Source organism: Porites lutea, chromosome 7 (assembly GCF_958299795.1).
Source record: "Porites lutea chromosome 7, jaPorLute2.1, whole genome shotgun sequence".
Classification (NCBI taxonomy): Eukaryota; Metazoa; Cnidaria; class Anthozoa; order Scleractinia; family Poritidae; genus Porites; species Porites lutea.
The window spans coordinates 11155730-11227818 of record NC_133207.1 but is presented as its reverse complement, the minus strand read 5'-3'; the positions used below and the strand labels follow the sequence as shown (position 1 = coordinate 11227818).

Below are 72089 nucleotides of genomic sequence, written 5' to 3'. Positions count from 1 at the left end.
AAAAGTAAAATCTTGAAGTCAGCCAAACTCCGGATATTAGGAATTTGGAAAGGTAAAATCTTGAACTTAGGAAAAGTCTTTTATTAACGATTTTTGAAAGCTAAAGTTTTAACGTCAACCAAACTCGGGAATTCAGTATATTCGAAAGCTAAAATCTTCAAGTCAGCCAAAATCTTTAATTCAGGATTTTGGAAAGTTAAAACTTGAGCTCAAGCAAAATCTTGCAATCAGGATTTTGGAAAGCTAAAATGTACAAGTCAGCTAAAATCTGGAATTCAGTATTTCAAAAAAAGCTAAAATCCTGAGGTCAGCCAAAATCTTGAATACAGGATTTTGGAAGGCTAAAATCTTAAAGTCAGCCAAAATCTTGAATTCAGGGTTTTGGAAAGCTAAAATCTTACGGTCAGCGAAAATCTTGAATTCGGCATTTTAAAAAGCAAAAATCTTAAATTCAGGTGTTTGGGAAGTTAAAATCTTAAAGTCATCCAAAGTCTTGAATTCACTATTTTGAAAAAGGTAAAATCTTGGAGTCCGGATTTTGGGAATCTAAAATCTTGAAGTCAGCGAAAATCTTGTATTTAGGATTTCGCAAACTGGATCTCTTTAAGTCCGCCAAAATCTTGAAAAGAGGATTTTGGAAGGGTAAAATATTGAGGTCAGCCAAAATCTTGAATTGAGACTTTTGCAAAGCCAAAATATTGAAGTCAGCCACAATCTTGAATTCAGGTGTTTGGAAAACTAAAGCCTTGAACTCAGCCAAAATCTTAAATTCAGGTCTTTGGAAAGCTAAAATTTTAAGGTCCGCCAGAATCTTGAATCCACTATTTTGAAAAGGTAAATCTTGAAGTCAGGATTTTGGGAAGCTAAAAACCTGGAAGTCAGCCAACATCTTGTATTCAAGAATTTCGAAAGCTAAAGTCTTGAAGTCAACCAAAATCATGAAATCAGGATGTTGGAAAGTTAAAATCTTCAAGTCAGCCGAAATCTTGAATTTTAGGATTTTGGAGAGTTGAAATCTTGAAGTCAGCCAACTTCTTGAAATCAGGATTTTAGACGGGTAAAAGCTTGAAGTCAGCCAAAATATTGAATTCAGCATTTTGCAAAGTTGGAATCTTGAAGTCAGCCAAAATCTTGAATTTCAGGATTTTGGAGAGTTGAAATCTTGAAGTCAGCCAACATCTTGAAATCAGGATTTGGGAAGCTAGGGTCTTGAAGTCAACAAAAATCTTGAGTTTAGGCAGAAACTCATAAGGGGTTGAAACGTGTAACTCGCGTTCAATGCTCGTGAATATTCAATTTTACCATATTTGAAAACCTTAGTGACAGATATCCATTTTGAACAAATGGCTGCCGCTTGATCACCATGTAGATGTTTTAAGACAAGAGTTCTGCATTTCAAGTTTAAAAATGCACCGTTAACAGACAAAAAATGGAAAGAGAAAGTTCAAAAGAATGCTCAGCTTTCTTTTTGTGGAGGAAGGGAAGCTTTTCATCAAGAAATCGTCCTTCGAGGAATTCAACCTTGTTTTCTTCACGACGAAGCGCATGGTCTGTTTTGAAATGCAACCAAGGGAGTGAAGTTTTTGCTGAATTTTCTGGTACATTTTGCACTCTATGGCCAAGACAATTACGCTTTTGAAAGGGAATTTATTAATTTTTAAATGTTTCATAGACGTTTTATAAATTTTTCTCTTCGGCGCTAAAGAAAAATTACAAAATGTGCCCCAATTTGAGATGGATTTTGTATTGAATTTTGCCATGTGCTCAGTCGATTTCACTTGCGTTAACGGATCCACGATCCAGATAATGTTTCCCGAATTGCTTTAAAGGATTAACCTTTTGGGTTTTGAATAAAACTCTTCACGAAACGGCTTCCCTGTCTATTTGTTTTGACTTTGTTCATTCATAAAATTAGCTCAAAACACGATCGTGACCACATCCAAGCTGAATTTAAGCTTAAAGTGACAAGAATGAGTTAAATCCTTTTCACATTACTTACACGCATCACTTTTTGCAAAGATGTCAGGTTCAGGTTTTGGACACTTTTCGATACGCAGCTAATGAATTTTTTTTCAAAAATAGTTTTTACTGTTTATTCTAGACTAGTAATATAAGAATTGCAGTATAAGTTTACTGTGCAGAGGGTCAACGAGGCATCGTTTTTTGAAGTGACAACTTCAAGAAGTTGCGAAGACGTCAATGGGTTTCATAATGTTACGTTTGGCCCGGGTGGTAAGGCAATAATATCCTGCTCGGTAGTTCGGTAATATTCCTGGTTTCAACCTTTGAAAGCTTTCTCGGCTTTCAGGAGTTTTTCCCCCGTTTGTCGGCCATTTTTTTAAGCGGGCACCGGAACGTAAAGTAAGATTACGTCACGTTGTTTACAAAGTTTGATTGGTCAGTTATCTCTTCTTCTCGTTCCAAATATGGCACTTTTCAAAATGAATAATCACGAGCATCGGACAAAACAAACAAATGAGAGTTACACGTTTCAACACCCTATTGAGTTTCTGGTTTAGGACATTGGAAAGTTAAAATCTTGAACTCTGCCGAAATCTTGATTTCAGGATTTTGGAAAGTTAAAAACTTCAAGTCAGCCACAATCTTTAAATCAGGATTTTGGAAGGGTAAAAACTTGAAATCAGCCAAAATCTTGAATTCAGTATTTTGAAAAGCCAAAATCTTCAATTGAAGAGTTTGAAAAGCTAAAATTTTGGAGTCAGCCAAAATCTTGAATTCAGGATTTTAAAAAGCTAAAGTCTTGGAGTCAACGAAATTCTTAAATTCAGGATGTAAGAAAGTTAAAATCTTGAAGTCAGCCGAAATCTCGAATTCAGGATTGTGCAAAGTTAAAATCTTCAAGTCAGCCAAAGTCTTAAAATTAAGATTTTGGAAAGCTTAAATCTTCAAGTCAGCCAAAATCTTGAATTGAGGCTTTTCTAAAGCGAAATTTTGAAGGCAGCCACAATCTTGATTTCAGGTGTTTGGAAAGCTGAAAGCTCGAAGTCAGCCAAAATCTTGAATTTTGGATTTTGGAAAGCTCAGATCTTGAAGTCAGCCAAAATCTTGAATTCAGGATTTTCAAAAGCTAAAATGTTGAAGTCAGCCAAAATCTTGTTTTCAAGATGTTGGAAAGTTAAAATCTTGACGTCAGCCGAAATCTTGAATCCAGGAGTTTGGAAAGTTAAAAACTTCAAGTCAGCCAAAATCTTCAAATCAGGATTATAGAAGAGTAAAATCTTGAAGTCAGGCAATATCTTGAATTCAGTATTTTAAAAAGCGAAAATCTTTTTTTGGAAGCTAAAATCTTGAAGTCAGCCAAAAAATTGTGGTTCCACAAAATCTTAGATTTAGGGTTTTAAAAAGCGAAAGTCTTAAATTCAGGTCGTTAGAAATCTAAAATCTGGAATTCAGTATTTTGAGAAGCTAAAACCTTGAGGTCAGCCAAAATCTTTAATTCAATATTTTGAAAAGCTAAAATCTTAAAGTCAGCCAAAATCTTGAATTCAGGATTTTGAAAAACAAATATCTTGAGGTCAGCCAAAATGTTGAATTTCAGGATTTTGAAAAAGAAATATCTTGAGGTCAGCCAAAATGTTGAATTTAGGATTTTGGAAACCTAAAATTGTAAAGTCAGCCAAAATCTGGAATTAAGGATTTTGGAAAGATAAAATCTTGAAGTCAGCCAAAATCTTGAATTTCAGGATTTTGCAAAGTTCCAGTTTTGAAGTCAACAAAAATCTTGAAATCAAGACTTTGGAAGCGTAAACTTTTGAAGTCAGTCAAAATCTTCAATTCAGGATTTTTAAAAGCTAAAATCTTGAAGTCAGCCAAAATCTTGAATTTAGGATTTTGGAAAGCTAAAATCTTGAAGTCAGTAAAAAGGTTAAGGTCGGACAAAATCTTAGATTAAGGGTTTTCAAAAGCGATAATCTAAACTTTAGGTCGTTGGAAAGCTAAAATCTTGAAGTCAGCGAAAATCTTGAATTCAGTATTTTGAGAATCTAAAACCTTGAGGTCAGCCAAAATCTCAAATTCAGGAGTTACGAAAGCTAAAATCTTAGTCAGCCAAAATCTTGAATTCAGGATTTTGAAAAACAAATATCTTGAGGTCAGCCAAAATGTTGAATTTAGGATTTTGGAAAGCTAAAATTGTAAAGTCAGCCAAAATCTGGAATTAAGGATTTTGGAAAGTTAAAATCTTGAAGTCAGCCGAAATCTTGAATTTCAGAATTTTGAAAAACAAATATCTTGAGGTCAGCCAAAATGTTGAATTTAGGATTTTGGAAAGCTAAAATTGTAAAGTCAGCCAAAATCTGAAATTAAGGATTTTGGAAAGTTAAAATCTTGAAGTCAGCCGAAATCTTGAATTTCAGGATTTTGAAAAACAAATATCTTGAGGTCAGCCAAAATGTTGAATTTAGGATTTTGGAAAGCTAAAATTGTAAAGTCAGCCAAAATCTGAAATTAAGGATTTTGGAAAGTTAAAATCTTGAAGTCAGCCGAAATCTTGAATTTCAGGATTTTGCAAAGTTGTAATTTTGAAGTCAGCAAAAAACCCAAAATCAAGATTATGGAAGGGTAAAGTTTTGATGTCAGCCAAAATCTTGAATTTAGGAATTTGGAAAGCTAAAATCTTGAAGTCAGCCAAAAAGTTGAGGTCGGACAAAATCTTAGATTTAGGGTTTTAAAAAGTGAAAATCTTAAATGCAGGTCGCTGGAAAGCTAAAATCTTGAAGTCAGCCAAAATCTTGAATTCAGGATTTTGAAAAGCTAAAATCTTCAAGTCAGCTGAAATCTTAAATTCAGTATTTTGGAAAGCGAAAATCTTCAAGTCAGCTGAAATCTTGAAATTCAGGATTTTGGAAAGGTAAAATCATGAAGTCAGCCAAAATTTTGAAGTCAGTTTTTTGGAAAGCTAAAATATTAAAGGAAGCCAAAATCTTGAATTGGGGATTTTGGAAAGTTAAAATCTTGAAGGGAGCCAAAATTTTGAGTTCAGAATCTAGGAAACCAAAGATCTTAAGTAGAAAGCTGAAATCTTGAAGTCAGCCAAAATCTTGGATTCAGAGTTTTTGGAAAGCAAATATCTTGAGGTCAGCCAAAATCTTAAAATTCCGGATCTTCCGAATCTTCAAGTCAGCCAAAATCTTGTATTCAGAATTTTAGAAAGCTAAAATTTTCAAGTCAGCCAAAATCATGAATTTAGGATATTAAAAAGTTAAAATCCTGAAGTCAGGCAAAATCTTGAATTCAAAATTTTGGAAAGCTTAAATCTCGAAGTTAGCCAAAATCTTGAATTCAGAATTTTGGGAAGTTAAAATCTTCACGTCAGCCAAAATCTTGAATTTAGGATTTTGGAAAGCTAAAATTTTGAAGTCAGCCAAAATTTTGAATTCAGGATTTTGGAAAAATTAAATCTTGACGTCAGCCAAAATCTGGAATTGGGGATTTTGGAAAGTTAAAATCTTGAAGTCAGCGGAAATCTTGAATTCACTATTTTGCAAAGTTATAATCCTAAGGTCAGCGAAAATCTTGACCTCAGGATTTTTAAAAGCTGAAGTCTTAAAGCCAAAAAAAATTTTAAATTCAGGATGTTGGAAAGTTAAAATCTTGAAGTCAGCCGAAACCTTGAATTCAGGATGTTCGAAATTTAAAATCTTCAAGTCAGCCAAAGTCTTGAATTAAGGATTTTGGAAAGCTAAAATCTTGATTTCGGCCAAAATCCTTTTGTCAGCCATAACCTTGGAATCTGGATTTTGGAAAAGTAAAATCTTGAAGTCAGCCAAAATCTTGAATTCAGTATTTTAAAAAGCTAAAATGTTAATGTCATCCAAAATCTTGAATTCAGGATTTACAAAAGCTAAAATCTTAAAGTCAGCTAAAATCTTGAATCCAGGATTTTGGAAATGTAAAATCCTGAAGTCAGTAGTATAGTACATGGCGGTACCGGACCACTTTCCATATTTTGGATTTGAGCTTGGGATTTCTGCTGATGTCAGCATTTTGGTAACCGGTTTGGGGCGGCTTGGACTATTTTCGCTAATTAATTGGGCAAAATGATCTTGGCTTAAAGACAAAAGGATTAATTATAGTATATGAGTAAAGAGATTGTGATTGATACTGTTGTTTATAAAATTCATCCATATTATAATTTATATGCTGCTTCTGAAAATGGAACTGTTATACATATCATCAAACAGGAACCACTAGTTGGTCATAAATCACATACTGGTTACAGACAAGTTGTTGTGAGACGCTATAATGATCGCAAACAAAAGGGATATTTTATCCACCGATTCATCTGGGAATGTTACAATGGAATTATTACTAATGATAGAGTAATTGATCATTATAACGATATTAGGGATGATAATAGACTTTCTAATTTACAGCTGCTAATTACGCAACAAGAAAATTGTCTGAAGTCAGCCAAAAAACGAGATTATTCATTTGCTGTAAGAAATAACCAAAATCGGAAATTTGTGAAGGCTATTGATCTAGTGACAAATGAAATTGTATATTATAATAGTTTATACTCGGTCCAACAACACATAAATGTTAATTGTGGTATAGTAAAGATGGTATGTGAGGTATTGTAAATCGGGATATCCAAAATTAATTGTCATCATTACAGTTTTGAATATGTCAGGCCAGAAGATATGCCAGTAGATTATAAAAAATCAGCAAATATTCGACCACGTAAGTATACAATAGATGAGAAAAAACAAATGCAGAATTTGTGGTATAAGGAGTGGACAAAGAAAGTATATATTTGTCCACGATGCGGTAAGAGTATAAAAAATGGCGGTAAATATTTGCACAATAAAAAGTGTCAGAAAGTTAATAATAAATGATGTTAATATAATCTAATAATAGGAAGTACTATTGGGGCAATCGGGGAGAAAATACCTCAATTGCCCTATGGGGACTAATAAGAATAAAAGCAGTAGGGGCAACTATAAGCTCAGGCCACATGACGGTTTGTCCGTTAAGCCCAATCTGTATTGTCAACACGTTATAATCCCAAATCACTAACCGAGTTGGCGGCTAATAAAATAGAACATTCAATAAGAATGCCGCAGTCAGCAAAACCAAAATCACTAGTACAATTGGCCGCCGAAAAGATCGAACAGTCTATCAAACAGCTAGCCAAAATGACAAGACCCATTAAGATGTTACCAACATTGAAAACCTTAGCAGCACAAGCTCTATTAAAAGATAAGGTCAATTATTGGGAAAACAAAGCAAATAATGATACTCCTATTAATGGGTTAGATAAAAATACAATGAGAGGGGGGAGACGTCCTACTCCTATTCCAGCTCCCAGAACAAAAAAAAAGCAACCAGTAGCAGCACCGAGGACAAAAATTGACGAAAAACGGAAGGCTCTCAAGGGCTTTACCCAATCATATGAGATCGGTTTGAAGAATGATAGAGATGCTTTGGTACAGCTCCAAAATACGAGACTGGCAATTAGTCGATTATTTAATACTATACTCAATAATACAAAAGGTTTCTAATTTGTGGAGACGTTAAAAGTAACATTTGTGAAGAGAAAAGATGATGATAATATTTATAAATCAGCTTATTTCAATAGTCGGGCACAAATAGTAATTAATCCTAATGATTTCTTATCAAGTTTACAATTATCACAGCAACAAATATTGAACGGAATTGGTGTCTGGTTATCTGAGGGTAGTGGCTGGACTGTTAGCAGTATCAATGAACATTACATAAATACAGTAGTGTATGAGCCAATGAGAGGTCACTCATATTTACCTCTACCGGTAAAATTACAGAACTCTGCTAAGGGGTTAATTAATCTACAAAATAAGGATGGTGAATGCTTCCGCTGGTGTCATGTACGATATTTGAATCTACAAAATTATCACCCCAGCGGATTAAGAAGACTGACAGAAAAATGGTTCAGGAATTAAATTACCAAGGGGTGGAATTTCCTGCCGCTGCTAAACATTATGGTAAAATAGAAGAGCAAAATAGCATTAATATTAATGTGTTTGGGTATGCGAATGAGCAATTTTATCAAATTCATGTCTCAAAGCAGAAAAACGAGAAAGAATTGAACCTGCTGTTGATTACACAGGGAGAGAAGCAACATTATGTTTTAATCAAGGATTTTAATAGAATGTTGTATAATGAGACTAAACACCAGCACCGCAAACATTTTTGTATGTACTGTCTCCAGTATTTTAGCACTGATAAGCTATTAGCAAAACACAAGAGTAATTGTATGATAATAAATGGGGAACAAGCAATCAGAATGCCCAAAGAAGGTAGTATGGTCCAATTTCAGAACTATCATAAGCAAATGCCAGTACCTTTTGTATTTTATGCGGATTTCGAGGCTATTACAGAGAAAGTATATGGGTGTCAACCAGATGGTGCTAAATCTTATACTGATAAGTACCAAAAGCACACTGGGTGTAGTTATGGTTATAAAGTAGTCTGTTGTTATGATGAAAAATACTCAAAACCAGTGAAAATTTATCGAGGGGAGAATTTTATTAGTTACTTCATGTTGGATATGCTCTCAGAAGTCGAATATTGCCAGAAGATGATTGCTACTGACTTCCAAAAACCGCTTCAGATGACGGACGAGGAGGAAGAATTATTCAAGACTGCCGAGGAATGTCATATTTGTAGGAAGAAATATTTAGATACTGAAGTAAGAGTTAGGGATCATTGTCACATCACTGGACAGTATAGGGGATCAGCACAACAGGACTGTAATCTGAAGCTGAGAATTGACCCAGATAAATTTAAGGTGCCAGCCATTTTTCATAATCTGTGCGGGTATGATTCCCATTTTAAAATGCAAGAAATTGGATCAATCGGAAAAAGCAATGATTTGAGTATTAATTTCATCCCTAATAATATGGAAAAGTATATGGCATTTATGGTGGGTAAACACTTGGTATTTCTGGATAGTTTTCAATTTATGGCCAGCGGTTTAGAGAGATTGGCCGCCAATTTACCCACCGATGCATTCAAATATACCATTCAGGTGTTTCAAGATGAGAAATTAGCACTGATGAAACAGAAAGGAGTATATCCATATGATTTCATGGACAGTTTTCAGAAGTTTGGTGATCAGCAACTACCTCCAAAAGAGGAATTCTATAGTATACTGACAGATGAGGGTATTTCTGATGAGCAATACCAGCATGCTCAAAAAGTCTGGAATACTTTTAATATGAGGACAATGGGCGTGTATCATAATCTGTATCTGAAATCTAAAATTCTCCTATCAGCTGATCTTTTTGAGAACTTTCGCAAGGCCTATCATCAGTATTATAAATTGGATCATTGCCATTATTTCACATCTCCTGGGCTACCCTGGGACGCTATGTTGAAAATGACTGATATTAGCGGAGCTCTGGCGCGCGAAGCGCGCCAGCGGAGCACCATGGGTAAGTAAATCTACCCATCCCAGAAAATTTGGTAATCACGTGACCGTACACCGCCCGCGCGCCCGTCCGTCCGCACCACAGGGAAACCAGTGTTTAATCCTCACACTTTCTAGCCAGTTTGGGAGCACAGGAAGACTGATATTGCACACATATTGCACGTCAATGTTGTGACCAATTGACAGCTGTCAAAACAGGGTATCCGCTGACCAGTATCACCTGACCGTATCGCGGGCTCAGGTGTCGACCCATCGAGGTCGATATCATTTTGAAGTTATCCGCTGACAAGTTATTAGTTTTCAAATGATCGCAGGCTCAAGTTTATTTTTTTAAATTTAATGAAATATGTTGTGTTTTGTATGTGCGGCACAATTAAAATGTTGATTTCAAACTGACCTCGGAAGCTAAAATTCAGCCAGTTTTTACAGGCAGGGAAGACATGCCAGTTGCTTTTGACTTTTCTCACCAAGGTCACGCGTTGGCCACGCTCTACGTCCAATTTTTATACTCTGATTGGTCAAAATTTGATAGGTGAATTCATGCGGAAAATTTATACAGCATCTTGAAACTTGTTTACTTTGCTGAAGACAGAGTTTTGTGTCAACTTGTGATGTTTTTAGCTGTCTTTTTCCACTGAATGTACAAAATGAAATTCAGCTGCTATCAAGAGTCTTCTGTTATTCATGGCTAGTTTGTTTACTGGGTTTTTGGTTGAGAAATACGTCGCTTGTCAAAGTCGGAAATCCGATTTTGGATGGCATCGTTTTCGTTTTCCACCTTGCTTGATGCGTAAGAGGGTTGAAAAGTCTGAAGCGATTCTGGCCTTACTTGATAGTTTTCAGCGCATCTCGAATGGTAAGCCTGAGTAATTATTGCATTTGACGTTTGTCTTTTATATCTAATTTAATGAAGTCGAGCGTAGTTTATGCGGCTATTTAGTTTATGCACGTTTTTAATTGTAAGATTTGAGACAATGATCTGACCGAGTATCAGGTTTGATTATAAGCTTATAGAACTTTAAAAAGCCTTTAGACATTTTCTCACCGCAAAAAGAAAGAAAGTAAACGTTCCAAAGAATATTTAATTATAATTCTGGCTATAAAAGAAAGCTTTGAGCGATTTTCTTGCCTCGAGTTCATCTTTGAAAAAGCAAACACCGGGAAGCCGGCTTACAAAATGAAAAACATAAACAAGGATTTTCAGAGGGCTTTAATACTTGTCTTCGTGAATGAAAGTTGTTGCCTCTGTATATGTTTCACCGAATTATTTTCCTTTTATTGATTGTTAGTAGTCTCTTTTGCAATTTTTATCGCCGTGCCGTTTGTTTTCAGTCGCTCATGAACATCGCTTGCATGCAGGAGTAGTCAAAATGTCACGCGTATCAAACGCCTTTGACAATTACACATCGTTATAAAACCATTAAATAAAAAATAAACATAATAAGTTCTTTATTATGTTGAAGCGTATAACTCTATTAATCATAATTTAAACAGTCGACTTTGGCGCTTGTCAAAAGTGAGAACTGACTAGCCGTATAGGTGATTTTGGCAATTTTTTAACGGTTTCGCTAAAAGCCCACACGTGCTTCGATCGTCCTGAATATTGAGTGAGTGCAATTTGTATTGCAAAATTGTGGAATACTGCATTCTGTCCGAGGTCTGTATGATAAAAACAGCGCCTCATGGTACTGTTTCACCTCAGATGTGATGTATAAAAAGTATAAAAGGTTAGGTTACACGTCCCCAGGCATGTTGGCAAGATTTTGTAAAGTAAACTTGTCGAACGCAAAAAATTCGGCCTGATTTGTTTTCCAAGAATTTGTTTTCCAGGCCTAATCTACTGTGATCAAGAGCCCGCGCTCTTAAATGTGATCGAAGATGATTGCTTTTTTTTGGGTGTACATATAAGGCTATCAACTCGATGTAAGATTAAGTTCACTCTTAGCTTGTATTGTTTGCAAATTACTTTTCTCTAAAATCACTTAACCTTTCCCTCAAAAGTCACATGAATAAGCTCTAAAGTTAACTGAATTGTGGAAAACAAGTTTATTGTTTGATTTAACTTATAAATTCGAGTTAACATACAGGAGCTTCGCTTTTAGCCCTGGCTAAATCTATATATTAAACTGGAGCTCATGACGGATGTTGATATGTTCCAATTCATAGAAAAGGGATTACGCGGCGGTATTTCCTATATTGCTAATCGGCATGGGGAGGCTAATAATGAGTATATGAGTGGATATGACAGCAGTAAACCAACTAAGTATATTATGTATCTAGACGTGAATAACCTTTACGGATGGACGATGTCTCAATGTTTACCAACAGGTGGTTTTAGGTGGATGACTAAAGAACAAATGCAAAAAGTAAACTTAGCCGCCTGTACAGAAGACAAAAAAGGGTATGATTTTGGAAGTTGATTTGGATTACTCAAAGAATTACATGAGCTGCATAACGATTATCCTCTATCTGCGGAGAAAATAAAAGTTACCAAAGAAATGCTCTCTCCTTATGGCATAAATATTCAGGAACAGTTTGGAATAAATATGGGCCAGGTTGCTAAGCTAATTCAAAGACTAGCCAGTAAAAAGAATTATGCACTACATTATAGAAATTTGCAACTCTATTTGTCTCTTGGTCTTAAACTGAAGAAAGTACATAGGGTATTAGAATTTGACCAGTCTCCCTGGCTTGCACAGTACATTAATTCTAATACCCAAAAGAGGAGGAATGCTAAGAATGCATTTGAGAACGACTTTTTCAAATTATTAAATAATTCCGTATTTGAAAAAACTATGGAAAACATAAGAAAGCGTGTTGACGTGAGATTAGTGACTGATCAAAAGAAGTTGTCTAAACTTGTAAGCAAACCAACGTTTTGTTTATAGTATCTTTAATGAGGACCTTTTGGCGCTTCATAAAATCAAAGAAACACTGACATTCGACCGGCCAGCCTACGTGGGTATGTGCATTTTGGATCTATCAAAAACTCGCATGTACGACTTTCACTATAATTATGTCAAAAGCACGTACAATAATAAAGCTAAACTATTGTTTACTGATACAGACAGTCTTTGTTATGAGATTGAAACAAAGGATATTTATAAAGAACTATGGGAGGAGAAACAATTATTTGACATAGTGATTACCCAAAGGATAGTTCATATTTTAGTACGGAGAATAAGAAAGTAATTAAAAAGTTTAAAGATGAGGCAGCTGGCATGCCAATCAGAGAATTTATTGGTCTTCGAAGTCATGTATTCTTACGTGAAAGACAATGGTAAAAATGAAAAGACTGCTAAGGGTGTCAGAAAATATGTCATCTAAATGAATATCACACATGACAATTATAAAGATTGCTTATTGAATGGGAAACAAATGTTACACAGCATGCGTACAATTAGAAGTGACCATCCTCAAATTGGGAGCTATCTCTTAAACAAAATTAGTTTGAGCTGCTTTGATGATAAAAGAGGCGAACCGGCACTCCTATGCACCTCGCTCTGCCCTTAGGCATCCTCTTACGAGTGGTATTCAGTGCAATTACAACGCCCTGACACCGTCTTCAAGGGAGTTTCCCCATTTTCCCATTTTTCCCTTCCAATGTTAATGTCGAAGCCGCGGGGTTTTTACTTCAACATTAACAAGGGTATCGCGTTTTTCCAATCAGGTAATACCTTCACCAAGATACACCCTAATACTTTTTCAAACTGGCCTTATGTATGAGTCCAATTCAATATTCTCAAAAATGTGGGATGTAATTTGTGTCCCCGCCAAGGGGCCCTGGTAATACGCAGTCTCAGTGGGGGCAAATATTATATAAAAATAAAAAATCTAAATATAATATAGTAATGTGTGATAAAGAAGTTCACGAGTTATTGATCCAGGAAAGTCATTAATTGTATCTTTTGTAATAAACCGATCCAGGACCCTGGTAAGCCCAAGCGATATTTTTGCTGCAAAAATATGAAACTGATAAAGGATAAACTTCTTGAGTGTAAAAATTGTGGCCAGGTACATGGTTATTTAACGGCAGACGAGTATGTGGATTTTTTTATGAAAATAGACACAAAATGAAAGGAAAGTCTGTATACCACAGAAAACATCACAGTTTGAATGGCATCAATGATATTGCACAAAATAATAATATACAAGTTGGATATTATAATAGAGAGAAGATTTTGAGAATATTTTTGTTGATCGACCAAGTTACACCTGAAGTCAATAATTTTTTGCCGAAAACTGCTCATTAGTGTAAGTTTTATTATAAAACAACTATTTGACATTTTAGGAGTAGAATACAAGTTTATTCCTCTTACTCAGTCAAAAAATACACTACGATATTATGAAAATTGGTGGGAGGGAGTTTATTCCTTGATTAAGGCCGATATTAGCTGTCTGGTTTCTCAGAATTTGGACCGAAAGTAGGGAAAGCCCCCCGTTACTCATTGATCGAGAGACCCTGGGGAAGAGGTTGTACCTCGGGTTAACTTACATGGGGTACTATCCAGACTAAGGTTTCCGCCATCTTGTTTTTATCGACAGAGAACTTTTATGCAGTTTCTGCTGTACGGGAGAGGAACTTTTTAGCGTACTGCTTTTCAAATTTTGTCACTAATGGAGCAAAATCCACGATCGTATCAACTAGTATATTCAGTGTCTTCAGGAAATAGTTTTTATTAAATGCCCCCGCCCCCCTCGCAAAGCGGTACGGAGGTCAAGTAATATTTTATGATAAGGTGAAAAAGCAAACTTTGAAATCTCTATTTTACTTTTGTAGTTTTTCGTGTCAGAAAGAGTTTTAAGAACTAAACCAGCGCCTGATATGCTTCCTAGAATGGCTGGGTTGGACGTCAAACCACCAGCAACAGCCCCAAGTACTATCAATCCAGTAGAGGATATCGATTTATAGCCAGGTTTAGTTTCTTAAAGTGTTTGAAGGCCTGTCAGTGACACCAATATTTATAATGGTAATATTTATACAACTCTTTGATCTCCTGGATCTCTTCTTTTGTTTCGCTTTTATCTATATGATTAAAGTGAAATATATTTTCCTTCTGACTCATTATATTATTGGTTTTGACTATTTACGGAACATAAGCACCGTTCAATTTCTCTTGAACTATTATTTGATGAAATTCCCTAGAATCTAGGTCATGAAAGTTTGGAGTGTACATTATTTTATAGATCACTGCATCTTCTGAGGATATTTTGAATGTGTAGTTACTCTGAGATGCTAAAGCTGAACTTACAGGGTGTCCCAAAAGTTCCAGCCACATAATTTTGTATTTTACTATGGCCCGAATTGCTGGAACTCCTTCCTTATTTTTTTGTGAATATCACGAAAGATAAACCCCCTTAACGCAAAAAACGTTCAGCTACGTGTGAGCATAAGTGTGCATGTATACTTCTATTTACTGGCTTATCTGTTGTAGAAACTGCTAAAAGTCTGGAAAAATCCGAGAAGAAATGAAGAAATGAAGATTTTAAAGGCAAGAAACGAAGGGGAAGACCAAAAGTCCTGAATAAAGTAGCTAAAATAGTTTTCAGAGATACAAAATAGGAGACTCGACGAGGAAGCTCTCACATAATTAATTTAGCAAGCCAAGTCCACAAAGGATCATGAAAAGCGAATATTAAAATTAGCCCCTGAGATGGCAAAAGAATCCGATCTGCTTAGTCTGCCAAGTAACGCCCAGTTCGTCTCAAATTTGTAAAGAACTTGAAAAGCCTTGCTGTGGAAAGGGGCCGGGATGATTATCTTTTTTGGATGAATGCCCAAAATATATTTTTTTCAGTTGCCTAAACTAACAAATATTGTTTGGGGGTTGAACTGGCTCCTGCGTACCGGGTGATAAAAAAAGTTCAAAATAGATCATCGGTGGGTCTACACACTGTATCCCACTCCATGCCGCAACAACTACACAATGTGATAAAAAACAAGAAGGCAATGCCACGTGAGCGAAATTCTGAATAGAAGTGCTCGATAGAGAAATAAACATCTTCTAGAAATTTCAGGTAAAAATAAAGTTTTGATCAAAAGTTATAGTGCACGAAATTAGAGGGACGAACTTTTGGGACACCCTGTAGTGTTGGTTCCAGAATGATTGCTTATTGATGCCTTTACTGTTAGGTCATCCCCTGTATCTTTCTTAGTTAGCCAAAACACAACCCGTTTATCATTGAAACTATTTAGTAATGTGATAGAAGTTTCGTTAGTTGACCCAGCTTTCAGACCATTAGTTTGCAGTGTTAATTCCTTTGTTGTTTTGTCATAAATCAAATTTGGTTTTTCATCAGCTTCATTTCTCATAAATGTTTTTATGTACATGGATCTATTCAGCCATAGTCGCATAACAATACAAAGAGTAAAGCTCTTTTTACCGAATAATGTTAAACTCACTAGTTTATTTTGTATCCTTAAGCCTCCTTTCTCAACGTTGGCAATATTCATATTTGTGAAACGTATGTTAGGAAGTAAGCCGTTAATTATGATACCAGATGGTTGTCCTCAATGTACAAATTTATAAATACTAGCATCACTGAAATCATAAAATTCCTCAAATATTTCCCTGTACGCATTTTTTGCTGTATGAGGGCTCGATTTTGTCTCCAAATCTTTGACCATCTTTACAGTAGCTGCTAAATTATTTTTAGTCCGATCAGGAGCAATGTTCAATAGTTTCTTTCTGTTCATATACACATCAACATTGTAAACAACTTCAGTCGGCTGAATATCAAATGCCGTATGGTAATCATATGTTTTGTGGGGATCAATCGATGACACTTTTCCAAAAACACCATAAGCAATCATCCAGTTATTTGTCCAATTTTTTGGATACGTATTGAGATCAATACCCGATTGGGGTATATTAACGTAAAGATCCAGACTGTAAATTAGATTTGATACAGTTTTTTGAAAGTTTAAAATTATTTTGATATAGTACATGTACTTAACACTTCCTCTGCTACTTGTGTAGTGGTGAGGAAACTTAGTAATTTGGATTAGTAATTTGTACAAAAAAGCATTTCCAGTGCCTCGGTTTATTGCTTGATATTATGAAGTAAGGATATCATTGGTTAATATTATATGGCCAGTTACAGTGCCACCAGACAGTTTCAAATAATTATCATCTATGTATTTCTTATCAACCCCATCTTTATCATCAGTTGGTTTGGCAAGATTAGTGATTTTATTATTGGACATATTTAGTGATCTGTACAGTACCGCAAATGATCCCGAGACCGCAAATGATCCCCAAAATGGACCGCAAATGATCCTCGACCGCGAGTGATCCCCAAAGTTGACCGCAAATGATCCCGTGAAAACTTGAGGAATGGAATGGATTTTATGGGACTGATTACAAAAAAGGACTAATTATAAAAAAAGGAACCTTTTTCTGGCGCCTTCTAATGAAAAAAGGAAGGAGGACGCGACATCTCAGGTCAATTTATACAAGGCGAAAAAAAGCAGAATAAATCTGAAAAGGATATGGTAGCAACCGTATACTTCTTTCTTTGTCCATTGCTTCAATTTTCCTTCACGAACTGTTTCGTCGCTGAAAATTTAAGACAGGCAGGAGGCTACGCAGAAAAAACTCTTATTATTTTAACGCCCAAGCTCAACTTGTCTATTGACGAATACAAAGCCGGGCATCCTCTACATTATAAGAGCTTTATTGACTTTACTGATCTTTTTAGAAGTGACGAATTAATTTTCAGAATATTTAGTTTTGATTTTTCTCTGAAGTGTTAATTTTACGTGATAAACAGCAAGACATCGGTTCGTAACTTAGCAGTGCCTCAGGCCTGGGAGTGCCCGTTACGAAACAAACAAAATGCCCCCAAACTTATCAATGTCCACAGGTTTCGGTTTATTTCGAAAGGGCAACTTGCTTACAGCTCATGAACATGTTGCGAATAGTTATGTTGACGCTTATATGTATATCCATTTGTTGTGCCTTTGCTGGAGACAGTTACCAGGAATCTAAACCTTGTAATGAATTATGCAAAAGCGAGGCAAGCGGTAGTTATCGCGTGAGAAACATCGTAGGAAGCGTCACATTCACGGACTAAAAGAAAGTCGCTTATAATCATTCGAATTCATGAGGCTTTTTAAAGAAAATTAAACAACCTAAAACTCTTATTTAGCCGCAATGAAAAGCATTGCATTTCAAAAGAGGTCAAAGGAAATGCTCTTGCATTAAAGGACAAATCATGCCGACCAGAAACAACAATAACCGCAGAAAATGCGTGTCATGACCACTCAGTATGAAATAAGAGGCAAAAATCACATTTGCTCAGACAAAACGTTTTCCTGCAGAGGTATAATCTACCCGCCAGAGAAAAAATTCATTGGAACAAGTAGCATTTTGGCATAAGGTAAAAGTCGTGTGTTGCCTACCGGGCGTTATTACTTTTGAATGATTTTTTCGTTTAGTTTTTATTCATGTATTTATTTAAGAACTAAAATTTAGCGTTTAATCTTACTTTTTGTAATAATAATAAAATCGACACGATGATCCGCTAACTCGAGTCTAAACCATTCCTATTTTTCTTTCGGGATCATTTACGGTCGAGGATCATTTGCGGTCCAATTTGGGGATCATTTGCGGTACTGTACAGATCCGGCCATTACTCCACTGGATTTATCCAGGAATTTATTTTCTGATGAAACTTTTGTGGCTGGTTGATTATCACCATTTGGTTGAGCCACATTGTATATCCTCTTGTTATTCATATCCAAATTGCCGGTCATTAAACCACCAGAAAGTGATAGTTTAGTATCAAGTTGCTGTTTTATTACGGCATCATTGGAAGTAGTTCCTTTAGCCATATTAGTCAGCTTTTTGTTTGTCGTATCATAATTCCCATCTGATGTAAGATTAAAACAAGTGCCTGATGCACCAGTGGGACCACGAAGGCCAGGGACACCCTGAGCACCAGAAGGGCCAATAGGAACAGCTACACCAGGAGGGCCTTGAGGGCCAGTAATTCCTTGTTTTCCTTTTGAGTATGATTGATAATTAGGTTGCTGATTAAAAATTCCCATTTTATAATAGTATATTAGGTATTTCCATCCACTACTATTTAATTATTCAGTTATGTCCCTTACATGAAATCCATTTGCTTTTAACAGCTTGGCTTCTTCATTAGTAATCGGATCATATATCCCAATAACTCTGCCAATAATCTGAGCTTGTTTTAGGGGATGTTATAAAGGAAGTCCGAACTAATAAGCAGAATGTTTACGAAAAGACTTCCTAGGACTTGAAACCTCTAACAGAAAAGTTTGATAAGGAGATAGAGAAGATCAGTAAATTAAGAGATGTTAGTAAACAAGTTGTCCCATACGCCGGGCAAGTTCAAAGATTAGCATTACCAAGCCCGAGTGGTGAGGTGGCACCCAAGATGGTAGCTGATATGAATAAAGGATTCACACAAGAAGAATTAACATTCATACAAAACCAGCAATTGCCATTACCGGCTGACACTTTTTTGCAAACCTTAAAACAACCAAATAATGCAAAACAAATTCTGGATAATTCTGGTGAAATGAATAAGGAGTTAGGCAGGAAAACAGCCCATTTGAGCACAACAAAAACTGCCAGAAAGAAAAATAAGGATGAAATTGTTGAGTATGATGAAGAAATTGAGATTATTAGAAAGTACCGACAAAGAATTGGCATTATAGAGGAGGGTACAAAAACGTTGAAAGTGGGGAAGGGTATTTACACACAAAAAAAGAGGAATGCTTATAAGATTAACCCTGATACTAGTGTTTACGGAAATGTAATAATTGACGTTCCCAAACTTTATGGCCAGCTTAAACTAATTGCTCATAAGGATGGTAAGAAAGTATATGATAAGCAAGTGGACTTTGATACCCTTGATCTGCTGACCAAGAGGTTCAATAGTAAAAAGAAGTATTCACCATTATCAATAATGGTATTTGACGACCTGAATAGAATAAGCGATATTCCAATTCATCGAACCAGTAATAAGTATAAAAAAATCGGCTCAGGTGTTGTTTATTATAATAATCCAGCTGACCTACTGGACAGATTGGAATTGTTAGGTGGATCCATATTGGCTGGAAATAATGGCGTCAAAGATGAATTTTCCAAAATTGCTCACACACTAAACAAATTAGGTGTTCTAAATAACACCCAGCTTAATAGTCTGTTGAAGGAATATGTAATCTAATAATAAAATGCAAGAAAGAGCAATCCATATATCATCTGTTAATAGACAGAAAATCGGACAGAATAAAGCAGAAGATTTCATAATCAAATTTGATCCAGTTCTGAAAACTCCAAAATGATATGACACACGAAATAGCATTGGATAAGGTTACAATGACTTACAGTTGGCATAATATTTTAAATCTGTATCAAAATAACCACATAAAATACTCAACTGATGGTAGCACATCATGGCAAACAGTCAAATGTATTGATGGAATGTATACGTACTCAGATCTTAATGACTATCTCCACCAGTACATGAAAAAGAAAAGTCATCTTACCACCGAAGATAAAACTGGTGACAAATACCACATTAACCTAACATTCGTATTGTCAACATATAAGATCCTCATTAAGATTGACAACAATTACCAACTGGATCTGAGAAACAGTAAATTTGGGGAGTTGATTGGGTTCACAGAGAAAATTGTGAAGAAAACAGAATATGGGACAATTCTTCCCAATATGACAAATTCCATTGATATGATCTATATCAATATCGATGCCATTACGAACAGCATATTGAATGGTGTTAATACTAATACCTTAGCCGCCATTCCAACTGACAATTTGACAAGAAGTTTCCCATTCACATTTGAACCCAGAAGACTATTGTTTAATGACGTTTCGCAGCTTAATATTTCACAAATGAGGTTTTATATTACAGACTCACTGGGGCGACCAATTGGTCTAAATAAGATCGATTGGTTTATGACCCTAATATTGCGACCCAAACCAGCATAATAATCTAACCAAATAATATACATGAAACAATCAGAATTCAAGAAACGTTATGATGTTAAAACGTGTAGATACGTTAAGAAGCACATTTATGGTGAAGGTGTTGTTACCGATGTTTTCAAAACGATTGGTAGAAAGCTATTTGGAAAGACGATGAAAGAGGCTGCTAAAACTGCGACCAAAACAGCCCTTCAGAAAGCTGCTACTAAGACTGGTGAATATGCAGGCGAGAAGGCCAGCGATAAAATTATTCAGTTATTAAGCAAAAAGAATAAAAACACAAAAACACCGGTAGCGACATCGCCAATAAAAAAGCCACAATCAAAAGAGCTAAGCGATTATGACATTAATGAGAGGGTAAATGAATTATTATCTGGAGGCCGGATGAGAAGATTTATCTCGTCTATTAATACAATGAAATCTTTTAGGGATCCAAAGTATGTTGAACGATATGAAGATGTTATTTTTGACCTAGAAACAGCACTAAATACAACTGTCGCCAATAATGCTCACCAAAAGAAAGATGGCTACAGATTTGTTGTTGATAACAGTGGTGAGGTTACACCATTTGACTGGTATAATGCTCGATTTAGCATCAATTTTAAAGTAGTCTTGCTGGCTAATGGAGGTAACATTGCAGTAGCAGATCACAATGGAATTGTAAATGGGTCGTACTCATTCTTGAAACATTTTGATATTAAGCTAAATGGCAAGAAAGTGTACGATTGTAATGATGCAAATCACGCGGTTAATATTAAGAACTTACTTGACTACAGTCCGGCTTACGCCGATAAGACAGCTAGTAATGGGTTTTTCTTCCTTGATACATCCAGAAATGCGGAAGAGCGGGAATTCCAAGTCAGTGGCACAAATCAGTTAGCCAAAAGAAGAGCAGCTTACAATAAGGGTTTTGCCCTTCGAAAAGCACACCTAGGTACCTCATCTACAGTAAATACAGAAATACCACTGAACCGATACTCATTCTTTGAAATCTTAGAAGATGAGCTGTTACCAAATACAAGGGTTGAGATGATTTTGAGATTGAGTCAGATGGTAATCTAATTTGGCGAGCCGGGGCTGATTGTAGAGTGGTTATCACCAGGATGCAGTTGTATGTACCGCAAATAACCTTTAACAGGGAGGGCCAATCATCCTACATGAGCCAATACCTCAAAACACACCAATGGACTTACTTGAGAGAGAATATTGAAAGATGAAATAGCAGCCGCCAGAGAGCGGGGCATTTCAGAATATCAACTGGCATTCCGAAACCCCGACACGTATTTGTGTTCATAATTAATGACGCGAATATCGATGCCCAGACAGAGAATTAATTCTTGTAGAACACATTCTCTGCATCAACTGACCCAAGGACCTTATCCAATTGTCACCTGGAAGTTGGAAACGGTGACGAATACCCTGAGATACATTACACACCAACTATTGATATACCCGTGTTTACGGGGATGTATTAAGGTATGTCCACAAAAATAATGAATCCGGTGAGGGGTCATTACTCAATAAATCTAATTTTATTACCCGATTTCCATTCTTATATTTCGACCTAACAAAACAGAAAATGGACATTAAGGATGGCACTACAAAACTGACATTCAAATATGAGCTATATGGAAAAACCGCAACAGCCTACTCAATTTACGCATTAACATTATATGAGCAGGATGTTGAACTAATACAAAAAGATGGCAAAATAATACTCAGATCGTAAATCGAATATGGTTAAAATTATGTAACAGATATTATATACAAGCAATGACAAAAGATTATCCTTATCGTGTGTCACTTAGTATAGGACAATTGGAAAAGCTTTCGAGAGCTTACAATAATAATTCAGCAATAACAATCAGATTAGCCAGAAATGAGTTATCCGGATCACATGAATTAATGCTTACAAAATCTCAGATCAATAAATTGAAAAAAGCAATGAACCAGGGTACCGGGGCGGATATCAAAATATAAAAAACACAAATCAGAAAGGCTGTTAAACAGGGCGGTAGTTTGTGGAGATCATTAATCAGTTTAGGAAGCAAATTGCTAGCTATGGCCATGCCTCTAGCCAAAAAGGCTATTGCACCACTTGCAACAGGCGCGTTATCAGGATTAGCCAGTGTCGGTGTGGATAAAATATTTCGAAAAGGTCAACGAGGATAAAATAGCACAATTGATTAATTAAAAACATTTATTTTGATCCATTCGGATTAATTATGCCCAATGAGATCAAAAATTATCTGTGAACAAGCGGGGAAAAAATGGTGTACTCATCTGATGAAATACAAGAGAGAGACAGTGTATTGTCTGGTTATTGGTGCTTATATTATCTCCTGGAAAGACAAAAGGGTAAATCATTATTAGACGTTATACACAACCCCAAATTCAGTTTCACAGATCAAATGATAAATCACCAATTTCTGATCAACTATTTTATGTAATCCATATACAATAAGATGACTGAAAAGTTCTGTGTTTATTGTCAAGAAGTTACTCCACATTATGTGAATCAATATGGATGTTTCGAGTGCTGCAACTGTGAGCCCTTGAGTGAGAGTGATTATGAGTCAGATAGCAGCCATGATACTTATGTTCCAGACAGTAGCGATTGTGATTAAACAATAATTATATAACATACATATGTAATAATGGTGAAGTCCTATTGTGTTAAACAGAAAAAAACAAACAAACAAATGTGTAGAACAAAAATGGTAGACTTATGTTTTGGTGCACTTGTGCTGAATGCGCAATAAAAAAGTTCAAATTTGTCAAGAAGGGAAACTAACTGGGCCCTCTCAAGCAGGGAGCGAATTATTTGACACCGCTGTAGGAACCGCTACTGATCTACAAAACAAACCGGAAAGATCTTGATGGAGGTGCTTTGGATATTCAAAATGTATTAAACCAAAAATGGCTTCTTGAATTTCGTATGAGAACATGGAAAGGTAAAAAGTATAATTATTGCGGCCCAAATACTAGGTTAGAGGAAAGATTAGCTCGAGGTGATGAGGGAATAAATAGACTGGATCAAGTTTGTAAACAGCACGATATTGATTACAGTAATGCTCTGTAATTATCTGATAAGCATTCAGCGGATCAAAAAATGATAGATGCAATTGAACAATTTCCAAATCAATCATTAACGGAAAGAGCTATTACGAATACTATTAAATTGAAAAAGAAACTCGGTCGTGGTTTAAACTAGAAAAGTCGTCGGCTATTAGTTGGCAATAGCAATTAGCGGACGAATTACATAAACCCATAAAGCGCAACTTTACTCGGCGGCGTATTATTACAAACGGTATTGACAAAATTCGGTGCTCAGATCTTGTTGAAATGCAACAGTTCAGAAAATGGAACAAGGGTTACAGATACCTCCTCATAGTACTAGATCTATTCTCCAAATATGGCTGGATTGTCCCTTTGAAGGATAAGAAAGGGGAGACTGTCACAGAAGCATTCCAAACCATCTTCAAAGAGGGACGTAAACCACAATATCTTTGGACTGATAAAGGGAAAGAATATTATAACAAAAATATGAAAGAACTGTTGGAAAAGAATGGAATAAAACTACATTCAACTGAGAATGAGGAAAAATCTAGTGTATGTGAAAGATGGAACCGTACAATTAAAACCAAAATGTGGACGCAGTTTACTGTCCAGGGTAATACCATATATTTAGGCATACTACCAAAAATACTGGAGCAGTATAATAACACTAAACGCAGCTCCATTAAAATGACACCTGCAGAAGCTAGTTAAAAGAAGAATGAAAGTGTTGTGTATTACAATCTGTATGGTGATATGAAGCAGTTGTCATCTAAGCCCAAATTCAAGATTGGTGATAAGGTTAGGATAAGCAAGTACAAAAGAAAAGTGTTCGATAAAGGGTACACACCTAATTGGACAGAGTAGATACTCCTAGTCGATAAAATCTAATCGACAAACCCAATTACCTATAGATTAAAGGATCTCAATAATGAGGAAATACGAGGCTGCTTTTATGAGCCTGAATTACTACCAGCAAACCAGGATGTATTTCGCATTGAAAAGGTCATTCGGGGGGATTATAAGAAGAAACAAGCTCTGGTAAAATGGTTGGGTTATAGGATTCCACTGAGCAGCTTACAAGAATTATGTAACTAATATTTTATATGGACGATCATATAAGAAAGCTTGATATTAAAATCCAGAGTAAGGAAACCGCGCTTAATGCACTATACACTAAAATCCAAAAATTGGAAGAAGAGATTGCGACATTACACCACAAGAAATTAATATCCAAAAAACTGGAAACAGTAGAAATGTCATTAACCGGCGTCCTAAGTGCGATCTATGAAACGGAGGAAGAGGAGGAGAATGATTAAGGGTAACCACAAACAGTTAATTTGTTGTACCCCTGAAACGGGGGTTCAACCCAGATTATTGCCCCGGTGAAACGCCGGGTCAACAAATAAGACAGCTTTTGCTGATACCCTAAAACGGGGTGTCAGGTCCAAGGTGCTGAAACGGCACCTCAGGCCTAGCATACTTCTTTATCTATCCTACTTACCATGTTTATTGGTCTGTATGATAATAATTATCTAACCTATATATATGGTAAGTATGATTGAAAAGAAGTATATCAATCAAGATATGAATATCGAGCTGACTTCATATATTGATAGTAAGCAAAATGTTTGGTTCCGAGGAAAAGAAATTACTGAGATCCTCGGTTGTAGTAAAACAAGAGATGCATTATTAAAGCATGTTGATAACGAGGATACACAACTGATTAGCTGGCGTCCACAAAACGTGGACGGTAGGTCCAAAGTACAGAATCGTTACTATACTTTCGTAAATGAATCTGGGTTTTACTCCCTTGTATTATCCTCTAAATTAGAAGCTGCGAAAAAGTTCAAACACTGGGTAACGTCGCAAGTCCTTCCATCAATCCGCAAATACGGTAAATACAAACTATTTGATAGTCCCTGGAATAAAATGATTATGACTGGCAATGAGACTGACCTCTATTATAAAGTAGTGGACCTTATAAGAAAGTACTATCCAGATTCTATATTAGTAGCCGGTCTGGGTGAAAATCAGGATACTGATGACAAACGCCTCGATTCATATAAGAAAGGTTACACCCGTGTCAGCGTGATTTGATGATACTTGATTATCACAAAGATTATAAGGGCGTCTGTACTGAATTCAAATCACCAACTAATAATTATCATGTATAAGAAGCACAAAAGGAGATGAAGAAAAAGTATGTTAATAATGGCTATGCTTTTGTGCTCAGTAATGATTATGATAGAATCTGCATGAATATCCATGATTATATGAAAGGCATCAGAGTACCCTGAAATTATTGTATCAAACAATTCCTTAATAAGGACACACTAAAAACCCATTACAGGGTCATCCACAGATTATCTAATTAATTAGTATATGAATACTGTAGAAGCTGACCAAATTATTAGAGAGTACTTGGCGGAGCAAGAGCGCCAAAAACAACTCCAATTAATGCAATTGCGTAATAACCTCAATACATTTACCTCCAAAGAGCTCAAGAAGGAAATAATTAAGATGAAAGCCGATAAGCTGTTACGCGCATGAAGAAAAATCAGATTATAGAATTAATTCTCGATTACCATTATTTGTTTCCTCATTTATTAACTAAACAGGGAAGTAAACGGAGCTCCGTATCAAGGAAACGTGTTGATGATAAATTAATTGACCAATTATTAGAGAATCCTGTGTATATAACCCACCATCACTGAAACAGCTAGCTACCCTGGCAAGACCAATACCCCAAAGACCTAAAAAATCAGATATACCGCCCCCTAGTATCAAGCTTGATCCCAAAATTATTAACCCAGCTGATTTAGAAGGTATTCCAACCGAGCTGTTGCAACAACTATTCCCCACTAACTAACTAATTAACTAACTAAAACCGGTTATTACTGGTCTAGACCACCCTCATTTACCCAATTATTTATTTATTTCGCCGTTTTTTGATTTTTGCGCGCTTATCAAAATATTTAGCCCGTTCCCGTCTATCTTTTTCTTCAAAATATTTATCACGCTGCCGCTCCAATTCGTCCATTCTATCAAAACAATCCTTTTCCTCGAAATATTCATCACGTTCCCGCTCTAATTCATCCATTTTGTCAAAATATTCTATATCCGGATCTGGCTCCACAACCGGCTCAACCGGTTTTAACCGATTCAGTCTGCTAATTATTTCATCATTTTCATTATTCATTTTGCTCCATTTTTTGTCATTCTCAATTTCCTGTTGTCGTTTTTGCTTGATGTTTTCGAATCGCGTAACTAATTTATCATACTCCTCCTCCTGGTATTGCTCTTGTTGCTCCTCTCTGGTCATTGGTGGCTCGGCAGGCAAACTGTCATGTCACAAAGTTTTCTTAAAATTTTTAATCTCTCGTGCCGTTTCCTTAAAATATTTATATAATTCCAATTCATTGAATTGCTCTTTAGAGATTGATTTGCAGATGACATTATTTTGCCAGATAAGAATATCACACAAGTACTCTAGTTGCTCACTCATACTCATTACTATATAGAGGCGGCTTATCTTTAAGCCAAGATCATTTTGCTCAATCAATTAGCGAAAATAACCAGTCCAAACCGCCCAAAACCGGTTACCAAAATGCAGACATCAGCCGAAATCCCAAGGTCAGATCCAAAATATGAAAAGTGGTCCGGTACCGCCGTGTACTATACTACTGAAGTCAGCCAAAATCTGGATATCAGGATTTTGGAAAGGTAAAATCTTGAACTTAGCAAAAGTCTTTTATTAAGGATTTTCGAAAGCTAAAGTTTTGAATTCAGCCAAACTCGTAAATTCAGGATTTTTCAAAGCTAAAATCTTTAAGTCACTGAAAATTTTGAATTCAGGATTTTGAAAAGCTAAAATCTGGAAGTCAGCCAGAATCTTGAATTCAGGATTTTTAAAAAATAAAGTCTTGAAGTCAACGAAAATTAAAAAATTCAGGATGTTGGAAAGTTAAAATCTTCAAGTAAGCCAAAGTCTTGAATTCAGGATTTTGGAAAGGTAAAATCTTGAACTTAGCAAAAGTCTTTTATTAAGGATTTTCGAAAGCTAAAGTTTTGAATTCAGCCAAACTCGTAAATTCAGGATTTTTCAAAGCTAAAATCTTTAAGTCACTGAAAATTTTGAATTCAGGATTTTGAAAAGCTAAAATCTGGAAGTCAGCCAAAATCTTGAATTCAGAATTTTTAAAAAATAAAGTCTTGAAGTCAACGAAAATTTTAAATTCAGGATGTTGGAAAGTTAAAATCTTCAAGTAAGCCAAAGTCTTGAATTCAGGATTTTGGAAAGCTAAAGTTTTGAATTCAGCCAAACTCGTAAATTCAGGATTTTTCAAAGCTAAAATCTTTAAGTCACTGAAAATTTTGAATTCAGGATTTTGAAAAGCTAAAATCTGGAAGTAAGCCAAAATCTTGAATTCAGGATTTTTAAAAAATAAAGTCTTGAAGTCAACGAAAATTTTAAATTCAGGATGTTGGAAAGTTAAAATCTTCAAGTTAGCCAGAGTCTTGAATTCAGGATTTTGGAAAGCTAAAGTTTTGAATTCAGCCAAACTCGTAAATTCAGGATTTTTCAAAGCTAAAATCTTTAAGTCACTGAAAATTTTGAATTTAGGATTTTGAAAAGCTAAAATCTGGAAGTCAGCCAAAATCTTGAATTCAGAATTTTTAAAAAATAAAGTCTTGAAGTCAACGAAAATTTTAAATTCAGGATGTTGGAAAGTTAAAATCTTCAAGTTAGCCAGAGTCTTGAATTCAGGATTTTGGAAAGCTAAAGTTTTGAATTCAGCCAAACTCGTAAATTCAGGATTTTTCAAAGCTAAAATCTTTAAGTCACTGAAAATTTTGAATTCAGGATTTTGAAAAGCTAAAATCTGGAAGTAAGCCAAAATCTTGAATTCAGGATTTTTAAAAAATAAAGTCTTGAAGTCAACGAAAATTTTAAATTCAGGATGTTGGAAAGTTAAAATCTTCAAGTTAGCCAGAGTCTTGAATTCAGGATTTTGGAAAGCTAAAGTTTTGAATTCAGCCAAACTCGTAAATTCAGGATTTTTCAAAGCTAAAATCTTTAAGTCACTGAAAATTTTGAATTCAGGATTTTGAAAAGCTAAAATCTGGAAGTCAGCCAAAATCTTGAATTCAGGATTTTTAAAAAATAAAGTCTTGAAGTCAACGAAAATTTTAAATTCAGGATGTTGGAAAGTTAAAATCTTCAAGTTAGCCAGAGTCTTGAATTCAGGATTTTGGAAAGCTAAAGTTTTGAATTCAGCCAAACTCGTAAATTCAGGATTTTTCAAAGCTAAAATCTTTAAGTCACTGAAAATTTTGAATTCAGGATTTTGAAAAGCTAAAATCTGGAAGTCAGCCAAAATCTTGAATTCAGGATTTTTAAAAAATAAAGTCTTGAAGTCAACGAAAATTTTAAATTCAGGATGTTGGAAAGTTAAAATCTTCAAGTTAGCCAAAGTCTCGAATTCAGGATTTAGGAAAGCTAAAATCTTGATTTCGGCCAAAAACTTGATGGAAGCCAAAATCTTGTAATCAGGATTTTCCAAAAAATCTTGAATTCACTATTTTGGGAAGCTAAAATCTTGAAGTCAGCCAACATCTTGTTTTCAGGAATTTGGAAAGCTAAAGTCTTGAAGTCAGCCACAATCTTGAATTCAGGATTTTTAAAAGCTAAAGTCTTGTAGTCAACGAAATTCTTAAATTCAGGATGTTGGAAAGTGAAAATCTTCAAGTCAGCCAAAATCTTGAATTGAGGCTTTTCAAAAGCCAAAATCAAAGTCAGCCACAGTCTTGAAATAAGCCACAATCTCGATTTCAGGTGTTTGGAAAGCTGAAATCTCGAAGTCAGTTAAAATCTTGAATTCAGGGTTTTCAAAAGCTAAAATGTTGAAGTCAGCAAAAATCTTGAAGTTAGGATTTTAAACAGCTAAAGTCATAAAGTCAACCCAAATTTTGAACTCAAGATGTTGGAAAGTTTAAATCTTCAAGTCAGCCGAAATCTTGAATCCAGGATTTTGCAAAGTTAAAAACTTCAAGTCAGCCAAAATAGTAGTAAAGGGGGTTGATATGGCAAGTAACCAATCAAAGAGCAGTATTCTTTTGTTTAAGATTTAGAGAACAATTCGAACAATGGAGCTCATTCGTATTCAGTACTTTGAACTAATCACAGAACAGCAAGAGCAATGACGACATTTATGTAATATGGGATGGAAAAAGAACGTGTTTTTATTGACGTATAAAAAATGTTTCGCGCCATCTGTTGTATTAGTATTCATGAAAATGGCGCCGTTAGCTCTAAACAAAGTTAACTTAGATCGATTTGTCGACATAATAAATCAATTGCAGAAGGACCTATCTGAAGAGTACAGTCTCCTTAAAAGACAGAACCAGTTTGCATTGCGTCGGCTGGAGAAGAAACAAGCAAAACAAATTATATCTACGGAAGAAGTGTATTTGTATCGTGAATTTTACCAAAGAGAAACAAACTCTGTCAACACTCGGTATCCAAAAGGATAACTGATTTGGCTAATGGTTACATCATCACTTAAAGTGTAGTCTACCAAATTGTCTCTGTAACTTAGATCTTGGTTCGTAGGTAGGTCCTTTTTCAGATGATACAATTAACATATTTTGTTGTAATCTTCGCTTGAACAAATTGTTCATTTCCAATAAGGCATCAGGATAATCGTAGATATTGCGTAATAATGGCAGTTCTGCTGATCAACGTGGGTTTCATAATCTGCTTCTCCGTCATTTCCTCACACCATACGTTTTGAAATGCAATCCGTTGTAGCTGTAGTTTGTTGGAAAACGGACCACCATAAGAGAATTATTTCTCAGCCATAGTTGTCTTTGGACAAACACGCCGCGGGTTGATTATGCAAAAATCTTCAACTTAAGACCAGGTATTGTGTAAAAAAAATGCCATTAAGAATAAGCCGTTTAGCTTTTGTCTTTTTTAAAAAATAAGCGATTAAGACATTGAGTTCCCACTTCGAAAAAAGTCAAGGAATGTTGTTCCACAATCATCTAGAACATGTTGTATTTCTTTGCGAAATTGTAATTCTCTGTCTATCGACAAACCTATGAAATACCTGTCGCAAAAACTACAAGACGATTCAGAAAAAGAGGGCTCTTTTAACCCTGACTGGATAGTGAACAGTCTATTATGTGTTCAACATACAAACGCGCTCTCCGTTCAATCATGATTTCATTCTTAAAAGTTCAGTTTGCTCGGAAAAAAGTCTTAACTCTCACCAATATTCTTTGAAACATTGTCCAGCGTCAAAGGATAGCCAGTTTTATCGGACATGTGTTCTAACTGACTTATGCGACTTTGGTTGACAAACTCATCCAACAAGAAAAGCTGAATTACTGCGACGGTTGTGCTATTCAACACCCAAGTCAAAACCAACATTCCTGCCTCATGATGGATGATGATGACGCATGGAAGTATTACCACGATGAAGTGGTGGAACAAATTGACCTGAATTCTATGTTGAACGCTACCGAAAGTATATGCAGTGCTCTCGGCTTCAAACTAGATAAATCATGGGAAGCGTACTGCCAAATATTGTCGTGGACCAGTATTTACCTCGCTTCTCTGGAACTTGATGTTGTCCAGCAGGGTGATGATCTTCAAAGCCGTATTTTATACGCTCTATACTACCGACCAAATGGGCTCAAATGGAAGGATTTCAGTGATCAACAAGAAACAATAGAATGTCCTGATAGAGTCGTGAGAAAAGAAGAACACCAATGGACCTTGACATGATAATTAATGACATTCAAAATAAGCTTTGTTTCTAAAAGTAATAAAATTTCTTCATGATGACTAAAATTTTGAGTCGGTGTGTGTTTGTCTCTGTCTTTGTCAAGATGGGGCTTTCTCTGTCTTTGCTTGGGGTCGACTTTTCTCTGTATCGCATTGTATATAAAGAGTTTTCCTTTATGTGTAAAAAAAATGTCATTTGTTCATAGTTTGTAAATAAATATGGTTTAATATACTAAACACGGTTTGTTGTCTGTCTAGCCGCGCGCGCGTGTGTGCGCCACGCGCGATTCAATCACCCGCGGAAAGGAAAAACACAGTGATATACAAGGCCCTTGTGGCCTCTGTAGCCCCTGTAGCCCGTTCTCAATAGTCATAAACTTCGTGTCATTAGCGGTTTTATTCAGTTGATATCGAACCTTCGTACCGTGAACATCATGGGTAAGCGTATATGTCGTTATTGCCCGATACCGGGATGTCACTCTAAATTTTTAGTTCGATTAGCAAACCATTTGGCTCAGGTACACGAGCTGTCTGACTTAGAGAGAAAATATTGGCTCCAGTTTGCTAAATTACAAAATACCAACATGGTTCGAGTTTATGATAAAGATACTCCGCCAAAGACCATTTCGCTATGAATAAGAGCAAACGCAGCTGAACCAGTCAGTTGTCAACATGGACCCAAGGTGGAAACACCCCTTTCCTGCTATTGTAGCTGGCCCCACTTGTTGTGGAAAAAGTCATTTTGTCAAACACCTGTTGGAATCTGGAGAAGAATTAATAGACGGAGCTCCTGAAAATATCATTTGGTGTTATGGAATATACCAACCGGCTTACGATGAAATGCTAAGGACTATTCCCAACATCACATTCGTCGAAGGAGTTCCTGGTGATTTAGAATCTATGATAAACCCAACCATTCGGAATTTAGTGGTCATTGACGATTTAATGCAGGAGCTTAGCAATGATCAAAGAATTACCAATTTGTTTACTAAGGGCTGTCATCACCGAAATTTAAGCGTTATTTTCATTCTTCAAAATATTTTTCACCGGGGAAAAGAACTGAGAGACATGGGTTTGAATTGCCATTATTTGGTGATGTTCAAGTCTCCGCGAGATAGCAGTCAAGTCAGTCACTTGGCAAAACAGATGTTTCCCGGTCATGTCAAATACATGCAAGAAGCGTTTCAGGATGCGACAAAACGCCCTTATGGCTACCTGTTATGCGACCTCAAACCGGAAACACCTACCGACTTCCGGTTGCGCACAAACATTTTCCAGGGGAGACTCAGCTCGCCTATGTCAGAAAGGTATAAAAAAGCTCCATCGTAGTGATTGATATCAGTTGAGTATGGCCCAGCGACTAAGAAAGAACCACGATTTTCTTAAGCTCCTCGTCAAGTGTACCCCAGCTCAACGTAAAGCAATTTTGAAAGCAGCCGACGACGCTTTAGTAAAAACCATTTGTGAGTGTGTATTCAACGTTCTTAAAGAAACAGTCCCTGTCAGTAAACCGGCAAAGAGAAAACTTCTTAAGCACAAGAAAGCCTTGACTGCTCTAGCTGAAAAGAGTACCCCGCTAAACAAGAAAAAGCAAATCTTGATACAACACGGAGGAAACTTTTTAAGTGTTTTGCTACCTCCCGTTCTTCGAGTGTTGAGCTCGCTTCTTAGTTAAGATGAATCATACAAGACGCATGGTTCTCGTTCCTGAAAACACTCTGGAACGATTGCAGCAACGCCAGCAGATATTAACACCACCTGTAACACAAACTCTGAAAAATCTGGATAGCCAAATGGGGGATATTTTAGAAAGTAAACAACTTGGTGATGAGGAAAAGGCGAAGCTTTACAATCAGGTGTTGCAACGGTACTTGACTTATTACGATCAGCGGAAAGGCCAGCCTCTCCATGTGAAGTTAACGACTCCTAAAACAACAGAAACCCCCAAACCAGCTGAGAACGCCGAGTCTACAGAGGAAGCTTCTCCAGATAATTCTCTTCCAACAGCAGTAGAGAAAGAGGTCATGAAAAGTGTACCCAAAATTTACAAAACTGGGGCTAGACAGTTGTTGGATAAAATTAAAAAACACCAGGATGTGTTGCACTGAAATGATAAAGGAGAGCTGTTGTATGAAAACAAACCAATCCCAGGTTCTCATGTGGTCGACATAGTCAACGACACATTGCGTCACCGAAAAGGATTTGAACCAGTGGGGTGGTCCGTGTTTGCGAGGGGCCTGGCGCGAATGAATGTCCCCGAAAACTTGGTTCGTAATCCCCAACGTCAGAGTGCCATAAGAGAGTTTAAAGCAAGAGTGAGAGAGGAGACCCCAGAAAGTCCTTCGCGTTGGCTACCCACCCCACCTGAGACGTTATCTTCTGTCAAAAAGCAGAGGCGCAGAGTCGAGAGTCCTCGCCCTCAGGCTGTTCGATGGTTACGATTATAAATCATGACAAGAGACTTTTTTTTATTGTGAAACACAAAACTTTATTTTGTAATTCAATAAAATGTGTTGAAAAGAAATTACATGGTGTCTGTTTACTGAACTTAGTGTTGTGCTTTTGCTCTTTTTACTTGTTTACATCAGTACGATATTTCGGAAAACCTATAGGAAAATGTTTTTCAATAAATCGTTTTAAGAGACTATCATTTTTACTTGTGTTTTTAGAAAAACGATGGACAATAGCGCTCATACTTATATGCCGACTACGATATAAAGCAAAATACAAACAGTAATGTCCGCAGACTTTTGAATAGATGCTTTGTAATGTCACAGTATTAAAAGTCCATTGGTTAGAATTGTTGTTTAAAAAGGCAGTAAATGTTCCTGAATATTTGTTGGGTGGTGATCCGTAAGAATCGAAAAATTCTCCCTCTTGCTCCTTGGTGAAATAAAACGCCACCCAATGCGAACCTGGCTTGTCACTCGTATCCACATTGGCGATAAACAGGGCTGGGTAATGTGAAACACTTGCAGGCAGCTGGTCTGAGGGATACACGCCTTGAAACAAACCTCGTGTAAATTTATCCTTTCTCAAAATAAGGGTCAGTTGAATAGTGTCCATTTTTAGTTTGTGTAGTCGAACAACACGTTGCGGTTCCCGTCAATTTCAATCACGTTTTGGAATTCAGCGTACACGATAAGGTTAACCGTATTGGCCAGCGGTTCCTTGAAATGAAGCTCAGCGCGCAAGTTACCTTGCTTTATTAGCTCAAAATGGTCACCTGAGCAGTGGTCTGGGGACAAGTCAAAGCAGAAGGCTGTGTAACCAGAGCCATAATCGCTTCTACTGATTTGATTACCCGCATCTTGGGATAACTTTCCAGTGCCTGAGAACAGGCTTTGATAGCCCGCTATTACATTTTGACCTCTAGCTTCGTCAAAATTCAAGAACAGGGGTTTCCGAGGAATTTGCTCTCCGTCCACACAGACACCCACTTGAGTTAGATTGTGGTGTTTGAAGTTGAACGGGTTGGTACTGTAAGTTCCATTATATGCCTGAGTATCCACTAAGACCAGCACGATTCGTTTAGGAATGTGACCCAAAAAGATGTTGTCGGGGTTAAAACTGCTAAATCCTCTTGGAATAGACAGCACTTTACAATCGATTCGGCGAACCGGGTACTTGGCGCTGGAGTGTTTTAGTGCAGCCGCATGGCCAAGTATAATAGAGGAGGCCAATTTCACCCTGCGAACGAACAAGATGGTTTCTGTGATTACCACCTTTAAAGTTGGAGCGGCTGCTGATGACATTAGACAAAACGAGTTCTTGGCTCGGTTCAGTTTGATTCTTAAATTCACTCCATTTAGCATCAACCGGTCTTGAAAGAAAATGTCGCTATGAATGGGCCCCATCATATCCACAATATGACTTTCTTTAGTGAAATCATAGCGAACCTTTAACCCCTTGTTTGCAGCATCGTCTGCAGCCACAGGGTTGGCAACATCCATTTTTCCAGGGGTATCTTTGTAAAACATGGCCATAGAAAGTTGACTTGTTTTTGCTTCTTCTCCGTAGTTTAGCAAGGTTTCGATCATGGCGCGATAAGGGTAGGTATTGGTGGATGGAGAGATCAATCGCTCGTTCAAGGAAACGTCCACTTGGGAAAACAGGGAATGTAAAAACAGGTTCACGGGACCTACTTGTGTATCGGCGTCTACGGCGGTTCCATTTGCTTTTGTGATCTTGGCTTTAACAAATAACTGAGTACGTGCCAAGTCCAAATACTCATCTCCGGTTCCCGAAACATAAAATTCGATCGGACCACTGTCCGTGATGTTACTGATGGGGTGGTACTCGATCCATTGCCCTTTGGAGATAATAGAGGTTTGTGTTGCAGGAATCGTAAAGAGATCCAACTCTGATCTCGTACATTCCTGAGACTCGTGATGCACAAAGGCCATAGTTACTTCCAGAAAGAAAATTTCTCTTTGGGCTTCTTTTGCTGCGGAGATGTTTTTGCTTTCTTGCCTTGAGGCGAACTGATTTTGGTTCCTTGCCCTTTTCTTTTTATAGCTTTTTTGCCAGCTCCTGATTGTGTCTGCAATGAATTCTGAGAAGGTCGACCAAGGGCTTGTTTCGTGCCCTTGTGGACTGCTGTCTTAATGTTATCTTCATCTTGGACGACATTGACACCTGTTTGTAAAGCCTTTTTTCCAATCACCTTAGCACCCTGTTGAAGGTGAGGCATCGCCCAGCGAAACAGACCTCTGAATATGGACCCTAGTCCATAACCATGCTGAAATCGAGCACCGTGAAACGCTGGTAAACTCCCACCTTTTTGTTTGGCTTGATTAACATAGTACTGTTCGTACAACTTGTGATTTGGAGTGTGGAGTTTTTTCATCTTTAAAAGTATTGAGGTGCACTTTGACGAAAATGAAGTGTTAACAACACTCTCCCAAACTCAAATGGTACAGACTCCCCTGTGTCTGTCTTTATATTGACTTCGACAGTTTCAAATTGCTTTCTGCTGACAGGTAAATATTGGGGGCGCAAAAATGATTTACTGACTCGCTCCCCAACCTTTCCTTCTACAGGAACAATTCGAAGCAAAGGTACCAATGCATCTCTAACATATTGTGACTGAATAAGATCACAGTAAATGAAAAGGTCGTGAAAGCCGTATTCCAAATGCACTTGTCTTTCAGCGGTAGAGGTATTAGAAATAATTTCTTCTGGTGAAAATCCCAGCAGGTATCCAATGTTACCAAAAAAAAGGTTCTACGTTATTTTGTAGGTGAACAGTCACCTTTCTAGTGAACGCATCGTAGGAAAATGTCACGTCGTTATTGAAACGCTTTACATTCTCGATCAGCTCTTTCATCTTTGATAAGATATCTCCAATGGAAGAATAATGACCTGGTGGTACAATTAGGGCTTCCCATACTCCGGACAATTCTTGGTTCCGAAGGTAGAATCGATTACCAAAATTTTCTTGGACATTATTCCAGCTGTGAGGATAGTGAATTTCCGTTAATGCTACTTCCCAGTCCCCCGTCAAGCTAACGGTCTGAGGTAAACCAACTTGGTACTCAGTTAATGTGTTGCTGGGAAACTTATCGAGGCTGCTACTGCTAGGGAGATGGAGATAAAACTATTTTACCTCCATCGTACCCTGTGTTGAAATGAACTTTTTAATCTGGGTATTCTTAATGTATTAGAAACCACACACCATTCATTTCATTATTTCATTTTCTTTTATTCACTACACAAAAAATGCATAAATTACAATTTCAAAATATCTCTTTGTTGAACCCAAGAATCAAATTTTGGATCTTTGTATCCTTTCCATCTCACCAGATACTCCACTACGCCTTTACGCTTTCTCTTCCGCAAAATCTTCTCGACGCGGTACACATCATCGTTCTTAATAATTTTCTGTAATTCGGGTTCATAAAATGTTCCATCTAAGATTTCACCTGCATCATCTTTTAGTTTATAAACGGGTACTTGACGAGCCATTCGCTTGTAAACAGTAAAAATTTCTTCCGTAAAATTAGGTAAGTAAGATTTTTCAAACATTCTCTTCACTTTGCTAATCCTGACGCGATCTCCCACTTGAAATTTATATCGCACAGGCTTTTGAACATCATCCCCATACAAAGTATCCCACACTTTAGCTTCATTCGCTTTAGTCACCTGACTCGATTTCATTTTAATACTTCGGTGGTAAGTGTTATTGTAAGAAGACACTAACTGGGGTAATACATTGATATAGGTGAGAGTGTTTTTGGCCGTGAAATATTTGTACATCTTATTCTTAAATGTTCGGTTAAAACGCTCAACCACTGAGGCTTTGAGCCCAGAGTTAACAGTGAAAAAGGCAATGTTGTTGTCACGCAGAAATTTCTGGAACACGAGATTCTTGAACTCTGTTCCTTGATCTGTTTGCAGTTTGATGGGTTTGCGACCAGTAGAAACGATCTTTTGAAAGGCTTTGACCAGTTCCTGACCTTGTTTTGTCTTCAACGGTAACACAAACGCGTACTTGCTGAAGATATCTATACAAGTCAGTAAGTATTTATAGCCCTTGTTGTAGCGACTGAGATTTTGGAGGTCGACCAAATCCGCTTGAAATTGCTCATCTATTCCAAAAACGATGACTCGACTTCTCTTGTAGCGTCTTCGCGCGGGTTTGTGAAGAGTATAAACATCTTGCTGACTCAACCAATCTCGGACTTGTTTACGCGATATCTTGTTCTTTCCTTTCTCTTTGACTGCTCTGTAAACAGCATCTAAACCACCGAAACTTGCGGGTTGACTTGGGTCGAGGTAGATGCTGGCTAGTTTTTTCTCCATCACAAAATTCAGAGTTTTGTACAACCACTTTACCACCGCAGCAAGCGAATGCACAACGTATGCGACTGAAAATGTGTTCAAAACCAAAAGTGGATGATGGCAGACAGCAACCCATCACTAGTGTTTACCTGAACGGTAAAAGATGTAATGACTTCTCTCTCCCTGGTGCTCCTTTATATAGCTACTGTCGAATCTGGGTGAGAGCGGGAAAAAGAAGGTGAAATAGTAGTTCCCATTCCTCCTCGGTTAATTCTAGCTGATCCGCGAAGTTCAAAAATACCACCAATCGTCCCCAGTTTACTTTTGAAAAGACCTCAGAGTGGAGTTTTTTCAACCTTTCTAGACTCGAACCCGGCAGATCCTTTAATTTTTGTTGAAGCATTTCCATTTCACTTGAAGACACTTTCAATGTTTTGGCTTGTGCGCGATACAGAGAAAAGTCGATCCGAAGCAAAGACAGAGAAAGCCCCATCTTGACTATGACAGAGACAAACACACACTGACTCACAATTTAGTCATAAAGAAATTTTATTACTTTTAGAAACAAAGCTTATTTTGAATGTCATTAATTATCATGTCAAGGTCCATTGGTTGACACGAAGTTTATGACTATGGAGAACGGGCCACAGGGGCCACAAGGGCCTTGTATATCATTGTGTTTTTCCTTTACGCGGGTGATTGAATCGCGCGTGGCGCACACACGCGCGCGCGGCTAGACAGAAAACAAACCGTGTTTAGTATATTAAACCATATTTATTTACAAACTCCCCGGTGAAAAATATTTTGAAGAATGAAAATAACGCTTAAATTTCGGTGATGACAGCCCTTAGTAAACAAATTGGTAATTCTTTGATCATTGCTAAGCTCCTGCATTAAATCGTCAATGACCACTAAATTCCGAATGGTTGGGTTTATCATAGATTCTAAATCACCAGGAACTCCTTCGACGAACGTGATGTTGGGAATAGTCCTTAGCATTTCATCGTTAGCCGGTTGGTATATTCCATAACATCAAATGATATTTTCAGGAGCTCCGTCTATTAATTCTTCTCCAGATTCCAACAGGTGTTTGACAAAATGACTTTTTCCACAACAAGTGGGGCCAGCTACAATAGCAGGAAAGGGGTGTTTCCACCTTGGGTCCATGTTGACAACTGACTGGTTCAGCTGCGTTTGCTCTTATTCATAGCGAAATGGTCTTTGGCGGAGTATCTTTATCATAAACTCGAACCATGTTGGTATTTTGTAATTTAGCAAACTGGAGCCAATATTTTCTCTCTAAGTCAGACAGCTCGTGTACCTGAGCCAAATGGTTTGCTAATCGAACTAAAAATTTAGAGTGACATCCCGGTATCGGGCAATAACGACATATACGCTTACCCATGATGTTCACGGTACGAAGGTTCGATATCAACTGAATAAAACCGCTAATGACACGAAGTTTATGACTATTGAGAACGGGCTACAGGGGCTACAGAGGCCACAAGGGCCTTGTATATCACTGTGTTTTTCCTTTCCGCGGGTGATTGAATCGCGCGTGGCGCACACACGCGCGCGCGGCTAGACAGACAACAAACCGTGTTTAGTATATTAAACCATGTTTATTTACAAACTATGAACAAATGACATTTTTTTTACACATAAAGGAAAACTCTTTATATACAATGCGATACAGAGAAAAGTCGACCCCAAGCAAAGACAGAGAAAGCCCCATCTTGACAAAGACAGAGACAAACACACACCGACTCAAAATTTTAGTCATCATGAAGAAATTTTATTACTTTTAGAAACAAAGCTTATTTTGAATGTCATTAATTATCATGTCAAGGTCCATTGGTGTTCTTCTTTTCTCACGACTCTATCAGGACATTCTATTGTTTCTTGTTGATCACTGAAATCCTTCCATTTGAGCCCATTTGGTCGGTAGTATAGAGCGTATAAAATACGGCTTTGAAGATCATCACCCTGCTGGACAACATCAAGTTCCAGAGAAGCGAGGTAAATACTGGTCCACGACAATATTTGGCAGTACGCTTCCCATGATTTATCTAGTTTGAAGCCGAGAGCACTGCATATACTTTCGGTAGCGTTCAACATAGAATTCAGGTCAATTTGTTCCACCACTTCATCGTGGTAATACTTCCATGCGTCATCATCATCCATCATGAGGCAGGAATGTTGGTTTTGACTTGGGTGTTGAATAGCACAACCGTCGCAGTAATTCAGCTTTTCTTGTTGGATGAGTTTGTCAACCAAAGCCGCATAAGTCAGTTAGAATACATGTCCGATAAAACTGGCTATCCTTTGACGCTGGACAATGTTTCAAAGAATATTGGTGAGAGTTAAGACTTTTTTCCGAGCAAACTGAACTTTTAAGAATGAAATCATGATTGAACGGAGAGCGCGTTTGTATGTTGAACACATAATAGACTGTTCACTATCCAGTCAGGGTTAAAAGAGCCCTCTTTTTCTGAATCGTCTTGTAGTTTTTGCGACAGGTATTTCATAGGTTTGTCGATAGACAGAGAATTACAATTTCGCAAAGAAATACAACATGTTCTAGATGATTGTGGAACAACATTCCTTGACTTTTTTCGAAGTGGGAACTCAATGTCTTAATCGCTTATTTTTTAAAAAAGACAAAAGCTAAACGGCTTATTCTTAATGGCATTTTTTTTACACAATACCTGGTCTTAAGTTGAAGATTTTTGCATAATCAACCCGCGGCGTGTTTGTCCAAAGACAACTATGGCTGAGAAATAATTCTCTTATGGTGGTCCGTTTTCCAACAAACTACAGCTACAACGGATTGCATTTCAAAACGTATGGTGTGAGGAAATGACGGAGAAGCAGATTATGAAACCCACGTTGATCAGCAGAACTGCCATTATTACGCAATATCTACGATTATCCTGATGCCTTATTGGAAATGAACAATTTGTTCAAGCGAAGATTACAACAAAATATGTCAATTGTATCATCTGAAAAAGGACCTACCTACGAACCAAGATCTAAGTTACAGAGACAATTTGGTAGACTACACTTTAAGTGATGATGTAACCATTAGCCAAGTCAGTTATCCTTTTGGATACCGAGTGTTGACAGAGTTTGTTTCTCTTTGGTAAAATTCATGATACAAATACACTTCTTCCGTAGATATAATTTGTTTTGCTTGTTTCTTCTCCAGCCGACGCAATGCAAACTGGTTCTGTCTTTTAAGGAGACTGTACTCTTCAGATAGGTCCTTCTGCAATTGATTTATTATGTCGACAAATCGATCTAAGTTAACTTTTTTTAGAGCTAACGGCGCCATTTTTCATGAATACTAATACAACAGATGGCGCGAAACATTTTTTATACGTCAATAAAAACACGTTCTTTTTCCATCCCATATTACATAAATGTCGTCATTGCTCTTGCTGTTCTGTGATTGGTTCAAAGTACTGAATACGAATGAGCTCCATTGTTCCAATTGTTCTCTAAATCTTAAACAAAAGAATACTGCTCTGTGATTGGTTACTTGGCATATCAACCCCCTTTACTACTCAAAATCTTCAAATCAGGATTTTGGAAGAGTAAAATCTAAGCTAAGATCTTGAAGTCTTGGGAGGCTAAAATCTTGTATTCAGGATTTTGGAAAGCTTAAGTCCTGAAGTCAACCATACTCTTGAATTGAGGATATTCGAAAGTTAAAAGCTTGAAGTCAGCGGAAATCTCTAACTTAGGATTTTGGAAAGTTAAAATCTTTAAGTCAGCCAAAGTCTTGATATCAGAGATTTTGGAAAGCTAAAATCCTGAATTCAGGATTTTGGAAAGGTAAAATCTTGAAGTCAGAAAAAATCTTGAATTCAGTATTTTGAAAAGCTAAAATCTTGAGGTGACCTAAAATCTTGAATTTAGGATTTTGAAAAGATGAAATCTTGAAGTCAGCTAAAATCTTGAATTTAGGATTTTGGAAACCTAAAATCTTGAAGTCAGCCAAAATCTTGAACTTAGGATTTTGAAAAGTTAAAATGCTGAAGTCAGGCAAAATCTTGAATTCAGGATTTTGGAAAGTTAAAATCTTGAAGTTATCGAATATCTTGAATTTCAGGATTTTGCAAAGTTGGAATTTTGAAGTCAAACAAAATCTTGAAATCGGTATATTGAAAAGCTAAAATCTTGAAATCAGCCAAAAACGTGAAGTCGGAAAAATTCTTGAATACAGGATTTTGAAAAACCAAATTCTTGAAGACGGCCAAAATCTTCAATTAAGGTCTTTGGAAAGCTACAATCTTGAGGTCAGCCAGAATCTTGAATTCAGTATTTTGGAAATCTAAAATCTTGAGGTCAGCCAAAATCTTGAATTAAGGATTTTGGAGAGCTAAAATCTTGAAGTCAGCCAAAATGTTGATATCAGTATTTCGAAAAGGAAAAATCTCGAAGTCAGCGCAATATTGAACTCAGTATTTAAAAAACCTAAAATCTAGAAGTCAGCCATAATCTTGAATTCTTGATTTTGGGAAGCTAAAATCTTCAAGTCAGCCAACATCTTGAATTCAGGATTTTGGAAAGCTAAATTATTGTAGTCAGCCAAAATCGTGGGTTCAGGATTTTGAAAAGCTAAAGGCTTGAACTCAGCCACAATCTTGAATTTACGATTTTGGAAAGCTAATATGTTGAGGTCAAACAAAATCTTCAATACAGGATTTTGAAAAGCCAAATTCTTGAAGACGGCCAAAATCTTCAATTAAGGTCTTTGGAAAGCTACAATCTTGAGGTCAGCCAAGATCTTGAATTCAGTATTTTGGAAATCTAAAATCTTGAGGTCAGCCAAAATCTTAAATTAAGGATTTTGGAAAGCTAAACTCTTGAAGTCAGCCAAAATCTTGATATCAGTATTTTGAAAAGGTAAAATTTTGAAGTCAGCGACAATAATGAACTCAGTATTTAAAAAAGCTAAAACCTTGAAGTTAGCCATAATCTTGAATTCTTGATTTTGGAAAGCTAAAATCTTGAAGTTAGCCAAAATCTTGAATTCAGGATTGCGGAATGCTAAAATCTTGAAGTCAGCCAAAATCTCGAATTTAGAAGTTTAGAAACCTAAAATGTTGAAGTCAGCCAAAATCTTGAATTTTAGCATTGTGAAAAGTTAAAATCCTGAAGTCAGGCAAAATTTTGAATTCAGGATTTTGGAAAGCTAAAATCTTGAAGTTAGCCAAAATCTTGAAATCAGGATTTTGGAAGGGTAAAATCTTGGAGTCAGCCAAAATCTTTAATTCATCATTTCGGAAAGCTAAAATCCTGAATTCAGGATTTTGGAAAGGTAAAATCTTGAAGTCAGAAAAAATCTTGAATTCAGTATTTTGAAAAGCTAAAATCTTGAGGTGACCTAAAATCTTGAATTTAGGATTTTGAAAAGATGAAATCTTGAAGTCAGCTAAAATCTTGAATTTAGGATTTTGGAAACCTAAAATCTTGAAGTCAGCCAAAATCTTGAACTTAGGATTTTGGAAAGCTAAAATCTTGAAGTCAGCCAAAAAGTTGAGGTCGGACAAACACATAGATTTAGGGTTTTAAAAAGCCAAAAATTTAAATTCAGATCGTTGGAAAGCTAAAATCTTGAAGTCAGCAACAAACTTAAATTCAGTATTTTGAAAGTTAAAATCTTGATATCAGCCATAATCGTGATATCAGGATTTTGGAAAAGTAAAATATTGAAGTCAGCTAAAATCTGGATATCTTGAACTTAGCAAAAGTATTTTATTAAGGATTTTTGAAAGCTAAAGTTTTAAAGTAAAAAAAACCCCGTGAATTCAGATTATTTGAAAGCTAAAATCTTCAAGTTAAAAAAAAGAAAAGTTAAAATCTTGAGGTCAGGCAAAATGTTGAAATCAGGGTTTTGGAAAGCTAAAAAGTACAAGTCAGCTAAAATCTGGAATTCAGTATTTTAAAAAGCTAAAATCCTGAAGTCGGCCAAAATCTTGAATTCAGGATTTTGGTAAGATAAAATCTGGAAAAAAGCCAAAATTTTTAATTCGTATTATGGAAAGTGAAAATCTTGAAGTCAGCCAAAATCTTGAATTCATGGCTTTGAAAAGCTAATTCTTTAAGTGAACCAAAATCTTGAATTCAGGATTTTGAAAAGCTAAAAGATTGCACTTAGCCAAATTCTTGAATTTATGATTTTGGAAACCCAAAATCTGCAAATCAGCCAAAATCTTGAGTTCAAGTCTTTGGAAAGCCAAAATCTTGAAACTTAAAATTTTAAAGTTAGCCAAAATCTTTAATTCAGAATTTTGGAAAGTTTAAATCTTGTAGTCAGCCAAAATCTTGAACTCAGGATTTTGGAAGGCTAAAATCTTAAAGTCAGCCAAAATTTTGAATTTAGGATATTAAAAAGCTAAAGTCTTGAGGTCAGCGAAAATCTTGAATACAGCATTTTAAAAAGCTAAAATCCTAAATTCAGGTCTTTGGAAAGCTAAAATCTTAAAGTCAGCCAAAGTCTTGAATTCACTGTTTTGAAAAGAGAAGATCTTGAAATCAGGATTTTGGGAAGCTAAAATCTTGAAGTCAGCCAAAGTCTTGAGTTCAGGATTTTCGAAAGCTAAAATCTTGAGGGAAGCCAAAATCTTGAATTGGGGATTTTGGAAAGTTAAAATCTTGAGCCATAATTTTGAGTTCAGGATTGAGCAAACCGAAGATCTTAAAGTCAGGCAAAATCTTGAATTCAGGATTTCGGAAGGGTAAAATCTTGAAGCCAGCCAAAATCTTAAATTCACTATTTCAAAAAGCAAAAATTTTAAAATCAGCCAAAATCTTCAATTCAAAATTTGGAAAAGCTAAGATCTTGAAGTCATATGAAATCTTAAATGCAAGTCTTTGGAAAGATAAAATTTTGAAGTCAGCCAAAATCTTTAAAACAGGATTTTGGAAAGGCAAAATCTTAAAGTCAACCAAAATCTGGAATTCAGAATTTTGGAAAGGAAATATCTTGAAGTCAGCCAAAATCTTAAAATTCAGGATTTTGGAAAGCTAAAAAATTCAACTTAGCAAAAATCTTGTATTCAGAATTTTAGAAAGCTGAAGTGTTCAAGTCAGCCAAAGTCTTGAATTTAGTATTTTTGAAAAGTTAAAATCCTGAAGTCAGGCAAAATCTTGAATTCAGGATTTTGGGAAGCTAAAATCTTGAAGTTAGCCAAAATCTTGAATTCAGTATTTTTCAAATCTAAAATCTTGAAGTCAGCCAAAGTCTTGAGTTCAGGATTTTCGAAAGCTAAAATCTTGAGGCAAGCCAAAATCTTGAATTGGGGATTTTGGAAAGTTAAAATCTTGAGCCATAATTTTGAGTTCAGGATTGAGCAAACCGAAGATCTTAAAGTCAGGCAAAATCTTGAATTCAGGATTTCGGAAGGGTAAAATCTTGAAGCCAGCCAAAATCTTAAATTCACTATTTCAAAAAGCAAAAATTTTAAAATCAGCCAAAATCTTCAATTCAAAATTTGGAAAAGCTAAAATCTTGAAGTCAGCTGAAATCTTAAATGCATGTCTTTAGAAAGATAAAATTTTGAAGTCAGCCAAAATCTTTAAAACAGGATTTTGGAAAGGCAAAATCTTAAAGTCAACCAAAATCTTGAATTCAGTAATATTGAAAAGCTAAAATCTTGAAGTCAGCCGAAATCTTGTTTTAGAATTTTGGAAAGCTAAAATTATTTTGAGGTCAGCCAAAATCTGGAGTTCACAATTTCTGAAAGCAAACATCTTGAGGTCAGGCAAAATTTTAAAATTCAGGATTCTGGAAAGCTAAAATCTTCAAGTTAGCCAAAATCTTGTTTTCAAAATTCAAGAAAGCTAAAAACTTGACGTCAGCCAAAATCTTGAATTCAGGATTTTGAAAAGTTAAAATGCTGAAGTCAGGCAAAATCTTGAATTCAGGATTTTGGAAAGTTAAAATCTTGAAGTTATCGAATATCTTGAATTTCAGGATTTTGCAAAGTTGGAATTTTGAAGTCAAACAAAATCTTGAAATCGGTATATTGAAAAGCTAAAATCTTGAAATCAGCCAAAAACGTGAAGTCGGAAAAATTCTTGAATACAGGATTTTGAAAAACCAAATTCTTGAAGACGGCCAAAATCTTCAATTAAGGTCTTTGGAAAGCTACAATCTTGAGGTCAGCCAGAATCTTGAATTCAGTATTTTGGAAATCTAAAATCTTGAGGTCAGCCAAAATCTTGAATTAAGGATTTTGGAGAGCTAAAATCTTGAAGTCAGCCAAAATGTTGATATCAGTATTTCGAAAAGGAAAAATCTCGAAGTCAGCGCAATATTGAACTCAGTATTTAAAAAACCTAAAATCTAGAAGTCAGCCATAATCTTGAATTCTTGATTTTGGGAAGCTAAAATCTTCAAGTCAGCCAACATCTTGAATTCAGGATTTTGGAAAGCTAAATTATTGTAGTCAGCCAAAATCGTGGGTTCAGGATTTTGAAAAGCTAAAGGCTTGAACTCAGCCACAATCTTGAATTTACGATTTTGGAAAGCTAATATGTTGAGGTCAAACAAAATCTTCAATACAGGATTTTGAAAAGCCAAATTCTTGAAGACGGCCAAAATCTTCAATTAAGGTCTTTGGAAAGCTACAATCTTGAGGTCAGCCAAGATCTTGAATTCAGTATTTTGGAAATCTAAAATCTTGAGGTCAGCCAAAATCTTAAATTAAGGATTTTGGAAAGCTAAACTCTTGAAGTCAGCCAAAATCTTGATATCAGTATTTTGAAAAGGTAAAATTTTGAAGTCAGCGACAATAATGAACTCAGTATCTAAAAAAGCTAAAACCTTGAAGTTAGCCATAATCTTGAATTCTTGATTTTGGAAAGCTAAAATCTTGAAGTTAGCCAAAATCTTGAATTCAGGATTGCGGAATGCTAAAATCTTGAAGTCAGCCAAAATCTCGAATTTAGAAGTTTAGAAACCTAAAATGTTGAAGTCAGCCAAAATCTTGAATTTTAGCATTGTGAAAAGTTAAAATCCTGAAGTCAGGCAAAATTTTGAATTCAGGATTTTGGAAAGCTAAAATCTTGAAGTTAGCCAAAATCTTGAAATCAGGATTTTGGAAGGGTAAAATCTTGGAGTCAGCCAAAATCTTTAATTCATCATTTCGGAAAGCTAAAATCTTGAGGTCAGCCATAAACTTGAAGTCAGACAAAATCTTGAATTCAGGTCTTTGGAAGGCTAAAATCTTGAAGTCAGCCAAAATCTTGAATTCATTATTTTGAAAAGCTAAAATCCTGATCTCAGCCAAAATCTTTAATTTAGGATATTGAAATGTTAAAATCATGAATTGACCCAAAATCTTGAATTCAGGATTTTGGAAACCTAAAATCTTGAAGTCAGGCGAGATCTTGAATTCAGTATTTTCCAAATGTAAAATCTTGAAGTCAGCCAAAGTCTTGAATTCAGGATTTTGGAAAGCTAAAATCTTGAAGTCAGCCAAAATCTTGAATTCAGGATTTTGGAAAGCTAAAATGTTGAGGTCAGCCAAAATCTTGAATTCAGGATTTTGAAAAGCTAAAATGTTGAGGTCAGCCAAAAACTTGAATTCAGGATTTTGGATAGCTAAAATTTTCTAAGTCAGCCAAAATCTGGGATTTAGTATTTTGGAACGGTAAAATTTTAAAGTCAGCCAAAATCTTCAACTCGGGATTTTGGAAAGCTAAATTCTAGAAGTTACCCAAAATCTTGAATTCAGGATTTTAGAAAGAGAAGGTCTTGAAGTCAGGCAAAATTTTGAATTTAGGCTTTTAAAAAGCGAAAATCTTGAAGTGAGCCGAAATGTTGAATGCACCTGTTTGGAAAGCTAAAATCTTGACGTCAGCCAAAATATTGAATTCAGGATTTTTAAAGTTAAAATCTTGAATTTACTCCCTCTATTTTTCCGTGAGAGGGTTACTCTATTGGGAGGAATGGCGGACTGACGGAATGACGGAATGGGATGGCGGAATAAATGGAATATTATAAAATACGGAATACACGGAATATGTGGAATATACAAAAACGCAGAATGAGAGAATAATTTATACAGTCGAGTCCCAAAACTCGAACCCACGCTACTAACTCGAACCTCACGTTAACTGGGAGTAATACTTATTTTTGTTTCTCTTGTTATCATTTCTATATAATTTTACGTAACAGGGGAGATTTCGAAAATGATTTGATCAAAATGTTAAGGGCAACTCCATGCAAATATCGACCAAAGTGCGGCAAGGCTCAAAAAATAAAAATCGCTCTTCTTTTGCATACTGATAGACTTTAGTAAGTGTACAAATGCTATGTAGTTTTTTCTTCGAAAGATCTGTTCGTTTCCGAGAAAAACAAGAAAACCGTTTCAAGCCCCGCCGTCGATTTCGCAAGCCGAAAACAGGGTTGAAATTCACTATGATTCGCTCGACTTGCATTTCAAAACAACCGTGCTAGAAAAAAAGCTTGTTGCTAAAATTGTAAGTAGAACTCGTCGTTGATCAAAATATATAATATTTTTAGCATTACAACAGTCTGAGTAATTATAAAAGAGCTAAAGCGTATGTCTACCTGTTGTTCAACCACGGAAGGTAGTTAAAAAAAGCGCCGATTTTCATCATGTGCCTTTGATCAGAATTTTTCAGGATTGAAGGGGAAAACACTTCAAGCATCAGACTATTATGTTATTTTAAAATTATTTTGGGGAAATGATTTTGAGCTTCTCAGAAATTATTTGAAATTCCTGTTACAGACAACATAAAATAACGCCATCCAACACATGAGTCACGCGACCACCACCAACAATTTGACTTTAGGTTTCCGTTTACAACGCTGGTAGCCTTGATATGTACAACAATTTTTGAAAAGCTCACCTTAACCTGTATCTGTTGTACTTCAAGCTCCAAGTTGTTTCATTTTGCCGTCTTATCACCTATGTTACCGTAGTTGTGAAGTCCGCTGGAATGTGTGCGTTCACATTGTGAACGCTAGTTTCCATTTCTCAAACCGCCCTTGGATACCTTGTGATGCCTACACATACATATATGTGTGAGCCCTGACTATAGTGATTAGGGTTAAGCACTAACAATACTGATTAGGCTTAAGCACTGAAAATACTGATTAGGGTTAGTAGCATTGTGGAGGTGCGTGACAGCTTTCTGGTAATTTCTTCATCCCTCTGTTTTCTCTAATGTTTTCAAGTTAACATCTCATGCTTGTTAAAATTTTGAGAAACCTGGACCTTAAAAAAGCCGTCTATAAAATAAAGCTCGGTAGTTTAACAACGCAAAGTTCCTTGCTCGTGGATCCGTTCACTACAATTAATCTCATTTGCATAGGAGTGTGCCAAGGGTCTACTTCCGGTGAAATACACGTGACGAGCTTTACCGACTTTCATCCGTTACTTCCAGTACACTGAAGAAGATTCATCTTTTATACTCCTCCTTCTACAAAAATAATCCAGTTCACATTACTTTACCCGAGAATTATCTTTAATATTTTGACGTTTAAGGCATTTGATTAACATTATCGAATTAAATTTAGTTTAATTTGATTCAACTGTTCATCCCACTTGAAAAAGAAAAAGATCTTTGCATAAACACTGTTTGTGTGCGCTCTTCTTCGATGAAGCTATGGAAGGTTCGTGGTCCTTCGAGTCATTAGTAGGTACTCTGTGTTCGTTTGATAGAAGGGATAAGCAGAGATCAACTGAGATTGTTCCTTTGTCGCTGTCAAACTATTAAGGACGTAACTGGGCATAGGTCGACATGGTCTCTTTCTGGTATTGAAAGCGAAACAGACTTTATTTTAGCTCAGAACTGACCGGCCAGACCATTCCCGTCACAATGATAATTTCCCTTTTAATCAAACTCTTCAGCTAGATCAGTCAAATTCGAAATAGTATGCTCGAAAGAGAACGTTTTTCAGCAAAAACTCTTGGAAAAGTCCTATTTCATTTTCAAAATGACTGGTCAGGCTATGGTCCAGCCGGCCAGTTCTGACAGATGGAAAGCACCCTAGGTTCCTTTAAGAAACGGTATGCCCTTTCCATCGTTCTGAGCTCGGTATTGGATGGCGACGGAACAGTTATTCCAGTTCGTGCCAAGTTCCAAAGGAAATCGCTAATCACATAATTGAAAGAAGAGGGAAACCTCTTAAAGCCGACAAAGGAGTTATAAGAAGAACATTTCAGAATATATCTATCAGCAAATCGGTATCTTCATTCCTGTAGGCTCAGGTGCTCTTGGTTTATTCATTGTATTATATTCTAATAAGTCACTTAGATTCAATCCACGAATACTGTATAAAGTTTACCATAGTTGTCAACTCTCTTAGATAACCTAGAGTCTCCCGGGTACGGCACCAATCCACCTAATCTGTCCGATAAAATAAACCTTTCAGTTTTTCTTTTAGTTTGAAATTAAACCCGATTTCCCCTAGAGTACAGAATTTTTTTTGTAAAAGTTAAAGATCATAGTCCAGTTCTGATGGCATTTGTCGTTGTCGTTTTTGTTTTTGTTTTTTGTTTTTGTTTTTGTTTTTTTACATTTCCTTCAAGCAACTGACTTGTACCTCATTCAAGACAACGTGTGGGGGATATGGCATCGGATAGAACTCAACGATTCCACATTCGAACAGCAAAACAAGTGGTCGATGCAACTCTTGGGGAGATTGCAGCCTCGTTCCCTCGTTCCCAAAAATTTTATATTACACGCATGTTTTACGTTTGCTTTGCGCCTGCTTTTAGCGGATCCTGACCACGGGCACCGGGATCTTGACAGCTGTAATCCGATATTACTGTTGAAAGTAATTTGCATGCTGAGTCACAAAACGTCCGAAGGGTGCTTTATCCTTAAGATTGGCGCTTCCTTCTGCGGTGTCCAGCAGCATTTTGAGACAAAAGTGGTTGACAGATAAGGAAGAGAGGGTTTACTACGTGTTGAATTAACATAAGCGAACTTCGTTAGAAAGAATGCGTGTTGGTTATGAGTCTCAAACAGAGTTTAATATACAATGGCAAACTTGAACAGATGGAAACGGGAAACGTTTTGCCGTAAACCTAGACCTGGAACAAAGAATAGGGTAAGTACTTTAACGTTTAGAACTTTGTGCTTGAATATTAGACATTTTTAGGACAAACGTTTGATGACCTTTGCCTGGTCGACTGACGATGGTCACGCATATGTTAAAGATGACGTTACTTTATGTTGTCTGTAAAACGATTTTCAAATAATTTCTGAGAAGCTCAAAATGATTTCCCCAAAACAATGTTTACATAACATAAACGTTTGATGCCTGTAGTGTATTTCCCTTCAATCTGAAAAATTTCTGATCAAAGGCACATGATGAAAATCGTCGCTGTTTTCAACGACCTTTCGTGGGTAAACATCAGGTAGCCGTACGATTTAGTTTTTTTATAATTACTCAGACGGTTGTAATGCTAAAAATATTATATATTTTGATCAACGACGAGTTAAACTTAAAATTTTAGCAATAAGTTTTCTTCCTAGCGCGGTTGTATTGGAACGCGAGTCCAGCGAATCATGATGAATTTCAGCCCTGTTTTTGGCTTGCGAAATCGACGGTGGGGCTTGAAACGGTTTTCTTCGTTTTTCTCGGAAACGAACAGATCTTTCGAAGAAAAAAATACATAGCGTTTGTATACTTATTTAAGTCTACCAGTCTGCAAAAGAATAGCAATTTTGATTTTTTGAGCCTTGCCACGAATCGGCGATTTTGGTCGATTTTTGCATGGATTCGCTCTTAAACGCTAAAAGATTTTTAAAATACGTTTAAAAAACATTTTAAAAAATGAACGACGTTTCGACGCTACATTACGCCATTATCAAGTTGAAAAGTGAAAAAGTATAAGGTGTAAAACGAAGATGAAAAATTTGAAACAATACATAAAATATTTGGGGGCCAAATGGGTATAATTCCTAAGGTAAGAACCACAATAAGAGAAAAAAAATGTCCGAAGGTGTCACGTAAATAGTTTGGCACGAATGGAGTCGGCTTGCGTGTTAAGAGAAGGCTTGATGTCCTTTATGTATAACATCTCATAGACTAAGCGATCAAACTTGCTGTTACTTTTCCTCAGAACTTTGAAAAGATGGTCAGTCTTTGTTCTGTTGTTGCTGTGTTTCAAGGTGTTTCCCGATGGCTGAACAACGGTGTTCACTTATGCGTTGATGTAAGTGTCGGACAGTGTACCCGACATAATTGGCATCGCACAAATCACATTGAAATAAGTATACAACGCATTGAGTGTGACGATCGGGGACTTGTTTTCCTTGACACTCAGGGTTTGTGACAGTTTTCTACTTGTAAAGACGGGTTTTACGTTAACATCAATCTTAGCTGCTAGAGAATAGATATCTTTGCGTACGCGATCAGCTGATCGCTGATCTTTAATAGTCAGGTCGCTTAACTCCAAATTTTCGCGGAAACATTACACAGCGGATACAAGCATCAAAATCACCAGATTGTTTCCTTAATTACTATTAAACATTTTTCTCCGTGGATCCACCTGGATTTTTGCGTGCAATTTGAATAATTTCTCTCAAAACAAAAGCATGTTCAAACTCTCGGGCGCTGCTTCAGGGGACCAAATGCAGTGCTTCTTAACCTGGTATGTATACAATGTTCAAGCTTGTAGTTTTGCAGTTAAAAGACTATGTTGTTATATTTAGAAACCTATAGAGGTCCAAGCTATCATGAATTATAGTGAAATTTTCCTTAAAAGTACGGTGAAAAGGGGCAACAAAAAGTGCAACATGTTTTGTAAAATTGGTGCTAAACGAGTTGAATAGCAATGTTGCACGTTTTACCACCTACGAAAAAACCTTGCAACCTTATTTGTTACAAGACAGGTTCGAACGTCGGTGGTAAAACGCGAAACATCTCTATCCAACTCGTTTTGCAGCAATGTTTCAAAACAAGTTGCACGTTTTTTTTGTTGCCCGTTTTACTGTAGCTTAAATTCAGTTTTAATTAACAGCCAACATTGTAGCATATATACAAAAAATTATACAAATTCCTTATTTGTTTTAGTTTGTGACCGCAAAACATGGAGGTGGACTGGAACCTATGTGTTATATGCCAGAGGAAAACCTCAGAAGCTTTAAAATGTCCTTTGGAAAACCCGGTAAAGAATGGAAATAAAAAAGACGCATATATGAATTTTCTTAATCACGTGAAGCAGTTTCAAGATATTGATTCTTTACCAGTGATAGTCAAATTTGGTGATGAGACAGCAGAAGGCTGGGAATTTCATCGTGCGTCGTGGCATAAGTCTTGCTATGCGAAATTTAGCAGCTGCAAACTTGAAAAAGCAAAACTGAAAAGAAAACGCAGCAGTGATTCGACAGAAACAAGCTCTCGCGGTAAGCGACAACGGTTGAACAGTGAGGTGTGTTTTTTGTGTGAGAAGGGAGCTCGAGAAGATGATGGAGATCTCCGCCAGGTGTCTACATTTGGGACAGACGCAAATATAAGAACAATAATAACAGAGCTTAATGATTCGCGACTACTTGTGAGAATAGTTGGAGGAGATCTTATTGCGATCGGAGCAAAGTATCAGGCTAAAGGAGCGCTTGTTGGAATACTTCAAGGAAGCTCAAGAACAGTTCGACGGCAGGAACACTTTCTTAGTTTTCAAAGAAGGAATGCGTAACATGATTCAAGACGCCTTAAGGAAAAGAGACTTCTCAGAAGACGCACTAATTTTGGCCAGGGCTGCTTCTATAATAAGGAAAGACATTTTTAATCATGAAGGCATTCTCTTCAACGGATCTTTTCCGGAAAAATGTCAAGACATGTCACTGCCATCAAGTCTCAAGACCCTCATTTCCTTAATTCTCAATGGATCCAACTTGAAACACCAAGAGAAGCAAGAGTCCCAAGCATGCCTCACTATTGGCCAGGCCATAGTCTTTAACGCTAAGAAACGATCAACTGCTAAACCAGAGGCAAAACCAAGACATTCGTTAGAGCGCGAGCCACCACTCCCTGTTTACATTGGCTTGAACATACATGGCCTGACCAGAAGTACCGTATTTTCTCGATTAAACGCCCCCGGCGTTTATTTAAAACTTGGCCTCGGGGACCCGGCGTTTATTTGAAGCCAGCGTTTAATCGGGGTCCGGCGTTTATTAATGGAGTAAAATTTTCATCATTTCTAGGTTGATGTATTATTTCACATTCTTTGAGATCCGTGCGCAGTTTGTCAACGCGGGACGATTTCTCCCTTGGACCCGACCTGACATAATGTTCCTGTATCTCATACATACGGTATTACATACGGCATTACATACGGCACGTGTATATTGTAATCAGTATTTATGCAAACAGAACAAAACGTTTAAAGTTTAAAAACGGAAATGTCGCCAACGTCCTTTATGTTTGTATCAACAAACGTTCGCAATAATGTTTGTGTGCTAATCGGCTAATCTTCGTGGACAACAATCTCATTACGTTCTTCTTCGAAAATGTCCGGCTCTAGGTCCGCGAATGGGTCGTTTTCATCTAGGGGAGCACCTCGTCCCAGCGCAGCGTAAAATGCCACGGCCCTTTCAGTAAACTCCTCCCTCCCATTTCTTAGTGGGCTTCTTTCTGAAAACAGTGGATTTTCTCATCTTCCGATCCGTCAATGGGTAGCGAGATCGCACACACTTCAAAACTCTTCTTGATAATGTCACTTGGGAGGCTTTCCCAGGCCGCTAGTATTCTCTCAACACAGCTGTGCCTTGAAGGTGACTTTTCAATTTTGTTTTGTTGTAAAGCTTGTACATCGCAGTTAATGTTACGCCAGACTTGTTCGTTAGACATTTATTAAAATAACAAAAGCAGTATACCGTACAGTACTTGTTATAGCAGTGCTTTTCTAGTGAATATCTGTACTTATTGTCTCGACGCAAATAAACGCCGGGACCTCGAACAAACGCCCCCGGCGTTTATTTAAAAATTAGCAGTTTTGACCCGGCGTTTAAACGAGGCCGGCGTTTAATCGGGGTCCGGCGTTTAATCGAGAAAATACGGTAAGCATCTTATCAATCAGTTACACCAGATAGGAGTCTGCTTTTCCAACGAAAGGGTTTTACAGCTTGAAGATTGGATTGCCAAAGCAATAAGCATACGTTTTGACGAGGACGGAGTTGTATCCCCTGTCTGCCTGAACAGAGGCCTGTTTACCGTTGGTGCTTTGGACAACCTGGAACATAATCCCAGTTCAACTACATCACAAAGCTCTTTCCATGGTACTGGTATTAGTATGTTCCAATTTCCATCCCCAAACAAGCCGGGTAAATGTAGACCGCCTTTTACGGTTCCTCCCTCCGTGAGTGGAAAGCATGTTCAGCTACCTGAAATCTACACTACTGTCCCGGCTGTAGCTATAGCAAAGTCTAACACTGTTGTCCCAGAGGTAAAGGTGGAGCAAACAAAGGTCTGCCTGGATAAAGCCCTAGAAGTGGAAAATGAATGGGTGCAGATCTCCACGCGACTTTTGAAAAAAGAAGAAATAGAGAAAGGAGACGCTATCGCATAGGCAGCTTATCACGCCTCTCAAAAACCGCCTACACATGGCCTTCCAGCCTTGTGTGCAATGCTACCTCTCTTCTATTAGAAGTCTGCTACACCCGCAATGATTAAGCACGGTATGGATGTAGTGAAGCAAGCGACAAATTTACTTAACCCAGGTCAGATTCCAGTCATTACGTTTGATCAGCCACTCTTCGCCCTGGCAAAGCTGGTCCAATGGCATTTTCCACCCACTCACGGCGAAGGACAGTATGTAGCCATGTTGGGAGGCTTGCACACAGAGATGGCTCTTTGGAACGTACTTGGAGATTTACTTGAGGGCTCTGGGTGGACATCAGCTCTATCAGAAGCTGAAGTAACTTCTGCCGGGACTGCACAATCGATGTTGAACGCGGCTCACCTTACCCGTACCAGACACGCCCACCAAGTCACACTGTTAACCTTGCGTATCCTTCAACGCGAAGCTTTCTTAAGTTGTATTGGCTCTGAACACGAAGAAACAGCCGAAGCCTGGAGATTACAGATGATAACTAAAAGTCCAACATTTATGTTCTGGGACCTTATTTTGCGATACGAAACTCTTATTCTCATCTTTGTCCGTGCTCACAGGGAGAGAAACTTTCATTTGTACGTGAACGTTTTGGAAGAAGTAGCACTTCTGTTCTTTGCCTTAGACAATGTCAATTACGCAAGGTGGCTACCCGTTCATATAAGAGATAAGAAATCTTTGCCTCGGCCAATCAAAGAAGAGTTTGAGATTCAGGGCAACTGGGTTATTTCGAAAACGACCAATACATTCTCAGGAATTCCGTTCGATCAAGCACATGAGCAAGAAAACCGCAACGTGAAAGGCTCGGGGGTTGTATTGGTCTTACAGAAAACCCTGTTGCCTTCAGACGCTCGATGTTGTCAGGACCAGAGCTGTCAAGACTTCGAAAACAGTTCGAGAGCCAATACTTTTCTGATAACGATCCAGATAATCCCCAAAACTTTCTGAATCATGAGCAAGGTCTATCAACACAGAAAACCTTCCAAAGGTAGGTAACTAGTCTCTCTAGCATCATAAGGAAGATGGGGAACCCTTTCTTGGCCGATTTTTCAGATCTTGTATCCCTATAGTCGAGATTGCGCTGATGAATCAGTCATAGCTGCATTGCACACCCTTGAAGACACAGGAAAGGGACAATACAGTAACTTTGTCAAAGAAGTACTGGAGGAATGAAAAGGATCTATTCATGAACCCATTAAATTAAACAAGCCAGCACTATTCAGGAAACCCAGTCCAAAGATTAAGTCGAAGCAAGGAAAGAAGATTAAGGCTCTTGAAGGTAATGTGTCTTCTTTTTGGTCAGTTGTATATCTCAATGCAGAGCCATGAAGGGGATTTGGAAGAATTCTTTTCTCATGAAGTCCAATCCTTTCCTCTCTCATTGTCAGAATTTGGCAAACTTTATTTGCCGGGCACAAAGTCTGAACTGACGAAATGCCTTGAGCCACTACATGAATCTACGCCACCTGAAACATTCAGCTGTAAAGTATTGGATGGTGCTGTCATCGTACACTGCTTGTCCATCGCTGGAATTACAACATTCAAAGAATACGCAGAGAAGGCTTTCATCCCTCATCTTCAGAGTCATCTACAAGGAACAGAAAGGTTGGGCGTTGTATGGGACACATACAGATCGGAAAGTTTAAAGGAGTCGACTCGTCAGAAGAGAGGAAAGGGGGTCCGCAGAAAGGTATCCGGAGAAACCAAGTTACCACGAAGCTAGTCAGACTTTCTGCATGATTCATCAAACAAGAGAGAGCTGTTTGACTTTCTTACCTATAAAGTGGCAAACTTTGTCTTCCCCGAGGGAAAGGCGGTTTACATCACTTCGGAAGAGTCAGTGCTAACGGTATCTCATCCAGTCCCATGCCAAACTGCAATCATGAAGAGGCCGACACAAGAATTGTGGTTCATGTACTACACGCACTTCAGTGGGGATTGACGACTGTGCAAGTTCGCACTGTGGACACTGATGTTGTTGTTGTCCTAATTGGTGTCTTTCACAAGCTGTTACTGTCACAGCCCAAGGCTGATATTTGGGTCGCCTTTGGAGTGGGAAAGAACTACAGACATTACAGCATAAATGCTCTGTCAACCAGCCTTGGGCTCAAAAAGGTCACAAGCACTACCAATGCTTCAAGCGATTTCTGGATGCGACACAACCTCTGCTTTTTGGGGAAAAGGGAAGAAGTCGTTCTGGTAAGCTTAGATGGCGTTTGAAGAGGTTACAGGCACTTTTATCCACCTACAATCGGCGACAAAATTGTTGACACATTGTACTTAAATAGGGTGACTTCCGAGAACAAAAGAATCCGCAGCCCTCCCCTGTCCCCTCCATTCAAATTTGGGGTGTTTGTTGTTTTCTATAGGTAGCTAGAACAAGGGCACAACATTGCACGGAGGGGATGGGGGAGGAAAGCTATATTTCCTTCTTTTGAAGTTCATAAAACGTAAAAAAAGCCCACTTTTGGGCGAAGTGTCTCAACTCATTTTGTCGCCGATCGGCGACAAAATTGTTGAGACATTGAACAAAAGAATCCGCACCTCTCCCCTGTCCCCTCCATTCGAAGTTGGGGTGTTTGTTGTTTTCTATAGGTAGCTAGAACAAGGGCACAACATTGCACTGAGGGGATGGTGGAGGAAAGCTATATTTCCTCCTTTTGAAGTTCGTAAAACGTAAAAAAGCCAACTTTTGGGCGAAGTGTCTCAACTCATTTTGTCGCCGATTGTAGCTTCCCATCCTTTTGAGCCTCTTGATTCCAACTGTGAGAACTTTCGTAAGATTGAGCGGCTGATCGTCCTCGTCTACGACAAAACGAGCACCAGACAAGGAGGGGACTGTTCTGTCTAAAGAACGTCACGATGGAAAGGATGCCACCGACCCAGAATGCCCTCTAAAACCCACGAAGAGGGCTGTTTACCAAGCTTCTATCTGGGTTACAAGTACAGAAGTACAGCAGATGATTCCTTCCCCAAGCGACTATGGCTGGAGAAAAGTAGACAATGTGTGGAGCCCACCTTGGCTAACCGTTCCAGAGCTTTCTAAAGCCTGTCAAGATTTAATCAAGTGTACATGCAAGGGAGACTGTTCCAACCGCAAATGTGGCAAAGCGAACTTGAAGTGTTCCCCGCTTTGCAATTGTAATTACAATTCGTATTGCAGCGGTCGCAGACAAGTGAGATGAAAGGAGAAGAAACTTAAGATGTTCAAAGTACATACCGATTTACAATAACTGTAAGTCGTATTTTTCAAATCAGGAGTAGGTTTAGTAACTGATCTAAGAGGAAGAATGAGGCACTAAGAACGTTCTTCTTTAGTTGCCCAAGTAACTAGTTTTCGAAAGTTCCTGGATACTCCCCGCAATTGCCAGGAAAATATTCTGTTTAACTGGAATGCCTTATTAAAACAACTTATGACGATCATTTCATTCGCTCGAGAGCGTGTTAACTCAGAGTAATTAAAAAAAGGGTAATTAAGATTTATTGAACAAAAAATCAATTGATTTTTGGTCATTAATTTAATAATATTTTTATTATTTAAATCATGCATACCCAACAAAATTCTCTAGTTTGATTGGCCTACGGAGGTGCTGATTTCCGCTTAATGAACAGTTGAATAGATCAGAAAGCGTCATGCGTAAGTAATCAAACAGTACGCGCCATCTCGCCCACGCGCTCTTGAGTAGATTCTTTTTAAACGTCTAGCAGAACTCTCGAAAAAGTTACATTCTAATGTTGGAAAGGTTAAAGTTATGAAACATTTTGTTATAGTTTTGATTGATTGGTGAACTAAGATCTTCGTGTTGTCCATGCCGGTCTGTAATCGTAATCCGTTTTAAACTCGTATGACTGAAGAGCAAATTGGACTGCAGCACTCAGTCCTATCATCATTTTTCATTTCTTTAACAAACACGGGTTATAGTTGCATTACAAGTGCGACGAATTTGTAGTTGTTTAAAATTTTTGTACTTAGCGCCGCCATTTTGAATTTATGCAAATTAACCTAATTTTTCCACGCTCTGTTTGATGAGATAGAGGAATTATTTTCGATTGATCCACGACTAAATTTAAATCTTACATCGAAAAAAGAGTGCATACAAAAATTGGTGCTTGTATCGGGCCAGTAATGAAACTGACGCTAAGCGACCTGACTATAAAGGGCAATACTATGTAAACAGATGGGTCTACTGAAGGCACGGTGTGTATTTCTTTATCTCGTTCCTGGCTGAACTTATTTATAGTGGAATCGACCAATGTTTTCGGATAGCGCAGCTTTGAAAACATGGTGCGTGACTTGTTGTATTCTTTTGCAAAACCTTCTTTGGTGGAAGATAGACGGTACGCACGGTTAACCATCGTGTTGACTAGGCCTTTCTTGTATCTGCTGTCGATGTGGCTTTGGAAATGGAGTACTTCTGTTGATAACGGCGTAATGTAGCGCCGAAACGTCGTTCACTTTTTTAAATGTTTTTTAAATGTATTTTAAAAATCTTTTAGCGTTTAACTTTTTGATCAAATTATATAGACCTAATTTTACCCTGATTTATTAGAACCATGTTTTAAGCGCGCGACAAGTAAAAAAATAGACTTACTATAATGATTCAATTTAGCGCCCTGGGGCCGGTTGCTCGAAGCCTGGTTAGCGCTAACCGTTGGTTAAGAGGTATCAAAATGTATAGGTTTCCATCGTATTTAACGCTGGTTAGCACTAACCATGCTTCGAGCAACCCGGGCCTGGGCGTTTGTTTACTATTGGTGCCTCAGTGGAAGCGGAATCATGAATCATAGTTACAAAACACGTAAGAATCATGAATCTGTGTTTTAAAAACGTGGGAATTTTTCTACTTTGGCTCGGGAATCATGAAAAATGAGCCTCTGAGAAAAGCTAAAATACACGTATGAATTAATTGTGTTCGATCTAGGGAATAAAGGATATGGCGTTTCTGATAGTCCACTTTTGAAATTTTTTTAGGGGAACATGCCCCCGGACCCCCCTATATAATTCGGCCATTCGGGGCTGACAGTCAGGTTGTTTCTCGAACCACCTGGTTCTTAAGGTTCAGTTACAAAAAAAATCCATACCTAGAGAAAACGAATGATCATATCGAGTCTGGATGAACCAGAAATTTGAGCACCAAAGAAACTATACAAAATGAGACTTCCCACTGACCAAAAGTTTTCGTGAATCATGAATCTGAAAGAAAATTCTTGTAGGAATCATGAATCATTGAGGCGAAAAGGACAGGAATCATGAATATCAAGATTCAAATGATTCCGCTTCCACCCCCGATTGTTCGGGACAGGGCGCTTATTTCTTTTTTGAGAAACAACCAAATGTTTGAAAATGTTTAAATGAAACTTGAATATTAATTTAAAAATGAACAATAACAGAAACTGTAATAATAACAAATACTGCACTGACCGTGAATGTTCAGTTAACGCGAGGGAATTACCTTGAACCTGATAACAAACTTGTCAGGCATGTGCCGATAGAACTTTCCTTCCTTATATTCACATTTCTTTAAAAAGCCCGCAGTGAGAACAAAGTGCAAGTCAAGGAGACTGGAAAACGGACTTGTTGTCCCTGGATCCCCCTTCGCCAGAACGACCAGCCGAGCAATCGCCACAAAATTTGAAGAAGAGATCATTCGTTAGAAGAATTTACGCACCGACACATGGACATAAGACCACTGTGTCTGTAATGTGGCATTACCGTTCGTTTGTGAGCAAGTAAAGGAAGATGAACCTCGGTTGATACGTACCTGTACTCTAATATAATATTAGAATTGGGGCGCTTTTTAACAAAAACATATTCAAAGGAGGGAAGTAGTGGTAGAGGGTCATTTTACGCCGTTTTGGTGTCGAGTAAGTGTCGAGGTAGGTCGAGGTAAATCATTGATATGCATAAGGGTCGAGTCTATACCGTCACCCATTGTTATAACCTAGAGAAAAAGTGCGTTCCTCCATACTAATAAAGTGCCTTCCTCCATATATAATTAAGTGGATAGTCGTTTCTTGAAAGGACACAATAGGAACAATAGGCTTGCCCAGGCTCTTTTAACCTTGATTGGCTCATGTAGAATCTATTTTTTATGTCTTCAAAATAAAAGCGGACAGTTTTCGAAAGCGCTATCTTTCTTGCAATCGCTTTGCTAAGGAAACAGTTTGTTCAAGTTCGCTTGCGTAACCAAAAATTTGGTTATAAACAAAACTCAGACACAAGATGGAGGTCAAACTCTTTATTTCAATCTATTACAAAACAATGTTCTCTCTATGAAATTACTTTATCATTAAAAAACACATAAAAACACGCTCCGTTAATCAGTAGTAATTTCTATCTGACTCATGCCTCATTTTGTTCTCGTAAATTAAACAATAATGCCTTAGTCCTCTAACAAAAAGATAAGGTACCGTTTCACACACAATTGCAAGTGCATCGACAACCGTTTAATTAATTTGTTACTGGTCTATCGAGCATTCGTTTGGTTCTTTTCTAGGAAAGATCTTACGCTGGCATCGTCCTTGTGCAAGTAAATCCATTTAGATTTTCCATTGCAATAGTGTCTTATTTTCATAGGCCAGTAATGTCCATACGAGTACGATGGAAGATACGGATCATAAAGATGTCTGGCAATGCGGTACATTTCCGGGTTTGGCATCGGGGCGCTCCTTGCATATAATTTTGTACAACGGGATAGGCTGCTTCAGACCAGACTGAATTAGAAGGAAATGGCCGTGACGTTTTCACAATTTGCGGGGAAGATTTTACTACGGGAGGTGATTTTACCACTGATCTAACTTCGCAGGCAATGTTTTCCTTATAACTGGTCGTTTTGACTGTTTCGACCGATTTTGCGGAGCTGTTAATAGTCGGATATCGACGACAAGAGCCGAAAATGTCAATCAATACTTGCTTATCACTCAGCGTGTCTAGGCGATTGTCAACGAAGATATAACCAAACGCTCTGTCCGTTTCTTGAAAATAAGCTGCCATGAATCGCGGGCGATTTTTGTCAAACATTACTTCCGCAAGGATACCGATTTGTTTTCAATCGCTAGGACTTCGAAAAAGAGCCATGTACTGAGCATTCCGGCTGATATCCATGTTAAATTTTTCCTTTGGAAACATATTTTGTAGCAGCAAGAATGTAGGAAACATATTTTGTAACAGTAGTATCACACTAGCATTTCTATGCCGGCCTTGGGTAAACTGAAGGGAAACGAGAGGACTCTCTGTTGCTTGGGACATAAGATCATCTAACACCAGCACATTTTTAAACTTTGGGTCAGTTTCCCGAAGATCTTCTTTAAACTCCGCAAGGCCACGAAAAAACTGAATTTCCTTTCCGATAGATGACTGCATCACTTTGTAGGTATCCTGCCACTGACTTTAGTACCACCATATGCTCTCGGTTTCTTGCTCTCGTACAGAATACGATCCATTGTAAGAATTTTTTCTACGAAAAATGTTTTACCACACTGAGTGGGGCCTACCACGAGAAGTGAAAATTTATGTCGAAACATAAATTCTGGATATGCCTTGGTTTCCAGGGAAACATCGTTAGTTTAATTTGGGCCTCTTGACTATACAATGGTGAGGTTTTTCCATTTCTTTGACAGCTACAATAGTTCGTTTTCGTTCTCTACCTCTTTCCTTTTCCGTGTGCAATACTTGGGGAAAACGTCGAGACATTCCTTGTGTTATACCCAGACTTTTCTTAGACGCCGAAAGTACTGCTGCTTTTAGCCATTGCTTTCTTTCGTGGCTCTTTAATCGATGCACTTGACGCAGGTGATCACTCAAGGAGAGTAATTCTGGCTTGCCACATACCGGTCAATCTCTTTTGAATTTATAAGGCATCTTTACCACACGAGAACCTCCAACATATTGAAGGAAATAAGTTATTTTCCTGTTTATATAGCTTCCTAATCAAATTTGATGTCATCACTAATTCTAATGCAATTCTTGTCAATCGTGATGTAATATTAGGTCGACGTAGGGTCGATGTGGGGTCGATGTAAGGTCCATGTGAGGTCGATGTGGGGTCGATATGGGGTCGATGTAGGGTCGATGAGGGGTCGATATAGGGTCGATGTGGGGTCGATGTAGGGTCAATGTGGGGTCGATGTGAGGTCGATGTGTGTTCGATGAAGGGTTGATATAGGGTCGATGTAGGGTCGATGTAAAATCGAGTAATATTTACGAAGGAGAACGCTTAGTAACCCCGCCTTCACCAATATCCTACAAAAGAGGCGCGCTCCTTTCTGAAATTTAGTTTCCTATCAGGACGCGTGCGGTTCAAACCAAAAAATGTGGAACAGTAACCATCACTACACCCTTCTTCAACAAGGTGCTGGAAAATATGAAGACAGTGCAGAAAACGATTTCTCCCAAGAAAGCGAAGTCTCTCAAGCCAGCCAATGAGCGGAGTCTGGCCCAAGAAGAAACAGAAAACTTAGAGCCTTGGTCACGCATTTTTGATGAAGCCGAGAAACGGTATGAGACCCAGCTCAACGCATTGATCAATGAGTACTAAGGGAACGGAGATTCAGAAAATGTGGCCCGCGTGAAAGCCGAGAACGCTCTTCTTCCTGTTTACAGAAAAGAGCTAAGAAAAGTACTCTTAAGGAATGTACAGTGGATGCGTGCAATGAAAAAAGATCCCACCTTCAATGGTGGAAGGTGGAAACCCAAAAAGAGGTTAAAGACACAGAAGGATTTGATTGGTTGGAATCGACAGAGCTTGCTATCGATAAGCGAAAATTCTTACTCAATCGATTGTACGAAAAGCAGCCCATTCCACAAGATCAAGACTAGACTTACTGTGAATGTTATGGAATTTTTTTTCCTGAACCTTTGTATTGTTGCCGTTAATAAAAACTGTAAACAATTAAACTTTAAGTGTGTTTTATTGATGACTTCAAAACCTTTTATCTATTTAGAATGTTTCATGAAACTTACTAATTAAAACAAATGAACTTGTTTCATTGATTTAGAACAAACAGGAAGATCTAGGGTTCCTTATATTGTTAAGCATAGCAATACATTTTGATCTGCGTGTATCTTGTGCAAAAGCTCTAAAATAGGAATGCTAATTAGGCGCTGACAAAGATGGTCGTTTCTTTTATCGCTCCGTCGTTTTCGATGTAAACTCCGCTTATAACCATGGAGCGCACTTAATTTTTTACCGAATGGCAGCCAAAACTGACTCGCTTGGGAAGAATGACGTTTCCTCTAGAAGAAGGGCAAAAAGAATACGGGAAAAAGGTTCTCAAACTGACGACGACCTCGAGGAGCTTCCCGACCACGAGGGTGACGCCACGCTGAAAGTCTTTGACGATATCAGGAATAAGTTAGAAAGCTTACTTCTTCTCAAACCAGCCGTTGATGACCTAAAATCAGTAATTGCTAAACTCACAGAGGAAAACAAGCAACTAATGGAAAGTTTGAATTCTGCAACTAAGGAAATTCAAGAAATTAAAAATGCTGCCGCGGCGACTGAAAAGGTGACTGCTTCGCTTCGCAAAGAAAATGATCAGTTGAAGGCTGAAGTCGACAAATTAGTATGTCGCAACATACGTCTTGAAGCTCAGTCAAGAAGAAGCAACTTCAGAGTTTACGGTGTCAAAGATTCCTCACATGAAACTCCAGCAGAAACCGAGCAAGTGTTGAGAAACGTCCTGATACAACAGCTTCAAATACCTGAAGAAGACGTAAACAATATGAGCTTCGAAAGAGTTCATCGAATTTCTAACACCCGAGCTGTTAATCAAACCAACAAATCTAAGAGTCCGCGCCCAATAATCGCCAAAGCCAGCTTCTATCAAGACAAGGAGCAAATTTTTTCATACGCTAGAAGCTTACCAAAAGGCTCAAAGATCGGTGTTGCCAGTGACTTCCCAAAAGAAATCGCCGATATGCACAAGAAACTTTACCCAATCTTGAAAGCTGCTAAAGCCCAGAAGAAAAAAGCTTTCTTTAATGTCGACAAACTTATTATTGAAGGGCAAGTTTATCGTGGAAAAGAAACTAAAGATCTTCCTCTGTACCGTAAAGTTATGGTACATGATTAGTCAGTCGCTGTAAATAATTGATTCCTTTCGCGCTCCCAAGAGTTGCTTCGCTCATAGCGCCTACTTATTTAGCATTAAACTGTTCATAGGGAACCCGTTTAGGTGTATGAAGAGGTTTCCCTACTTTGAGCAATTTGTGCTCTAGTAACTGTGCGTTTTGTGTCTTAGCGTTTCTGTATAGCCGTTTCTATTTACATGTTTAGAATCTATTTTGATATACTTAGATTTATCTCCCTACAGCTTAGTCTTGTACTATGCTGCTAATTCACGGCTGCCCCGTTTAGACTCTCCTTTTGTTCTTTACACGTAAGAGGTTTAAATCAAGCTAGAAAGAGACGGCGGGTGTTTAGATGGCTCCACAATCAAAAATTCGACGTTGTTTATTTACAAGAAACTTACTCTTTCAAAAGTGTCGAGAAAATATGGAAAGCAGAATGGGGAGGGAAAATTTATGACAGTCATGGAACAACACATTCAAAAGGTGTGATGATATTATTTAAACCGAGTCTGGATTTCGAAACAGAAAGCATCTTCGCTGATAAGAATGGACGTGCCAACGTGCTAGAATCTTCCTTCTTGTTTTGCAACATTTACGCGCCAAATGACTCTACCGCCCAGATAGCTTTCTTTCGCAATCTTGATAACATTCTCCTACCATTTGCAGATGCACAAATCATCTTGGGAGGTGACATGAATTGCCCATTAACACCTACAGATAAAATGGGTGGTGCTACTGTTCAGAAAAAACAAAAAGTCATTGACGAGATTGAAGGCTTAACCCGGCGTTTTAAACTTCATGACATTTGGAGAAATCAACATACCAACAAAACACAATTTACATGGCGTAACAATTCCTTGAAAGTGCAATGCCGCTTAGATTATTGGCTTGTGTCGAAAGAATTGTTGATGTCTGTCATTGATACTAACATCACCAACCCCACAATATCTGATCATAGCGCTATCACTTTCAGTCTTCAATCGAAAGAATACGCTAAACGTGGACCTGGGTTTTGGAAAATTAATAACGCTTTGCTGAAAGATGCAAATTTCATTGACGAGCTCGTAAGCAAAATACCCGAATACAAAAGCAAACACTGTTACCTTACTAATGAAGGCCTATACTGGGACATGCTCAAGATGGAGATTAGAGGTTTTTGTGTACAATACTCAAAAAGGAAAAACAGAATAAAAAGAAATAAGGAACGAGACCTTCAGAAAGAAATTGATCACCTAATGGCCTTGCTGCAATCCAACAGATCGAAAGAAAATATCACTAAACTCTACCAATTAAGAGCTCAACTTAATCAGATTGCTGAATATAAAACCGAGGGTGCAATGATTAGAAGTAGGATACGCTGGCACGAAAAAGGAGAAAAGAATACTAAATACTTCTTAAATCTTGAGAAAAGGAGGTTTGCAAAAACTCATATAACTAGGCTTAAACAAGTACTGGCTCGGAAACTTCTTGCGAAAAAGAGATTTTGGAAATGCAGAGAGCATTTTATGAAAATTTATATACGAGCGCTCCCTGTGATATTATTGCACGCGATGCTTTACTGGGAGACCCTAACCTCGTCAAACTCGACGAAAACGAGCTAAATGAACTTGAACAGCCTTTGTCGAAAACCGAGTGTTTCAACGTTCTTAAACAGTGTGCTAAAAACAAATGTCCGGGCAGCGACGGTCTCTCAGTTGAGCTCTATTTGCACTTCTGGCATCTACTTGGTGATGAGATGGTCCAAAGCTTTAACTATGCTCATAAAGTAGAACAACTCAACATAACACAAAGACAAGGTATAATAAAGGTCATACCGAAAAAACGCAAGAACAGGTTGTATTTGGAACATTGGAGACCGCTAACGTTACTTAACGTCGATTATAAAATAGCAACCAAATCTATAGCTCATAGAATCGCTAAAGTCCTCCCCAAATTAATAAACGACGACCAAACTGGCTATGTCAAGGGCCGCTATATAGGACAGAACATTAGACTCATTAACGATATGATGAAGATAACTGAGCTAGAAAACATTCCCGGCATGGCGATTTTTGTGGACTTTAAAAAAGCTATTGACACTGTCGACTGGAACTTCCTTTTTAAGACCTTGGAGGCATTAAATTTCGGCCCTCAGTTACTACAGTGGATCCGAACCTTTTACACTGACTGTTCTAGCTGTGTAGTAAATAATGGTTACGCCTCTGTCTTCTTTAAACTACAAAGAGGTGTTCGCCAAGGGTGCCCTCTTTCCGGCTCCCTATTTGTGCTGTGCGCTGAAATTCTTGCTAATGCAATAAGGTCTAATGCAGATATTCAAGGAATCAACATATATGGAAAGGAATTCAAAATTTCACAATACGCAGATGATACCACTGTTTTTGTTTCTGATATAAGATCTGCCCAAAACCTCTTCCATCTGCTCCACGCTTTTCAAAAATGCTCTGGTCTTGAAGTAAACAGAAGCAAGACAGAGGGCTTGTGGCTAGGCGCGAACAAAAACAACCCGGAAGAACCTCTTGATATTGCATGGCCAAAACATCCTGTATTTGCACTTGGTATTCACTTCTCTTATGATGACGAAGCTGCTTTCAAAAAGAACTTTGAACAGAAACTGTCCTCGATGGCTTCCTTGCTAAACTTGTGGTACCCTAGGAACTTAACTTTACATGGTCGAATTGTCATTTTAAAAGCATTAGCCCTCTCCAAACTTATTTATAACACTGCTGTCCTCACTGTCACCCCCACATTTATTCAAAAAGTTAATAAAGCTATTACTCAATTCGTCTGGCAAAAGAAAAAACCAAAAATAAAACAAACTACCCTGATTGGCCCTAAAGAAAAAGGTGGTCTCACATTGCCTGATTTTGACATAATCAACAATGCTCTCAAAGCAACTTGGATCAGAAGACTAGACAGCTGTCATCCCACCGCGAGTTGGACTCACCTTCCTGTTTCCCTGCTAGAGCGAGTTGGTGGTCTCTTTCTCCTTAAATGTAACTTTGAACTTAAACATCTTAACATACACATTCCATTGATCTTTTACGAGAAAGCCTTGTTGGCCTGGGAATCTATAAATTCGTTCACTCCCTCCTCAAAAGAAGAAATACTGAATGAAATCTTATGGAACAACCGCTTTATTAGGATCAACGATTATTCAGTATACTATAAAGCATGGCATGTAGCGGGTGTTGAAAAAATTGGAGATCTCTTCAACGGCAATACCTTTCTATCTCACCAAGACTTCTGCTCTTATTTTGGTCTTAAAACTAATTTTCTTACCTACTACGGTTTATGCAAAGCAATTCTTCATAACTGGATTAAAATAATGAAAGGTAAATTACAACCGCCTTCGAATAAATCCATAAGTATGGATAGAATTCCCGTTGAGAAGCTTTCTTCTAAACTTGCTACCAACTTTTTTGTTGAAAGGAAATTTGTTCCTGCCATCACCAAAAAAAGACTCAGAAAAGCTAGTTTAAATGAACAGCAAATTTCTCAAATTTACAAGATGCCTTTTAGTGCCACGAAAGACATACAACTCTCAATGTTTCAGTTCAAGATCTTACACCACATCTTACCCACCAACGCTACATTATATAAATTCGGAATTAAAGAACATGACCGCTGTCATTTATGCGCTGAAAAGCAAACAATCACACACCTATTTGTGACTTGCCCCAATGCTCAGCTGTTTTGGACACATTTTTCAGTTTGGTGGCGCGAAAAAAACAACATTGAGATCTCGCTTTCTGAAGCACAAACACTTTATGGCATTACAAACACCGTGCCTCAGTGTCTTGGTTTAAACCTCTGCTTGATAATTGCAAAATACTATATTTACACCGCGTCTAAAAATGAGGAAGATTATTTTTTCGATGCTTTTTTGTCTATCCTTAAAAATAAAATACAAATTGAAACTAGCAAAGCTAAGGTGCAAGTCAAGCTGTAAAAATAATTTCTTAATTCTGGCTAATTTCCCTTGTTTTTTTGGCTTTTTTGTTTCGTTTGTTTGTTTGTTATTTATTTATTTATTTATTGTTGTTTTTAGCGTATTTACTCTTCGTTAATAGATAGTAAGTTAGTAATTAGTTGTATTAGAATTTTTTTTTCATTATTTTGTAACAGGCTCCAACTCATCGGCTCCTGTTTTGTAAGCATTATCTTGTAAGTTAATATTATGTAAGTAAGTAGTATTTAACTTAGCAAGTTATATGTAAGTAGGTATTAAAGCTTTATGTAACTAAGTAAGTACTATGTATGTAAGTCAGCATTATGTTTGTAAAAACAATAAAAATAAATTAATAAATTAATAAATTAATAAATAAAAAATAATTTAAAAAAAGCTCTAAAATAAGAAGGTAACTGTTTATCTCTTTCTATCTCTTCACATTCTTCGGGGGTGATGACATAACGTTGAAAAGGTATCTGTTTGCCTTCAATGTGTCTTTCATACAAAACCTTCAACACCTGGTAACTTTCGGGGTGATGCCCGTCCTCTCTTGCGTATACGTACTTGTAATACGCCTGACGCAGCACATCGTCTTTCTGCAGACAAAGTGTAGCATCTGGGTCGTTTCGAGAGCTTTCTGTCATTTTTTGGACATAAAACTTGTACGATTCCCATACTTCGTGCATCCATTCTCTGTATCTAAGCCCATTAAAGATGTTAGGACTTCCTAGACTGTTAAACCCATTATCACAAATTTCAAAGCCTTCGTCATATTTGCGTGTATGGCGCTGGTGTTGGATAAATGCTTTCTGTTTAGCCTATTGGCGATGTTTTTCAAATATCTCCTTTATCTTCCCTTAAGGATGAAATGTTGTGACCCGTGGCTGAGGTGAACACGAGAGCCGCTCCTTGATACCATGCGATATTGGCTTGTTTATCCACATGAAAAATCCACGCTCTTTTTTGTAGCATGTCAGAAACATTCGATCCTGGCTCCAAGGCTGTTTACTTTTTCTCAATGCTAGCTTGTTAGAACAATCACAGACCATCTGAGCTGCATATTTTTTCACATCAGAGTGTGTATGATGAGCGATCCACTCAATGTACTCTTTTCATTCTGAAGCAGGGGCAAACATAAAGAATATTTTCTTGGAACAGTACACATAGCAAAATCCTTGCGCTTTTTCTACCAATTCCGGTCCAAGGTTGAGCGGAAATGAAACGGACAGAACTGACCGGGTAAGGAACTGGCTTTATCTTCTGTCAACAGAGGTGTAGCACTCGATTCGACTTGCATGATTGAAGCAATGTTTCAAAAAATATTGGTGATAGTAAGACTTTTTTCGGAGCAAACTGAACTTTTAAGAATAAAATGTTGAAAGGAAGGCAAACTTTTATTTTGAAGATTCTACAAGAGCCAATCAGGGTTAAAAGAGCTTGGGCAAGCCTATTGTTCCTATTGTATTCTTTCAAGAAACGACCAGCCACTTCATTATATATGGAGGAAGGTACATAATTAGTATGAAGGAACGCATTTTTACCTAGCTAGCTAGACACTGATAGGCACTCAATTAGTATCGAGGAACGTACTTTTCCTCTTGGTTATAACAATGGGTGACGTCATGTACTCGACCCTTATGCATAAAAATAAAGGGAACGCACCAAAGCGGCTTAATTTCCAACATAGTATACTACTGGGAGGCTTATTCGAAAGGGGGCGCTCATTGGAAGGAGGGTGCTAAATCGAATCATTACGGTAATCACGTTAGGGTTAGGGTTAGGGTTAGGATTAGGGCCATCTTGACGGGTAGGTAACCGCGTGAAAATATACAGTGTTGTGTTGTAATTTTTTTTCTTCCTGCCGACTAAAATTTCCGTGAAAAATTGAAGACAAATGTCTGGAAAATCTAAAGCAAGCGACCGGATTAATTTAGGCACAGATGTGGCCCCATTAATTATTAGTACAATCCTTTGCTGTGAAGCTCAAGTTTACAATTCTTTTTTTTTTTTAGAACAGCCGTTTTATGAAAATCATCCGACAATAGATCCCATACAAGACCTTTCACCTCTATAGTGTACGGCAGCACTAAAATTGAATTTTTAATATTTCAAAACAGCCGTGTATTTTTTGCCTCTGCTTTTTTTGTCAGTCCACTTCAAATTAACCTGAATTTCATCCCATTACTTCGAGTCGTTATTGCTGCGGAGCGACCGTAGGGAGCGAGCAGCAACATAATCAGGATTTGAGGGAAATATATAAGGGGCGACGAATTCTCGAATTCATCACTTTTTACCACAATGCATTGCATTTAACCACGCTTTTTACCACAATGCATTGCATTTAACCAGAGTGCATTACGCCACGAACAACTCAAATAAAAACACGGGGAAGTTCGCATCGTTGGCTGC

At 37.5% G+C, this 72089-nt stretch overlaps 3 protein-coding genes and 1 pseudogene across 3 annotated transcripts; 3 read left to right on the top strand and 1 right to left on the bottom strand.

The window, feature by feature from the left end:
* The first annotated feature begins 7924 nt into the window (after positions 1 to 7924).
* Positions 7925 to 14342, top strand: LOC140944445 (uncharacterized). The gene is made up of 2 exons (XM_073393587.1): positions 7925 to 9199; positions 14211 to 14342. Exons 1-2 carry the CDS (start codon positions 7925 to 7927, stop codon positions 14340 to 14342), a joined length of 1407 nt encoding a protein of 468 aa, XP_073249688.1.
* Positions 14343 to 18841: 4499 nt separating this feature from the next.
* LOC140944444 (uncharacterized) lies at positions 18842 to 19636 on the top strand. Its single transcript, XM_073393586.1, has one exon. The coding sequence runs from the start codon at positions 18842 to 18844 to the stop codon at positions 19634 to 19636; it is 795 nt and encodes a 264-aa protein (XP_073249687.1).
* A 14702-nt stretch (positions 19637 to 34338) lies between these two features.
* LOC140944442 (uncharacterized protein F54H12.2-like) lies at positions 34339 to 35676 on the bottom strand. Its single transcript, XM_073393585.1, has one exon. The coding sequence runs from the start codon at positions 35674 to 35676 to the stop codon at positions 34339 to 34341; it is 1338 nt and encodes a 445-aa protein (XP_073249686.1).
* A 20037-nt stretch (positions 35677 to 55713) lies between these two features.
* On the top strand, positions 55714 to 57382 carry LOC140944441 (uncharacterized; annotated as a pseudogene).
* Positions 57383 to 72089: the final 14707 nt, after the last annotated feature.

What these genes read in the sequence shown, in the direction of transcription:
- LOC140944445 (XM_073393587.1), top strand. Translation starts at nt 7,925, where the DNA reads ATGGTTCAGGAATTAAATTACCAAGGGGTGGAATTTCCTGCCGCTGCT. An exon ending in AATACCAGCATGCTCAAAAA is followed by an intron (nt 9,200 to 14,210) that starts GTCTGGAATACT and finishes TTACTTTTGTAG; the next exon opens with TTTTTCGTGTCAGAAAGAGT.
- LOC140944444 (XM_073393586.1), top strand. Translation starts at nt 18,842, where the DNA reads ATGGTAGCTGATATGAATAAAGGATTCACACAAGAAGAATTAACATTC.
- LOC140944442 (XM_073393585.1), bottom strand. Translation starts at nt 35,676, where the DNA reads ATGGCCTTTGTGCATCACGAGTCTCAGGAATGTACGAGATCAGAGTTG.